The sequence below is a fragment of the Monodelphis domestica genome, chromosome 6, assembly GCF_027887165.1.
Source record: "Monodelphis domestica isolate mMonDom1 chromosome 6, mMonDom1.pri, whole genome shotgun sequence".
Lineage (NCBI taxonomy): Eukaryota > Metazoa > Chordata > Mammalia > Didelphimorphia > Didelphidae > Monodelphis > Monodelphis domestica.
Window position 1 is genome coordinate 287,760,470 of NC_077232.1, and position 60,948 is coordinate 287,821,417.

At 39.0% G+C, this 60,948-nt stretch overlaps 1 protein-coding gene across 1 annotated transcript; it reads left to right on the forward strand.

Annotated features, from left to right (window-relative positions):
- Positions 1–29,391: 29,391 nt before the first annotated feature.
- On the forward strand, positions 29,392–60,732 carry SDAD1 (SDA1 domain containing 1). The gene is made up of 22 exons (XM_001375697.4): positions 29,392–29,648; positions 31,114–31,218; positions 32,131–32,229; positions 33,655–33,765; positions 33,864–33,935; positions 34,018–34,118; positions 34,585–34,642; positions 37,262–37,336; positions 37,899–38,000; positions 39,073–39,142; positions 40,665–40,768; positions 42,024–42,081; positions 43,287–43,345; positions 44,299–44,375; positions 46,911–47,008; positions 47,223–47,299; positions 57,487–57,613; positions 58,474–58,568; positions 58,707–58,897; positions 58,982–59,066; positions 59,731–59,892; positions 60,385–60,732. Exons 1-22 carry the CDS (start codon positions 29,559–29,561, stop codon positions 60,433–60,435), a joined length of 2,067 nt encoding a protein of 688 aa, XP_001375734.2. The 5' UTR covers positions 29,392–29,558; the 3' UTR covers positions 60,436–60,732.
- The last annotated feature ends 216 nt before the right edge of the window (positions 60,733–60,948 follow it).

Here is a 60,948-nt window from a genome sequence, read left to right on the forward strand (position 1 = left end):
TGTTCTTATCCCAAAAGTTGGGATCTTTGACATTATCAAACATTGGATTCCTATGATCATTTAGCACTGAATTTTTATACCTAATCTGTACTATTGATTCTGTTCTATTTTATTTTGATGATTACTGCTTTACCGTACAGTTTGAGATTTGGTACAGGTAGGTCACTTTCCTTTACATTTTCCCCTATTAATTCCCTTAATATCAAGGGACCTATTGTTCTTCCAGATAAACTTTATTATTTTTTCTAGCTCTACAAAAAATTTTTTTATTATATTGGCTTGACCTACCCATTTCCAATTGAATAGATCTGATTTTGTGTGAAGTGTTTTGTAACTGTGTTCATATTAATTCCTGTATTTATGTTAGCAAGTAAACTCCCAGGTGTTTTGTAATGTCTAGGGTTATTTTAAATGGAATTTCTCTTTCTGTTTCTTGCTGATACACTTGGGAATATGTAGAAATGTTGATGATTTATGTGGGGTAATTTTGCATCCTGCAACTCTGCTAAAGTTATTAATTATTTCAACTAGTTTTTTAGTTGATCCTCTAGGATTCTCTAAATATGCCATCATCATCTGCAAAAAGTGATAGTTTAGTTTCCTCATTGTACACTAATTTCTTATATATTTTTCTTCTTTTATTGTTATAGCTAAAATTTCTAGTACAATATTGAATAAGTGTGGTGATAATGGATATTTTTGTTTCACCTTTGTTCTTATTGGGAAGGTTTCTAGCTTTATGGAAAATACTTATTGATGGTTTTAGATAGATACTACTTTTCATTTTAAAGAAAACTCTGAAGGCAGCTGGGTGGTTCAGTGGATTGAGAATCAGACCTAGAGACAGGAGGTCCTGGGTTCAAATTTGGACTCAGACACTTCCTAGCTGTGTGACCCTAGGCAAGTCACTTGATGCTCATTGCCTAGCCCTTACTGCTCTTCTGCCTTGGAATCAATACTAGAATTGATTCTAAGACAGAAGGTAAGGGTTTGAAAAAAAAACAAACTTCTTTCCCCCCCTATATTCTCTAGTGTTTTTAATGGAAATTGGTGTTGTAGTCAGTCAAAAGCTTTTTCTGCTTCTATTGAAGTAATCATGAGATTTCTGTCATTTTGTTATGGATATGGTCAACTATACTGATAGTGTCTCTAATCATGAACCAGTCTTGCATTCCCATTATACTCAACTGGTCATACTGTAAGGAGAAAGTTTAGGGGGTTTCAACTAATATATTATATTTATGGCCACTGGGATTAATTCAAATCCCAATAAAAATACTCAAGTCAGTTTGGGAATTTTATGGCAGTTTTAATTAATATAGAGGGAAGGAATTAAGAAGAAGAGAGAGGGAAAAGGGTATAAGATTTCTCCAGCCTAGTCTGAGCCAAGGGGAGTTCCAAGACCTCAGCCATGAGGCCTCCTCCAAGATTTAATCTAGCTCGACTTCTAGCCACCAGGCCTCCTCCGAGATGAGGGGCCTCCTAGGAGGATAGCGGTTTAGGAAAAGCAAAGGGAAAAAAAGGAATCAGTCTAAACTCCGAGAGAGCTTAGGGAAGACGCCTCACCATGAGCCACACTGCTGCCAAACCCAAGGTCAAAGAGAGAGAGAGAGAGAGAGAGAGAGAGAGAGAGAGAGAGAGAAAGAGACCCAGAGCTCAATGCTTCTTGGGTGGTGGCCCAAGAGAGAGCAGCCACCTCTCCACAAAAAGAGGTCCAAGAGAAGAAGTGATGTGAAATATATAGACTGTTTTTTACGTCACTTCCTACATCTCACATGTACCAATGGTTGCTTAAGCTTGACTTAGGACAACCCAGGGGGTCTTTCAGTTGTTTCTTATTTGCCACTTTGCTAACACATCTCTGTCACAGGGCATCCTTCTCAACACTTAATCCTTAAGTAGGGGTGTATACATTCCTGATTGCTAGACTAAGCAAGGTGGAGTAAATCTAAAATTCACAATACTGAATGATCCTCTTTCTATATTGCTATAATCAAGTTGTTAATATTTTATCTAAAATATTTGCATCTATATTCATTAAGAACATTGGTCTAAAATTTTCTTTCTGTTTTTGGTATTTCTGCCATTGGTATCAGAATCATATTTGTATCATAAAAGGAATATGGTAGGACTCCATATTTGTCTATGTTTCCAAATAATTTATATAGTAATAGAATTAAATTTTCTTTAAATGCATGATAGAATTCACTTGTGAATCCATATGGCCTTGGGATTTTTTCTTAGTGCATTGATGGCTGGTCAAATGGGATTGGGTGTTCTATTTCCTGTCCTGTTAATTTGAATAATTAATATTTTGTAAATATTCAACCATTTTGCTTAAATTGTCAGTTATTGGCATATAATTGGGGGGGGGAGCATTCAATGGTCATCTGACTTTCCTTTTCTTTGGAGGTGAGTTCACCGTTTTTCATTTTTTAGCCTAGTAATCTGATTTTTTCCTTTCCTTTTTTAAATCAAATTACCCAATGGTCTATATTTTAAATTATTTTTTATAGAACCAATTATTTATCTTATTTACAGTTCATGGGGTTTTTTTTACTTTCAATTTTATTAATTTTTCCTTTGATTTTCAGGATTTCCACTTCAGTCTTTAATTGGGGATTTCTAATTTGTTCTTTAAAAAATTTTTTAGTTGTAGACCCAATTAAATTATCTGCTTTTTTCTACTTTATTGATGTGTGTTTAATAATATAAACATTTCCCTAAGTACTACTTTGATATGTTGTCTCATTTTTGTAATTTTCTTTAAGGAAATTATTATTTCTATAATTTGTTCTTTGACCCATCCATTCTTTAGAATTAGATTATTTACTTTCTAATTAAATTTTAATTCATCTTTTTTGGTCCCTTATTGGTTGTAATCTTCATTGCATTATAATCTGAAAATGATGCATTTATTTTTTATGTATTTGGTTTTGAGGGTTTTATGCCCTAATACACGGTCAGTTTTTGAGTAGGTGCCATGTATTGGTATATTCTTTCAATTCTCATTCAGTTTTCTCCTCAGCTCTACTAAAATGACTTTCCACCTCCTTAAACTTCTTTCTTTTATTATTTTTTGTTAGATTTATCTATTTCTGAAAGGGGTGAATTGAAGGTGCCCAATAGTACAGCATAATAGATTCTGCTCCAGCCCTCTAACTTTATTCTGTGTGTGTCTGTGTGCTTCAAATGTATTTCTTGTAAATAGTATATTGTAGGATTCTGGTTTTTCATCCATTCTGCCATCCACTTCCATTTTATAAGTGAGTTCATCCCATTCACATTTACAATTAAGATAACTATCTTTGGAAAACATGCTTGCAAATTTGTTATTGGAATAAAATGAAGACAAAAAATTTTTTTAAAGATAATTAATTGTGTATTTTCCTCCATCCTGCTTTCCCTCTTTCTAACCCTAACCCTAAATTTATGACTAGGAGAAGAATTTATGAATAAACAAGATATGGAAAACATTGTGAGATATACAATGGATAATTTTGAATACATTAAATTAAAAAGGGGTTGTACAAATAAAATTATTATAGCCAAGATTAGAAGAAAATTAGCAAGTAGGGAAAAATTTATAGGTAATTTCTCAAACAGAGGTCTCATATCTAAAATATATAGGGAACTTTGTCAAATTTATAAGGTTATAAGCAATTCCCCACTTGATAGATGGTCAAAACAGTTTTTGGATGGATAAATCAAAGCTATCTATAGCTATATGAAAAAAAAAAAGATCCAAGTCATTACTGATTGGAAAAATGTAAATCAAAGCAAGACTCAGATTTGCTAAAATGACAAGAGGCCAAAATGACAAATGTTGGCTGGGATGTGGAAAAATGAGCACACTAATACACTGTTGGTGGGACTATGAATTGATCATTTCAGAGAATAATTTAGAATTGTGCCCAAAGAGTTGTAAAAATGTATACCTTTTGACCCAGCAATACCACTCTATTAGATCTATTTCTTAAGGTGGTCATGAAAAGAAGAAGAACCTATATGGTTCTAAAGTATCTATGGCAGCTCTCTTGATGGCAGCAAAGAAATTGAAATTAAAGGGATGTTTATCAGGGAATGGCTAAGTTGTAGTTGCAGCATCTGATTGTGATAGAATACTACTGCACCACAAGAAATGATAAACATATTAAATTTGTAAAAACATGTAAAGACCCACATGAAATTAAGAAATGAAATGAGTAGAACCAAGGCAATGTCCTATACAGCTTTGAAGAGTGACTTGTGTATGTCCACTTTGAAATAAAGAACTAATAAACAGAATCTTTTTTGTCAAATGATGCCTTCTCTAATGGGGGAGGGGAGGGAAGGAGTTAGCTAGGCATTTTAATGTAACAAACAAATAAATTTAAACAAAAAAGAAACTATTCTTGAATAGGAACAATATTATTTATATTATGATATAATATTTATCATATTGTAATATAATAATAGCTATAATTACTTATGAGAAAGAACACTTTCCACATTCAGAGGAAGAAGTGTGGGAGTAGAAACACAGAAGAAAAACAACTGCTTGATCACATGGGTCGATGGGGATATGACTGGGGATGTAGACTCTAAATGATCACTGTATTGCAAATATTAATAATATGGAAATAGTTCTTGATCAATGACACATGGAAAACCCAGTGGAATTGCTTGTTGGCTATGGGAGGGTAGTGGGGGGAGGGGAGAGAAAGAACATGAAACATGGAACCAAGGAAAAATATTCTAAATTAAATAAATAAATAAACTTTAAAAAATAATAGCTATAATTGCATAGCCATTTTTTTTTGAGCCAGGCACTGTGGTAAGCACTGAATGAATAACATCCCATTTCAACAACCCTAGGTATTCATCCCTATTTTACAGATGAGGAAACAAGCGAACAGTGGTTAAGTAACTTGCTCAGGCTCACACAGTTAGTAGGTGTCTGAATCTGGATTTGAATTCAGGCCTTCCGGATGCTAGGCCCAGTACACTGGTAAAAACTACTTAAGTAACTGTATTTTTCCAAGAAAAATATAACTATTTAAGGTCCAGTAAAACCTGCAATTATGTTGACATATTTCTCCAAAAACAATTAAAAAAAATAACATGTCTGATAGAATTTTCAAGTCATCTTCAAAGAACATTTTCTTGAGGTTATTAAAAGGTAATTTGACTTAGTGTCCCATTGTGTTCCCAGCCCTGTTGGTCCATTAGTGTTGGGGGAAGATATCTCTCACTCCACATTGTTGTATCCTTTGAGACATGGCACTCAGGCAAGTCAAGCATCCTGCCTGTGCCACTGGTTCAACATGGCATGTACTTAAGGAGGAACTGAGCTGCTATAAGAACCTATCAGAATTATCTGTCTCAAAAAAATATTCTAAATTAATTAATTAAATAAAAAAAATTAAATAAAAAAATTATCTGTCTCGTTATGAAAGCTGAAAACTGGATCACCCTGAAAAGTTTGCTGGTCTCTGTGGCTACCATGATTTTAATAAACTCCTTTAATTTTCTTGGTCCTGAGTTTTGCTTTGTTAAGTATGGTAAAAGCCCAAAGGAAAAGAATTTTTCTTTCAACAGTGCCAGGATTGGCATGGAAAACCAAGGATGCTTGTTGTCCTATCTATAACATTCATGTCCCTTACTATCATTATTTGCCACCTAGTTCCTATTTCATATCCTGCTGCAGCTTTCACTGCTCTAGCAGGAAATGTGTAAGCTCTATTTTAAGAAAAATAAAAAATGAAAATACATTGTTTAAGCATATAATGCATGAGGCATTGTGGAGGGAAATGAATAGACTTATTCATTTTTACCCCAAACTTTAGCTCACAGCTTATGAGATAAATAAAGAGATAAAAATGTGCTCAGTGACATAAACAGTTAAGTAAATGACTGCAAGCATATTCTTAATCTCCCTGTATATAAAGCTATTTCAAAAGAGATTTGACATCTTCCTATTCTATTGCCAGGATCACACTAGATATCTTTAAACATTCCAGAACCACATAAATGACTTCTACTATTGAAAAGATATCTGGCACAAAAAATGAATAAGAAAAGAAATTATTTGAATTTTGGGAATTGTATATTCTTGGGCTATATTTTTTCTCCTATTAACTCCTCCCTAAGAGTCTGAAATTAAGGCATATGAAAAGGTTGGGCTTGACTGTGTTTATTTAAAGAGAATTATGTATTATGATATTTTTATTTTTGTTGTTCATTCATTTTAGTCATGCCCAATTCTTCATGAACTCATTTGGGGTATTCTTGGAAAAGATACTGGTGGGATTTGCTATTTCTTTCTCCAGTTCATTTTTCATATCCAAGGGCACAAGGCTAGTACCTATGGTCAGATTTGAACTCAGGTTTTCCTGAATCCAGGCCTGAAATTCTATCTCTGCACCACCTAGCTACTCCCATATTGTTTTGCCCATATACAGTATTTTAACATAAGCTGCATCACGAAAAGTGAAATATCAGTCTTCTTTCAACAATTAGCTCACATCCATGTTCCTATTCCATTTACTCCACACAAAAGACTCAAAGCTAAATATTTCATGAAACATTCAAAATTGAGTGTATGATCACAATTGATAACTTTGGTACTATCATATCAATGCCACAACATGCCTCATGAATGCAAATTAAAGCAGGAATTCTTGACTTACCTTCTTACACACAGGATGCCCTCTTTTGCCTTTCCTGCAGCTCCTGCCTCTCCCTGTTAGGTTTTTTTCAGCAACAGCCAAAACTCCCTCTTGAGCTTTTTTAAGCTTGTTCAATGAATTTTTGACACTGAAAGAAATAAGAAGAATTCCATGTAAGAAATATTTTTTATAAAACAAAAAAACTGGAATTATGATGGACTTTTGGTGGACTAGATTTTTTTTCTCCAATCTTTACACCCTCTCAAACCTCTGCAAAATAGGAATTACACAAAAGCTACAAACCAACTTCAGCTCCTTCCATGATCTAGGACATCAAGAATCCTAATGAGATAGATAAAAATCCAATGAACTAACTGAGAAGCTAATTCTTAACCCTGACATTGTCCATTCAGCATCCCTCCTCTACCGTCCACTATTATCTAGCATGGCTGCACAAGACGACCCACTGGCTGTTAATAGAATTCCCTTCTATCTTTCTTCTCCCCTTCCCCACCACACATCCCCCAAAGCAGAAGCTTGCAATAAATATTGCTGGGACAATAGTGTATGTGTTTTGTATAGCAACAGAGGTAAGCCGAAGAACTGAAAAAAAGAGGAAACTGAGGCAAAACACATGGAGCTGTGTCACTCTACCAAAACTGGAAGAAAGTGCCCAGCAGCCAGCTGAGTCCAGATCTGTCCCTGCAGAAATCACTTGGTGTAGAGATTGAAGCCAATAAAATGGGAACTGAATGATATGAATGGAAGCTGGAATAATTTTGAGGTTTAGCCCCCTGAGAAATTATAATCAAAGAGGAAGAAAACAAAGAGTGAACAATGGAGACTAGAAGGAGAAAAGACCAAATTATCAAAGATCTCAGGAGGAAAAAAACTCGTTTAAAGACTTTAAGCAAAACCAAATAAGTCAGGGGGGGAAATATTAACAATGGAGGGCAATATGGCCTCCAGGTCTGAAAAAAGAGTTTAAATATCTATGAATAAATATTATAAGACAAAGGAAAATAAATCAATACTTGATGAGGCAGAGGAACCTATGGATTCTCTAAGCATGGAGCTACAGCAGAATTTTCCTGCTTGGGTTAAAAAAAAGAAAGAAGAATCACCAAGGCAGAATATATGGCCTTCATAGCAGAAATAATTGGCAAACTATAAAAACTTGTATCGACAGTGGCAAGTTTAACACAGAAAGGACAATCTGGAAGAAGAGATGGGAAAAGCAACAATGTTAAAATAAAACATGATCTACATATAAGCGAAACATTTATCTCCAAAACAAGATGCATAAAGACAAATATAAGATATAGGTCTTTAAGAAGAATATGTTAAATCTAAAAACCTGGCAACTACAATGCAAAAAAGAAAAAAATACAAGAAAATGGCCCAGAACTTCTGAATGCAGCAAGCAAAATGATAACCAAAAAAAAAAACTCCCTAAATTGCCTCCAGAAAACAAAAGAAAGCATTTCAAAATCTTTGCTTCAGACTCACAGAGTGACCAAATTTAACTACTTAATCATTATGAGGCAGCAGTTGATAGAGTGGTGGGTATGGAGTCAGGAAGATGAGTTCAAGTCATTTACCATCTGTTTGCCTCAGTTATCTCAACTGTAAAAGGGGGATAATAATAGAACCTACCTCCCAATGTTGTTGTGAGGATCAAATGAGAAAATATTTGTAGAGTTAGATAAATACTAGCTATTAATATTAACTATTGTTAATTTTTATTGATTCAGTGACAAACAACATATCTTCAAATAGCCAAAAGACTTTCAAACATAAAGGAAAGGAAATTCAAATAATGCAAAACTACTTGGCCACCATCAGAAACCACAGGAAGAAATAGAATAATGTGCTATGAAGAGTAAAGAAGCTCAAAATCCACCACCAGGTAAATATCCTGCTGAGGCTAACCATTACAATAAATGGTAAATATTCACTTAAAAATAAAATGGCATTTGAAGCCTTCCTATGAAGAAAACAAAGGCCGAGGGAAAGATTTGTTCTACATATAACCTATACAAGAGAAATATAAGAAAAATGAGCAAATACAGAAAAAAGAGCAACAATATAACAACAGAGAGGCCACTTCTACCTTTCCTTTCCCCTGCCCCCTCACCCCCCAAATCCCCAAAGCAGAAGGTTGCTGTTGCTTGGACAGTGACATGTGAACTTTCTGTAAAGATAAATTAAACAGAAGGATAAACAAAAAAGAATACAAAATTTACCAAATTGCTGTAGAAAATGCAGCTAAAAGATTTAAAGTTCTTTCTAAATAGGACTTTCACAAAACATATATAGATATAGTTGTAGATATAGATCTATATATTCCTCAGCATCACATGTAACTTTTATGGAAATTAATCATGTATTAAAGCACTGAGATTTTGCAAACAAATGTAAAAAAGATAGAAATGTATTTATAACATAAAAAAATAGAAATCAGTTCAGGAAGGAAAAACAAAAGTCATATCAAGAAGATTTAATGATGAAATCCTAAATAATCACTGGGTGAAAGTACAAAATATAGAAAAATATTTATGTAAAGGAAAATTATAATAAAACAAAATATCAAATTTCTGGGACACAGCTTAAAGTAGTCTTCAGAGGGAAAAACATATCCTTGTAATACTTTTTACAAAAGAAAACATAAATTAACTGAATGCTCATTTAAAAAATTAGGAAGGTTATTAAGAAAACAAACTAACCTGAAATAACTGCAAAATGGGAAATATTAAAAATTAGAGAAATAGATAAGAACTATTAGGGCAGGTAGGTGGCATAATGGGTAGAATGCCAGGAAGTTGGATTCAATGACCTCAAAAGTCCTTTCCATCTCTGACCCTATGAAAAGTCAACTAAGCATTTATAAAGAGCTTACTGTGTGTAAGTCACTGTACTAGGAACTGAGAGACAAAAATATAACATGTAATCCATTCTCTTAACAAACAGGATTTGATAAACAACTGCTTAAACTTTATGATATTCTGATACCTTCATGGGGGAAAAAGACATGATGGAAATTAACAAACAAGTGTTCCATAAGTCAGTAACAATAAAAACTTTGGAAAATACTCCTTATTTGATTTTTTTAGTCTCCTGGGAGAAGTGGAAAGCTATCTGGAAGAAACTGGGCTTAGACCACCTGCTTTTATTCTATAATGTATTCTGACATTAAAGATTATAAGATCTTATAATTATAGTATTAGAGGTACCTCATATGCTCCAGCTACATGTACAGCTATATGTAGAGGATATGTTCTTAATCAAACAAGAAATAGAGGCAATTTACAGAAGAAAACAGATAACTTTGCATGAACTGAAACTTTTTTTCCCTAACAGTGGCAAAATTAATGAACATAGGATAAAAGCCGCAGTTAGAGGGGGCAAGGGGTCTTTATATCAATTCTCTTGATTGAGGTTTTGGTATCCAAGTTATACAAAGCAAATCCTGTAAGATCATGTCAGCCCTGGAACTCACATAACAGTACCCTCTGCCCCAGGGGCCCTTCTTCTGGTCTTGTGTCCAGGCCTGCCATCTCTTCATTTCCATACCAGATCTGGATTTCTCTGCCATGCCCCTTACTTCTCTCCCCACTGCCTCTACCACCCTTCTATCACTTTCTTCCTTTTTAACTTTATTTTGTGTGTGATTTTCCCATTAGATTGTATACTCCTCCATGTCAGGTACTATCTTTTGCTTTTCTTTGTGCTCCTAATGGTTAGCCCAATGCTTGGGACAGAGTAGGTGCTTAATAAATATTTATCTATTGGCTAACTGATAAAACAGCATGCAGTAGAGATATCAACAGACAGTTCTCAATCAAACTTGAAAAGTATTAACAACTACATGAAAAATGTTCCATGTCCCTAATATAAGAACTACAAATGGAAACAACCCAGAAGCTTTACTTCACATACTACAAATTAGCAAAAGATAATAGAAGATGAGAATAATCAAGAAAATAGGCATATTGATGTTGGTGGAGCTGCAAATCTGTATAATCATTATATAACGTAATTTCGAATGATGCAAATAAAATGACTAGATTTTTCATACTTTTTGACCCAGAAATAACATTTTAAAAGGCTTACACCCCTAGGAAGCCATCAGTGAGAAGAATGTCTCCATACACAACAAAATATTTAAAGCAATATTTTATATGAAAGCAAAGAATTGAAAACAAAGTGGAAATAAAACAACTGAAGAAACTGTAGTACATGAACACAATGTAATGTTGCTGAACTGGAAGAAATAATAAATGTAGAAAACGGGAAGCATCAAATGATCCACATGAACTGATACAAAGTAAAATACACAGAGCCAAGAAAATGTATATTGATACATAATGACTAAAACAATGTAAATAAAAGAGCAACCACAAACAACATCAAAAATGCAAAATTATAAAGATCAAGACCAAGCTCACTAGAAGGAGATATGAAAAGGAACTCCTAGCTTCCTCCTTTGCAGATATTTTCTGATTTTTCTTATGCTGATTTTTCATCTTCCATTTCTTTTTTATCTTTAAAAATATTTGTTATAAGATCAAAATGAATACATGACCTAGACATAAAGAGAGAGATCACAATTCAAAATGAAAATATGGCTAATATGGAAATATGTTTTGCATGACCTCACATGAATAGTCTATATCAAATTTCTTGCTCTCTCAAGGAAGTAGGGAGCAAGGAAGTCAGAGAAAAAATGTGGAACTCAAATTTTTTTAAAGAATGTTAAATTTTTTCTTTACATGTAATTGAGAAAAATAAAAATGAAATGGAAAAATGAAAATGTAGAGAAACAGGATATGGGATGTCAAATATAAGGAATAACAAGAAAAGATTGTAAAGAATGCAGAAGAGAGTATTAAGATGATTAGAAATATAGAAAGGAGCAGATTATGAAGGTCTCTAGAATCTAAAGAGAGGACTTTAAAATTTGGTTCTGAATATATTAGAGAGCTAGTAGAAATGACTGAGTATGGGAGAGATATAATAAGACATGCTTAAGAAAATCATTTGTAATACACTGCTGGAGGAGCTGTGAATTGATAAAAACCATTCTGGAAGGCAATTTGGCTACTAGGTTTGTGCCCTAAAGAGATAATGAAAAATATTTGTATGAAAATATTCATAGCCATGTTCTTTGTGGTGGCAAAAAATTGGAAAATGATGGGATGTCTCTCGATTGGGGACTGGCTGAACAAATTGTGGTATATGATGGTGATTGAATACTACTGTGTTGTAAGGAATGATGAACTGGAGAATTTCTATACGAATTGGAAGAATCTCCAGGAATTGATGCAGAATGAAATGAGCAGAACCAAGAGAACACTGTATACATAGAAAGTGAAACATTAAAGAACAAACCAATGTAATGGACTTTGCTACTGCAAGACAATCCCAAGGTACTTATAAGAAAGAATGCTATCCACATGGAGAGAAAGAACTGTGAAAGAAGAAACATTGAAGAAAAGCAAATGAATTATCATTTGTTTCTATGGATATATGATTGGAGGTTTTGGTTTTAAAAGATTTATCTATCGCAAAAATTAATAATATAGAAATAGGTCTAAATGGTAACATTTGTATAACCAAGTGGACATGCTTATTGGATTCAGTAGTGGGGAGGGAAGAAAGGAGGGAAAGAAAATGAAATATATAAACATGGAAAAATATTTTTAAAAGAAAAAAAGAAAAAAACTAATTTGAAAGCTAAGTGGATAGTTTGTAGTAGAGAAAGTTGAGGTAGGGAGGCCAATTAAAAGGTTATTAAAACAGTTCCAGTTGAAGGGTTGTACCAGGCTGGTGGTTCTATAAGTGGATAAAAGGTGAAGCATTATATTCAGTAAGAAATTGTACTTGGCAACTGATTAGTTATTAGGTGAATGAAAGAGAAGGAATGACATTAAAATTGACAGCTTGCATCAATGAGGATTACTACCCTTAGCAATAATAGGGAAGTTCAGAGAAAGGAATGGTTTTGAGGTGGAAGAAAATTCCCTGTTTGGGGCATACTGAGTTTCATATGTCTATGGAACATCCAGTTCTGATTTTTCAAGAAGCAATGGGTGATTGGTGAACTGATTTCCAAGAGGGAGGTAATTGGTAGTTGGTGAATTTAGCTCACAGAAATGGATACAGAAATCTGGGAACAATCTGCTTGGAAATTATAATTGAACCCTTAAGAACTGATGCGATCATCAAATGTATAAAGGAACAAAAGAGAGCCCAGAATGAAGCTCTAGATGAGATACCTATGGTTAGTGGACACAGATGTATGTCCAGAAAAGACACTGAGAAGAAACAGTCATACAGGTTCACAAAAACCTAGAGATAGACCTTTAATCATGAGAGAAAGTAATTGTTCATGGGTGTGTATAGCCAATATAATCAAATAACAATGCTACCTATATTAATATACTTATTCAGGGCTATACCAATTAGAGACTAACAAAAGAATATTTTATAGAGCTAGGAAAAATAACAATGTTATTCATAAAAAAAGAGAAAAGGACAAAAATATCTATGGAAATCCCAATATATATATACTCTGGATATAAAAAGTCACATCATAAATTTAGAGGAGCATGAAAGAAATTATTTTTGTGAATTGATCCATTCTGGAGGGCAATTTGGAACTCTGCCCAAAGGGAGATAAAAGACTGTCTGCCCTTTGATCCAGCCATAGCACTGCTGGGTTTGTACCCCAAAGAGATAATAAGGAAAAAGACTTGTACAAGAATATTCATAGCTGCGCTCTTTGTGGTGCCCAAAAATTGGAAAACGAGGGGATGCCCTTCAATTGGGGAATGGCTGAACAAATTGTGGTATATGTTGGTGATGGAATACTGTTGTGCTAAAAGGAATAATAAAGTGGAGGAATTCCATGGAGACTGGAACAATCTCCAGGAATTGATGCAGAGTGAAAGCAGAACCAGGAAAACATGGTACACAGAGACTGATACACTGTGGTACAATAGAATATAATGGACTTCTCCATTAGTGACAATGCAATGTCCCTGAACAATCTGCAGGGATCTAAAAAACAATATCCACAAGCAGAGAACAAACTGTGGGAGTAAAACACTGAGGAAAGGCAACTGCTTGACTACAGGGGTTGAGGGGAGACTCTAAATGAACACCTTAATGCAAATACCAACAACATGGAAATGGGTTCCGACCAAGGACACATGTTATACCCAATGGAATTGTGTGTCGGCAATGGGAGGAGTGGCAGGAGGTGGGGGAGGAGGAAAAGAAAATGATCTTTGTTTCCAATGAATAATGTTTTAAAATGACCAAATAAAATAATGTTTAAAAGTAAAAAAAAAAGAAGAAAGAAGAAAGAAATTATCTTTTACATCAACACGCACAAAATATTTATAGTAACTCTTTTCATGATAGCCAAAAATTGAGGAGTGGTTAAACAAATTCTGGAATATGAATACAATGGAATATTACTGTCCCATAAAATGACAGTCTCAAAAGAAACTGAGATCTATATCAAATGCTGCAGAGTAAAGTGATCAGAAGTAGGATAATAATTTATCTAATGACAACTTTAGAGTGAAAAAAGATCTTTGAAATACTTCAGAGGTCTGATCAACAAAGTGATAAACCATAAATCCAAAAAAATGAAGACAAAATATATGTATCACCTCATGACAGATAACAAATGAACTTCAAATGCTGAAAGAAACAGATTTTTGGACATGGTCAATATGGTAACTCTGGGCTTGGAATCAGGAAGACTCATCTTCACAAGTTCAAATCTGGCTTACTAGCTGTGTGACCTTGGTAAGTCACTTATGCATGTTTGCCTCAGTTCTTCATCTCTAAACTGTTCACAAGAGAGTACTTTAATAACACAAAGGAATTTCAGGGCTTATGAACATTTGTAGGAACACTTGTAGATGGTGGCAATATCAGGGATGACTATCTCTTTGGGTACATGAAATGAAGTGGAGATCATGGGGAAAGAGTTGATTAAAGAAGTGGGAGTGTTTGAGGAGATATCAGTAAGTATGTTGAAGTTCCTTAATAGAAAGCAAAAACTGGAAGTTAAAAAAAAGCTGTGAGCTAGACACTAAGCTCAGTAAGGAAGAAAGGAGAATATTCTGGAGCAAGGAAAAGTAGTATATAACATCTACCATAATCTTAATCAAGTGGCAGATTTGGATTGAATGCACCTCCAAGGGGATGCCCTCAAAGAGTTCTAAACAGAGGAATGTCATGATCAGATGGATTCAAGAAGGGAGGTTGAAGGGCAGGGGAAGAAAAAGGGAGGAAGACACTATAGATCATATAATTCTGGAAAATGTGGAAATTTATTAAAATTTAAACAATTTTAAAGGAAGATATGGGGAAAATGGGTGTAGGAGAAAAATAGCAATGCCAAAGGTTGATGCAATAGATTAAATTTTGTTGGTTGGTTTATTTTTGTTATGTCTTTATTTTTAAAATGTACTTCTTGGGGGCAGCTAGGTGGCTCAGTGAATTGAGAACCAGGCCCAGAGACAGGAGGTCCTGGGTTCAAATCGGACCTCGGATACTTCTTGTGTGACCCTGGGCAAGTCACTTAACCCCCATTGCCTGGCCCTTACCATTCTTCTGCCTTAGAATCAACATAAGATAGTATTGATTCTAAGACAGAAGATAAGGACTTAAATAAATTAATGAAATGTATTTCTTATAAGCAACAGATTGTAAGTTAAAGTAAAGTGACAAATGGTGGGAATGTAGAAAAATTGGAACAATTAATGCACTGATGGTGGAGTTGTGAAATTTTCTTAAATTAAAAGGATTTATTATATTATTTGATTTATTAATTTATTTGAATATATTGATATAATTTACATCAAATTATGTTAGGGATACTATTAGACTGTGAATTGAGGAGATAAATATTGTGATAAGATTTTTTAAACCTAGTCAACAATTTTATAGGGCGTAAGATGGTGATGCCATTATAAGTTAGTTCTTAATCAAATATTGTAAAATAATTGTCACCCAGAAAGCTATAATCCTGTCACAAATTCATTTGGATACATTTTAAACCAGATAATAGCTTTCTTCAGAATAGTCAGGTAAAATCTCATTGTTAACTTAGCAATTCTGGGGACTGTTCAGAAAAGTTTGCTAAAGATTTAATTATTATCAAGAATTACTTACTTATCACTTTTGAAAATTATTAAAGTGTTGGTAAGAACTTGGGTTCAACAGAAGATTTGCCAAATCCAGTATTGTGGTTTTGAGTCACCTCCTCAGGTATTCGTTGTACATGCAAAACCTGCAGCATCTAAAATATTGCCAGTTGGGCATATTCATCCAACCTTGATTCACTTGGACTCCTATCATAAACTAAACAGTAGCCTGAATTTAAAAGAGGTACCTGATCCATTCCAGAATAAACCTTCTTTATACAAATCTAGAAATAAATACTACTACTATATGGAGAATATAAAATGGTCATTATTTTATAGGAATTTGTAATGTGGGCAATGTATCAAAATAACATTAAAATAGTTAAGAATCTTTAACCATCCCTTTTGAGAAGCAGATAAAAATTAAAACTAGTTATTTTGGTAGCATGGCTCTTACTTGGAAATTTTAATTAATTTGATGGGGTTTGTAAATTCTGTGATCTCGTCCAAAGTAAGATGTATTTTATTGTGCTATCAGGAACAAAGAACAGGATGATTTCAGAAAGAGCTGGGAAGACCTTTCTGAATTGATGCAGAGTGAAATAAACAGAACCAGGAGAATATTGTACACAGTATCAGGAATGGAATGATCAAATGTGAGAGACTTAGAACTAACATCAATCCAGGACAATTTTGAGGAACCTACGAAAAAGAATACTATCCACCTCTAGAGGAAGAACTATTGGAGTAGGAATTGTAAAAATTAAATTAGTCTCTAGTAATAAAATTATTATATTTTATGAGGTTTATTAAGGATTATTAGAAATCAAGGAATAAAAAAAATACAAAATATAAACACCGCGTGCCTAGGGTTGATAATCCCATTCAAAACCCCCACGCTTAGCTTACCCACTACATCATTGCAATGGAAGCCCTCGAAGTAGGCACTGCTGCTAGTTAAATACTCATTGTGATTTTGCCCAGGTGGAGACTCAGGTGAGATTATAGGGAATTCTGGGAAGTACCAAGGACTTCTGGGGATTGAAGCCTAGGGTTCATAATCTCCATTTTTACATTCCCCCTGAGGCCCGAGGAAGAATAGTCTCTCTGCTGGGTCTGGTAAACATACCAACTTTGAAATTACAATAATTTGAGGATAAGAAGAAAAGAGAACAAAACCAATAATTGCTAGACGCATTGACAAAAAGCCTGTTAGGGGGCAGTCCCCTTTGGCATGAAAGTATACATATAAATAAATGTTCAATCAACCACACCCAAAGTTCATTCTTGATCTTTCTCATGCAGCTTGTGGTCTGGAGGCATCCTCATGGTGTCTTCTCCAAACAGTTCAGTTTCTGGATTCGGATAGGTAACATGCTTCTTAACCTAAAATTTCTCTCTCAAGGAATTTAAACTTTGCAATTTAAAATAATAATAATTTTACATTCCCCCCCTGAAGAGGGTGATTGAAAAACACAGGATCACTTAGGGATGCATGGCTGAGTTATGAGGCATATAAATCAATTGGCAAGAGAAATTAAAAACATAAAAAAATCCAAATTAAAAAAATAATTTCTGGATGAAATATAGACTATCAAAGTCTTATGTGTAAAAATTCCAAGTAAAGGAAAAATAAATCTATAACAGGTCCTTGAATCAGGGCCCAATTAAAATTGTATAAGCAATTAAGCATTTTCCCAGTTAGTAGCCAGGACTACAGAAAGTTGCCACATTATGAAAGACAGAAAAGGGACTAGATTATAGGATCCAGGTAGGAGCCAAATTTGAGTACCTGTCTGTAAGTATTTTCACGAAGGGTATGGATACAAGGAAGGCCTACGTCTTAATGTATGTTAAGCATCACAACCTTGAATCTCACATTAGGTTCAAGTCCTTTGTATTGGCTTAGAATTTTCATCCACTCCATTGGGATTGGTTGGTCTCTGACCTTGTGCTTGATTGGCACCATGCAGTTTAGCTTTGTGCTTCTTTGGCCCTGGGTAATGGCTCTTTTTGTATCTTATCCTGGAATCAGACAGAATCATACGAAAAGTCCCATAATTTTTTTTAAACAATTAGTGACATCATTTTTATAGTCTCAAGCTTTTGGGGCATGCATTGACATTATAGCAAATATATTTTAAACTTATATTACTGCTAAATCAAAAAGTTAAAGAAAATCTTAATACTGATGATGTGCTTCAAATATAAAAAGGAGAGATAAAATAAAAGACTGAAATAGTATATTGCACATGCAAAAAATATAATAATAAAAGAGTTTTAGAATTCAAAAATATAGCTTATAATCATTGACACACTGTGTCAGTTAAGGAAGTATAGAATACAAGGTTTCTCATCAAAAATGAGATCCATTTCCTCTTCGTACCTGGCCACAATCCACTGTGAGTACAAGCAAATGAATTTCACAAGGTAACAGTATAAAGAATAGTAGTTCAAAATCCCCTAAATTCTCAATAGACCAATTAATTACAATAGCAAACAAACCCCCTATCATATTTTACATAAGTTGTTGTATGACGTTTAAAGAAACTGAATACTTGTCACAAGTTGTTCAGGTATAGCAATGTTTCAACTTTGGCAAACATTTTTAAACAAAGTAAAACTTATTTGGGTCTAGAACATCATAAAGAAATCTAGATATCATTCTGTTGGAAGTAAAGTGAGCTGAAGAGTTATAAATGAAAGATGCTCCTCTTTGGGGAGTCATCCAGGGGTACCATGCCCTGAGATTAACTTCCCAGCTCTTTTGGTATAAGACTGTGATGTCCCATCCATTCACATTTTTATAAATGTGGGAGGTAGGGATTATAATTGTATTTCACTTCAGCTACTAAAGTGGAACTTATCAGAGTTTCTGAAAAGAAATTCTAAAAATCATGTCTAAAAGACACCTTAAAATCAATTTGAGATATTTAGCTCATTAAATTTTCCAAAGGTTGTTATACAATTGCAACCAGTTTTTATGAAGTCTATCCATCTTTTAGGTAATAATTTACAAATTCAAAATATAAAACAGCTGTTTTTATATATGGGCTTATTCAATAATATTTGTTCAGTATAGTTATAGGGGAAAAGCAACAGAATATAACAGTAGTTAAAATCCAGTACATTAAAATGATTCAGTGTAACAGAATAGAATTGAATACATTAATATATGAGCTTAAAACCAACAAAATTAAACCTTAAACTAAACAATCAGTAAAATGCAATAAAACACAAAGATTTTTTATAAAACATTAGAGTCTGAAAAGCCTTAAAAATATAACCTCCAGTCTCTTTAAGGTTCGTTGGGTTTTTTTCTTTGTTTGCTTTTATCCATTTAAATGCCTATTGTCAGAAGGCAAAAGATTGGTAAGGGGTAGGCAATGGGATTTAAGTGACTTGCCCAGGGTCACACAGCCAGGAAGTGTCCTAGGCCAGATCAGAACCCAGGACCTCCCATCTCTAGGCCTGGCTCTCAATCCACTGAGCCACTGATCTGCACCCCCATAGTGAGGGTGGGTTTTAGGAATCTCAAATTGGGCCAAAGAGTTGCATGGAGATTAAATTCTCTCCTGAATCTTAGGTGAGATAAATAAAAGAATCAGTGCAGTCATGAACAAACATCCACTGAAATACGCCATACTTCCTGTTTGGAAAAGTCTCTTCCTTCTCCTCATCCCCCCCCAAACCCCCCCACTTTGGTCCCCTGCCATTTGGAGGCTAATTGTAGCCTAAGGAAAGAACACCCCAGTTTTTTACCAGCTTGTTTGTGAGTCCTGAACAAACTGGGGCAGCTACCAGCAGCCTGGTGCCTGGAGCTGGGCCTGGGGCTGGGCCTGGGGCAATGAGCGATCTGGGTAGGAGGCCAGAGTTGCTGGGGCCAGGAGAGCGATCTGGGTCAAGCAGGTCCGGATTGCTGGAGCACAGAAGCAGGCAGCAGGAGCAAGGGTGTGGGGGTTGGGGGACAGGGCTGAGACCAGGTGAGCAATCTGAATTAAGAAGCTTTGGGAGGGTAGGCAAAAAGCCTTGGTGAAATGTGGCTTAAAAAAATTATTTAGGCTATCTTTTTTTTTTTAATTGAGAAATTCTCATCCAAATCTTGTGGTTGCCAAAAACTGTAAAAATTAAATTAGTCTCTAGTAATAAAATTATTATATTTTATGAGGTTTATTAAGGATTATTCGAAATCAAGGAATAAAAAAATACAAAATATAAAAACCAAGTGCCTAGGGCTGATTAGCCCATTCAAAACCCCTGTGCTTAGCTTACCCACTACATCATTGCAATGGAAGCCCTAGTGAAGTAGGTGTTGCTGCCAGTTAAATGCTCATTGTGATCTCCCCCAGGTGGAGATTCAGGTGAGATTACAGAGAATTCTGGGAAGTGCCAAGGACTTCTAGGGATTGAACTCTAGGGCTCAAATCTCCATTTTACAGAAGGCAGATGAAAATATATGATTTATCCCTTGTTTATTTGAACATCTTTTGCTGTTTGGGTTTTATTAGATTATTCTAATAAGATGAATAATATGGAAATATGTTTTGCATGATAATACATGTATAACCCAGAAAAAAAACAACACAACAAAGTAAGATGTATTTGTCCCTATATCTGTATCCTACTAAGGGATGAAATCTTGGTTGTAAGGGATAATTATATAAAACATTATGACAAACCTTATAGGTTTTAGGTCAATATAAATTTTTGCTGTTCAGATTGCTGTATAAATTTCAGCAAAAATAACAAATCAAGTTCTTATTTAAGTTTCTCCAACTGGAGGTTTTACAGTGAGTTTTCTAAGATTAATTCAATGATGATTAAGTGCCTGCATTTTACAGTTAGGACCAAAACTTAAATTGCTTTTGACAACAATCTGAAATTTAACCATGTGTCACATGATTTGATGAAATTTTTATTTTAATACCATTGTACTTTTTTGCATTTTGCTGGACTGTGTAGCAATGTGTGAAGTTCAGAAGCAGCAGCTTATTAGAAATAACTCTAAGTGAGCCCACTGAAAGATAGTTGGGAAAAGTTATTTGAGGAAAAGTTGTATTATGCAGTTCAGGGTACCATGATTCACATAATGTGAGCTGATAAAAAGCAGTGGGCCGGACATTTGAGTCACTGCCAGCCCTTGAGATTAGAATGCTGTCATTTGATTTAGTCAAAATTTGTCCTAGAACTAAATCACAATATAGTCTCATATTAGCTCATTTACCTAAAGACGTATTTGACTAAATTGATGTCACTTGATAGGTGATGTTTGTTTCATGTTTTAAATGAATGCTTAATATAGTGAAATTTTAGAACATCGACTTTGTTAGAAAACTAACTTCTCTTACATTTCACATACTGCTGGGTTGTAAATTGATATGTTTAAAAATGGTTAAGAATTTCATTGTTAGTGGCAGCTAGGTGGCTCAGTGGATTGAGAGCCAGGCCTAGAGATTGGGAGGTCCTGAGTTCGAAACTGACCTCAGTCATTTCCTAGCTTTATGACCCTGGGCAAGTCGCTTAACCTCCTCTATCTAGCCCTTACTGTTCCTCTACCTTGGAACCAGTACACAGTATTGATTCTAAAAAAATTCATAATTAGTTATTAAATTAGGGTGATAATTTTAAAAATATTTAATAATGATGTATGGTATCATTATCACATAATAATTATTTTATAGTATTAAATAACTATTGTTTCAGAGATCTCAGATGGTTTTATCTGATAAGTTTTTTGAGACTCAATGTAGTCGCATAGTTATAAGACCTTATCAGCCCTGTTGATAATATAATGTTAACACATTCCAAGTGCAATAAGGAACATCAATGCCAGAGTTAAGACTGGTACTACAAAGACTGGAGTAGGATATTTCCTGTTTTGAGGAAGAACCTTTTCCATTTACCCGGTTTATCTGTTGTGAGTAAAAGGAGAAACCCTCTGAAATAAGAAGAGATATTCAGTGGGTAAGTCTCTTTCTCTCCCTCTCTTTCTATCTCTCCCTCTTCCTCCTCCTCCCTCTCTTTCACTCTGCCTCTCCCTCTCTTCACCCTTTCTCTTTCATTCTTCCTCTTGTTCTCTTTCATTCTTTCTCGCTCCCTCCCTCCTTCCCTCTCTCCCTCTCAAAGACAGAAAGGGTCCTCTGTGCAAGGGAAGAGGTCAGCCTAGGAGACAGATTCAATGGAATGATTTCTCTATGATCCTCTACAAGCAAGAAGTGATATTAAAGTATATCAACGATATATAGAGGCAGCTTGGTGGCTCAATGGTTTGAGAATCAAGCCTAGAGATAAGAAGTCCTAGGTTCAAATATGGCCTTAGACCCTTCCTAGCTATCTGACCCTGGACAAGTGACTTAACCCTTATTGCCTAGCCCTTACCATTCTTCTGCCTTGGAATCAGTATTCACTATTGATTCTAAGATGGGTAAGGGTTTAAAAAAAAAAAAAGATATACAAGGAGTCTACCCTATACCAACTGGTATCAATAAGTTTAATGATAATGGCTTCCTGAAAGTATCCTTTCAAGTGCCTTGGTCTCCACAATTCCTCTGATTCAAATGTCCCTTTTCTTGATCTTCTTGCACTAATTTTATACAATTAACCTATTTCAGGATTACCTTAACTTTCCCCATACCTTCAATTTTTTTGGATGAGGAAGAAAGGGAGACAAGGAACAAAAAGTTTTAGGCATCCAGGTCATACTGGGACTGAAGTCAGGAAGATGTGAATTTAAATTCAGCTTCAGAAACTTAATAGCTATGTGACCTTGGGCAAGTCATTTAACCACTGTGTGCCTCAGGCTCCAAACTATAAAACTGGGTTAACAATAGTACCTGCCACTGAGCATTATTTTGAGGATCAAATCAAATCATTTTTTCAAAGTACTTAGCACAGTGCCTGACATAGTAAGCATTATATAAATACTTTTTTTCTTCTCCTTACAGCTGCGAAGTTGAGACAAGAGACCAAAGCATTATGTCCTGCTTCTTACAGTTGAATTAATCCAGCCCCTTTTTAAGTCAAAGTACTAAGCAGGGAAACTATTGTGGTCTCGATGGTATCAGCAGGAGCTAGAAAGCAGGTAGACTCCACAAGATTGGAGAACTGTGATTTCATTAAAAAAAGGAATTTCTGGGAGAGAAAATTCCTTCTACTACAGCAGGTTCACCTCGTCTCTGTAATTGATAGTTCTAGAGAATAGTCTGGGGACACTAATAGATAAAAAGAGTTATGCTAGGTCATAGAACCTTTACGTGTCAGAAGATGGATCTTGAATCTGGTATTTCTGACTTTCCTATCAGTTCTATTCTGCATCATGAAGCAGTTACTGAAATTGAGAAAAGGTGTGTAAAGGAATTATTTTTAAAATTACTCTTAATTATAAATAAATAAATATAAACACATAAAATTATTAATTAATTAATGTTATATTAATTATTTACAAATAAATTCCTCTAATTTTGTTATTCATAAATCTTTGATTTATTAGTTTCCAGAATAGAAAAGCTCCTTGGTTAAATGCTACCAGGATGCACAAATGCCATCTAGTGGCAAAATCAGCATACCATCTTTGCCCAGAAAATATAATTAAGTTCAAAATATCAAATAAAAGTAAAAGTTGAAGAGGCCTGAGAAGTGATCTATTTGTATCCCCTCATTTGCTGACAATGAAACTAAAGACCATAAAGATGGGATCATCTACTTAGGTCTACATAAGATCTAACCCCAGATCAAAATTCCATATTCTTTCCATAATTTATTTTGACTTACAGGTATACAGCATGAAGGGAAAGAATTCTACTCAAGTTTGGGGGGAAAAGCAGAAAGAATGAAATGTAAGGTTATCTAAAATATATTTTGTTAAATTATGTAATAGTCATATATCCTTTTTTAAAAGTGTAGCAAGACTTGGCACAATGAATTAAACTTTAATCCAACCCTAACTTTAACCTTATACTGAATTCTGGCCTTAACCTGTATCCTTATCCCAACCCAATCTCTTAGCTTATCCTTCACTCTATTCTTAAGCCTAACTCAAAATCTAACTAGTCTGAACCCTAACACTACCCATTACCCTAACCCTAAATCTAATACTAACCCTAACCTTTATCCTAATCCTGTCTCTAACCTTAATCTTATCCCTAATATTAATTAAACCCTAGCATTATCCCTAATTTTAACTTTATCCTAATTATTATCCTAACTCTAAAACTATCACTAATCCTAAACCTAATCGCTACCCTAATTTATCCCTTTGTGAACCCTACACCATGAATACCCCTTTTCATCACTGGATCCCAAAATGTATTCTCCCATTCCAAGGTTCCCAGGATCAGAGATAGTTGATTGTATTCTCTGATGCAAATCCCCAGTCAAGAGGACAGGTTGGAAAACAGTGACATTTCAAGGGACTTCTCTCTCCACAAATACTATACCATTTCATTTCCTGGATTGCCCCTCCAAAAATTGTTTTGTCAAACTCTGACACAGTTTTGACTACCTGTTTTAACTTGTAACTATTGGTATTTGGCTTCCCAAGTTTTGGCACCTGTGAATTTTAAATTTACTCCACACTGCGTAGTCTAACAAAACAGTAATGTCTACACCCCTACTTAAGGATTAAGTGTTGGGAAGTTTGACCTATGACAGACATGTGCTAGCAAATGACAAATCAGAAACAACTGACAGACCCCCTGGGCTGTCCTAAGTCAAACTTAAGCTACCATTGGTACATGTGAGACACAGGAAGTGATGTAAAAAACGGTCTATATATTTCGCATCACTTCCTCTCACTGGTCTCTTTTCGTGGTTCTGGCTCATTTTTCATGGAGAGGTGGCTCTGGCTCTTGTGGCAGAGAGGTGGCTGGTGGCAGCGTGCTGAGTGTCTTGGCACCTTGGTGTGGCTGCAGCTATTGTCCGGGTTTGGCAGTGAGAGTCTTTGATACAGTAACTGGGAAAAGCTTAATATCGTAGGTCAGGCGAGGCATCTTCTCTGAGTTCTCTCCAAGTTTAGGCCGATTCTTTTTCTTTCCTTTACCTCCTAAAAACGCCATCCTCCTAGGAGGCCCCTCATCGTGGAGGAGGCCTCATGGCTGGAAGGTCTCTGAACTCCCCTTGTCTCAGGCTAGGCCGGAGAAATCCTATACCCTTTCCCCTCTTTCTTCTTCTTAATTCCTTTCCTTTATATTAATCAAACCACTGTAAAATTTCCAAACTGACTTGAGTATTTTATTTGGGATTTGAATTAATCCCTGGCAATCAATTAAATTTATATTCAGTCTCAACCCTAAATTTACTCTTATATACCCAAATATGTTCATTTTCCTCTCAAATGTCCCCTTCAAAACTGGAGATTCCCACTCCCAAATATGAACAAAAAGATGGTCATGCTGACAAATGGACATTTGGACTTACCACTTGTTCTTTTCAGTGTTAGTGACATCAGTTTGGATTTGAATCTAATTCCTCTGTGTCTGGGTTAGGTTTAGGATCAGGGATAGGGTTAGGGTTAGGTCTAGGGTAAGAGATAGGTTTAGAGTTAGTTTGAGGATGAAGATGAAGGTCAAATCTAAGTATAGTGTGAGAGATCAGGTTAGGGTTAGGGTCAGAGATTAAATTAAAAAAAAGGATAGGGTTAAGGTAAGGGTTAGAATTAGTGTTAGTGTTAAGGATAGGGTTAGGGTTGGGATTAGATTTTAAACTATGATAGCAATAAGCATGATAATTTTTCAAGGGAAAATCCAGGCATTGAAATGGTAATGTATATTTGAAGAATTTCCTTGAAATTTCACTATTTCTCCTCCCCTTGATTTCACTTTTTTTTTTTTTGAATGAGAGAAGGCAATCAGCTTTGTTTCTGATCCCTGAAGCTTTTGAATTAGGTTACAGAAACTGGGATCTAAATGTCAAAAAGCAGATACAAGATGCTGGTATCACAGTGAGATTAGATTAAAGTCCATCTGAAGCCACAAATCTTAAAAAGAACAAGGGAACATTTGGTGAATTCAAATGTCAACATGTGCTCTTTTGTCCATATCTGGGAATGGAAAACTTCAACTCTGAAATGGGATATTTGAGAGAAAAATCAACACATTGGGAGTCAAAATATCAATATTTAAAAGGGAGTCAAAGGGCAGCTGGGTGACTCAGTGGATTGAGAGCCAGGCCTAGAGACAGGAGGTCCTGGGTTCAAATCTGGCCTCAGACACTTCCCAGCTGTGTGACCCTGGGCAAGTCACTTAACCCCCATTGCCTAGCCCTTACCACTCTTCTGCCTTGGAGCCAATACACAGTATTGACTCCAAGATGGAAGGTAAGGGTTTAAAAAAATTTAAATTTAAAAGAAGGGAGTCAAAGCCCTTCTCCCCTTATTTGAGATAGATGTATGTTTTAGTTAAGGAGGTGATTTATTTCTACTAGAGAATAAACAGAATGGAAGCTAGTTTGAAATAATTATTTGAGTTAGTAGCTAAATAGACTATGTAGCTCAAGAAGGAATCTGTTAGGGAAAAATTCAGTGGAATGAAGATAGATTTTATAGATAGTCTGGGATAAGAAAAAGAGGAAGCAGATAAGAATATGAAAGGAGAAAAAGAAAGATTCTGTTTTAAAGGACTCTGGAAGGATACAGAGAAAGAGGATGAGTAAAAATTTGAGCAAGTAGGGATGAAGAGTTTGAGGGATGTTTTTGATTACATGGTTATTCTTTGTGATACACAAGATGTAAAAATAAAATTACAGAATGAAATCCCAGATTCCAAAGCAGAGGGGTGGGAATATAAAGTTCTTTCTACCTCTTACTCAGAGTTGAACCTGAAAAGCCTCTAGAATAGTTAAGAACGGGGGGGGGGGGGGGGACTATCAATGTCTGCAAATGCAGATAATTCCCATAAATCAATCAGCACTCCTTAATGACAAAGGAAAGTATCCACTAAGTGCACATGGATATTCTTCAGCTTTCCTTGATGTAACTCATCATGGTGTACCCCACCTCCATGATGTTACCTTATAACCAATCACATTGTCTTTTCCTTCTCAATCCTGATCATTTTCTTGTGCTTCCAAAGGTCAGTTAGCCATGCTTCATGGTCTTTGAAAGAGGTCCTTGACCCTATTTATTTGTTTTTGCTACTGTAATTAATAAACTGATCAATCATGCTCAGATCCTTATCTTTTATTATACCTCAATTTTCAAAAATAATAGGGTTAGGATTAGCTTTATTAGAATTTTTGAGTATGGACATTCAGTCACTTTTTAAAAGAATAGTTTTAAATCGCTTTCCAGAATAGTTTGATCAATTCACTACTGTGAAATTTAGATTACTCCACCCTACTTTGATCTTACTTTATGGAGAAGATGAAATTGTAATCTCCTGACTGAACAATGAAGGTACTTAGTTCTTACTTTATAGTGAAGCTAGAACTTTAAGCTAAGTCTGTTTTAAGATCTTAATACAAAAAGGTGTTAAGTAACTATAAAGGGTAAATTAATCACAAAAAGGTTAAATAACTTAACAAAGTTAACAAAGACGTGTTAAGTAACTCAAAAGATATAGTCTAATCAAAGAAGATGAGAACTAAAGAATGGGCCGTCCTGTCCTGGAGAAAAGCCTCTGATGTGATTGGTAGACGTGAAAATTTAGAGGAGGGGACACAAGAGTAAAAGGTCTATATATTTGGCTCACTTGCTCTCTCTGGGACCTTTGGCAGCAGAGAGGTGGCTGGTGGCAGCGTGCTGGGCCTTTCAGCATCTTGGCTTGGCTACAGCTATTGTCCAGTTTGGTGGTGAGTTTCCTCCTTTACTTTCCAAGCTTTATCCTCTTAGAAGCCTCTAATCTCCTTCAGAGACCTAACGGCGGAGATCTTGAACTCTCCCTGGCACAGGCCTTATCCTTACACAACTCCACCAACAGTATATTAGTGTCCATTTTGGGGCAGTCTCTCCAGCATTGACTATTTCCCTCTTTTGTCTTCTTTATCAATTTTCTGAGTATGAAGTAAAACATTAAAGTTGTTTTGATTTGCATTTCTTTTATGATTAATCATTTGAAACAATATTTCATATATTCATTGATACTTTAAAGAACTAGTTGTTCATATCCTTTGATCATTTACCCATTAGGGACTGTTTTGTAGTCTTATATCTTTTTGCTAATTCTGCAATATCTTGGACATCAGACCCATATCATATCTGAGGAAATAATTTTTTGCCCAGTTGCTTTTTTCTTTACTAAAATGATTTTGTCTTTTTTTTTCCTGTCTATAGTCTATTTTTTTTCTTTGATAACTTAAGTAAATGGGTAAGGAAGGAGCTGCTTCAATTATATGTCATACATTTTTCTAATTTTTAATTCAATTTTGCCCTTTCCTCTAGGCACGTCAGTATGGTCTCAATGTACAAACAGAGGATTCACAAATAATTCATATTGGTAACAAGTTCTTTCCTATTTGCTGTAATTCAATTTCATTTTAAAATATTATTCAGTATCAGTTGAATCTGACACTTTCCCATTCTTTTCCTTAAAGAAAGCATGATATATAGGCAGGAGGCTTCCAAATAATATACAAGTCTTTGACCCCATTTGCTCATTTGTTTTCCGGCTCCAGAATTTTCCAGTGTATTCCTCTTTTCCTCCTTCTCTATTCTCACCTTTTCACTGAAGTCACAGAGTATCTAAGTATATCTATTCACAAACTCCTAGACAAAGCTATCTCCCTCAGCTGCCTCTCATTTTTTATTCACTTAACTCCTAAAAAATGCTTTTTTCAAGAACTTCAATTCTCTTTTGGAGGGTTGTTTTTATATCACCTTAACTTCAGATATAACCTTCATCTACTCCTCTGTACGGGATAAAAGCTGTCCCCTGTAACAAAGAATAAAAGTAAATTAGGAAAATAGTTCGGCAAAGCTAACCAATACATCCGCTTAGTCTTAAGTTCCAAACGGTAGTCTTTCACCTCTTCAAATATGCATTTCCTCTTTTTTGGAAGTTGTATCAGTGATCTCAATTTTAAAAATGCATCCGATACTTTGATCCTGCTTGACCTCCCTACAATTTTTTTTAATTACATTTTATTTTTTGCAATTTCCAAGCATATATTCCCTGCATCTTTTTTTTTAAATTAAAGGGTTTTTTTTTTTGCAGCAGTTCTTGCAACTTAAGAAAATTTTTTTTTGCAATTATCAATCATTTAATCTCTGCAATCTTTTTAAAATTAACTTTCATTTTATTTTTTGCAATTGTCTAGCATTTGGTCTCTGCAACTTTTTTTTTAACTAATTTTTTTTTTTGGTAATTGTCAAGCATTTTGTTTCTTAGTAACTTCTGACTCTTCTAAACGAGCTGAGGAGGGCCAAAACTGTACGCCCGTGCGTCTCTGTATCTACAAGACAATTCTCTAACCACAAAAGATAATTCTCGTTCATTTTGAATCTTCGAGGCTCTATCAGAGCGTTTGGCGTTTCCGGGTTGACTGGCTAACAGCAGCAGCCTAACAGAACTGCGAATGCTCTCACCGGGAGAGGGGGCGGGGAAAGGGAAGTTTGGTCCTCGGAACTTCCCGTCGTGTAGGGATGACGAAAAGAAAAATGGCGCCGCCCACCGAAGGTCCCACGTGCTTTTCTTCCGGCCGAGCTGACGGTCCCACCAGTTGCCGGAAGTGTAGCTTTGGATTCTGCTTGATAAAGAGCGGGTCTTTGGTCTGAGAGCGAGGTGGACTGACTTCAGCGGCAGCCGCCACCATGTCTGGCAGAAACAACAACAAACTACCCAGCAATCTGCCCCAGTTGCAGAACCTGATCAAGCGGGACCCCCCGGCCTACGTGGAGGAGGTGAGTCCGGAAACCCGCCCCGCCCCCAATTCTCCCGTAGAGACGCTTCAGCCCTAACTTGTGTTTACCTCCTCTGGGTAGGAACCTTGCAGACCACCTCGGCGTCACCTACTTGCATGTATTAGGGGCTTACTGCGTACGAGGTTCCGGGGATCGGCACAAACTACGAAATGACCCTGGCATTTAATAAGCTATGAGGAGGAAATGAACCCCTCCATGCGCTTTTCAGAATCATGTTTTTAAAGGCATAGAGTCAAATACATAGGATTATGAGAGAGAAGCCAATTATACTAAACACAGTTGAAAATATAATTCGTAAAGTCACTCATTTTGTTCAAGTTAAAAGTCTCTAATGGAAGCCAGCTCCATCATTTTACAAATGAGGAAACTGAGGCTGAGACACAGCTCTTTAGATCTCAGTCCCAAATTCCATGTATTTCTCAGAGTTAAAAGTATTCACCAAATATTTAATAAGCCTCTGGATATTCTGATCACCTTCTAGAAGCCCCAAAACTTGTAGCCTAGAAAGATTTAGTGATTCCCCAGTTTTATTTACCTCCGAGGTGAAAGCCTCAAGTTTGAGCCTGTTCCAGTGAGAATCCACAATCCACTTCAGAATCGGGCTAAGCCCAAACTGAAGTCGAGTGACTCTTTGGCACAGTCTCAAAAGCTGAAGGTCCTGTGTTCGAAACTTGGAAGGAGGGTGTGATGTACTGGGAGAGGCTTCTGGAGACTAGACATTTTAGCTATAATATTACAGTGACTTTTTTGTTATTAAGGAATCGAGGGAATGCCACAGGCATAATATAAGTAGATATATTTTAGTGAGGTGTTTGAGAAAATATTTCATGATGCTGTTAGGGATAAGCTGGAGATGTGTGGGCTAAATGATAATACCTCATTCAGGGGGTTTTATCCTGGGGTCTGTGAACATATGTGTCCTGTTTGTTTTGAAATATTTTGTTATTTGTATTTCATCATAATTGGTTTCCTTTGTAATTTTTTGGATTTCATTTTATTCATTTAAAACCATTATTCTGAGGATGAGAAGTCCCTAGGCATCACCAGACTGTCAAAAGGGCCCATGACACAAAAAGAGATTAAGAAAAATATGTATCTTGCATTTATAGAGTGCTTTAACATTTGCTTAGAACCCTCTCAGTCATATAGATCCACAACTGGTCAAATGCCTGAACCCAAAGAGGGGTAAATTAGTGGATCATTGTTACTTGGAAGGAGTTTAGAATTCCTAGGAATTCTAAAAAAATATTCTATTATATTATTTATGCAAACTTTGCCTTTAAATGTGAAGACTACATATGTAAGAACTTTTAAGATTAGCGAGAGAACATGGAGTATTTCTAGATTATTTTGCTCTGATTGTATAATAAAAGGTTTCTAATTTTGTTTTCTTTTTCTGATATTGTAATGGCATTTCATGAGTCCATGTGTTATTTTTCTACAGTTTATGCAGCAGTATAATCACTATAAGTCCAATGTGGAAATTTTCAAATTACAACCAAATAAACCCAGCAAAGAACTCTCTGAACTGGTGATGTTCTTAGCCCAGGTAAGATGTCAATCCTTGCAGACATGCTTATTGTGTATCTTTTGGATATCTAACCTACCAGATGTTTTTCCTTGCAGAGCTTCCAAATTTTGCCAATAGTTGCATCAATAATTAAACATTACACACTTCCATTTAAGTATACTATATATGTGGAATATGTGTAATTTTTTTGTGTAGAAGTACAGTAATCTCAGCTGTTGTTTGATAACTAAAATAAAAACCAGTTAGAATATTTTCCCTAAGCTACTGTTTTGGGCTGTTGTTGTTGTTGTTAACTGACTTCTTTACAATCCCTTCAAAAACTTTTCTGGAGCACTTTATTATAGAACAGGCCATATTCCTGTTTTCCATTTTCTTCTGGGTAAGTATTGTAGATCACAATAAACTGAGGCTCTTACTTGTGTCACAGTATTCATCTGAAAGGGGTGACTCATCCAGGATTCTCCAGTGCTTTTGCTCATGGAATACATGCATTTGTAGGACCTATCACGTCTTTGAGCATTAGCCTGTTGTATCTCGTCCAAGGACCAGCTTACCTTAGCTGAGTTCCTAGAGTCTCATGACCAGCCTAGATAAAGTATTGCTTCTTGAAAACTGTTCTCCATTAGGCTTAAAACAAAGGAGCACCTACTCCAGTTCATTTTCCTTGTATCTGCCTGTAGGACCACAAGACGTGCCACAATATGGAATTTATACTCTTGAAGCATTAGATGAAGACGTGCTAAAAGAGATGTAAAGATGGGTTATTGGAAAAGGAATGTGTGTGAAGACTAATTGGCAGCCAAATTCAAGCATTTTGGGTGGAGAAAAACAATAAGTGGAGAGAACAGGGATTTACTTTTATTGGTGTTATTACAAAACTTAGCTATATGACCCACAGTCACACACAGAAGAATTTTTGCTTCATTACAGGTTGGCCATTGTTATCCAGAACATCTGGTTGACTTCCCCCAACAGCTGAAGGAACTTCTTTCTTACAACCACACAGTCTTGGATGCAGGCCTTCGAATGGTGAGATCAGGATTGGATTAATAAAGCTGTATATTCTATTTCTTCATCTGGCTTTTTATTGTGAACTTTTTAAAAGGGGGAGTGTCTTTGTTGATCTTAAAATTGAGGGTAGAAGGTCTTGTGGGAGTCTGGAACAGAATGACCTGGTTCCCTTTAAATCTGAGGAAAATGGTTTTGTACCTTTATAAAGCCTGCTGTTTAATCACAACGCAAGTCCTCCCCTTATCTCTACCTCCTTTAAAAGCATAGTCTGTCCTTAGAACCCCTGTTTCCTGGTTGCCTGCTCACTCCTCAGCCTAACCCTAGCCCTCAGCCACAGGGTTGGTGTCCTATCCCACACCCTGCACCTGTTGCCATGCTGTTCACTCGATCCCTCTCAGGTCTCTGCTGCCTCCTGAAACTCTCCTTCCTTTCCTTTTTTTTTTCACCCTTACCTTCCAGCTTAAAGTCAATACTATGTATTGGTTCCAAGGTAGAAGAAAGATGAGGGCTAGGCAATGGGGGTTAAGTGACTTACCCAGGGTCACATAGCCAGGAAGTATCTGAGATCAGATTTGAACCCAATTCCTCTGTTCCCTAGACCTGGCTCTCAATTCACTGAACCACCCAACTGCCCCATTCCTTGTCTATAAGATAGATCATTATCCTGGTTCTCTTACCTCTGGTTATTCTTCCTTCACTAGCTCCTCCTCTTCCAGCACCTGCCTGAATAATTGCATTCTTTGGGCACCCTTCCCTTTCCTGTCCTTATTCCTCTCCTCTCTTTTCCTCTGGAATCTTTCCCATTCCTTTTCTTTTCTCCTCCTTCCTTCCCTTCCAGCTCTCCCAGATCTCTGTGCTTGGGCTCAACCTCTTCTGCCCTCCAGCCTCTCCTTCCCAACTGTTTCTATGGCGTGTCCCCCCGAGGGCCCTACAGCCTTGATCTTCATGTTGCTGAAATAAAGCTAGTCATCCTTGCTTCAGAACAGTTTCAGCTCCAGGCTCCCCATGTTCTCTTAGTGCTGACATTTGAGAAGTTTGGATTTCAGCTTTGAAAGTGTCTTTGATTCCTCCTTTTTCTTCCATCTTTCCACTGGCCAGACATTTAGAAGCAATTGGGTGCCAAGTGCTGTAGTTTCTGCATCTCTCCACACAGTTGTCTCCCTTGTTCTGTCCTTATTTCTTTCCCCAGGACTATTGAGCACCTTCTGATGGATTTTCTAGCTTGCTTACATTGGTTCATAGTGAAAACCTTTCTCAGCAAAGTTTTCGTAAAGCTTAGCTATAGGAAACTGTTGGCTCAGAGGTCAGGCCTTGGGCCCCTGTCTCATCCCTGCCTTAGCTGCTCCATCTCACTTCTTGGTCCTTCTATTTTCCATTCCATGGGGGCTTGGCTGTAATTTGAATGCACATGTCATATTAGTGTTTGTTTTTCTCTTTCCTCAGACATTTTGCAAAGCTTTGATGTTGCTAAGAAACAGGAATCTAATTAATCCAACCAGTTTATTAGAACTATTTTTTGAACTTCTGCGTTGCCACGATAAGCTTCTGCGAAAGGTAGGGATGGCTGTTATTTTCCCCTCTTACCAGTGATTGAATGTGATGAAAAGTTTTATTTGCTCTTCAGCTTTAAATGAAATTTTTTCTTTCCTTAGACTTTGTACACTCATATTGTGACGGATATCAAGAATATCAATGCCAAGCACAAGAACAATAAAGTCAATGTTGTGAGTGTCCTGCTTTGGGTTTTCTGTGACATTTCGGGGCTACCTCCCATCCTAATGCTTTGGCACTCTCTTTCCATTCCAGGTGCTGCAAAACTTCATGTATACCATGTTAAGAGACAGCAATGCGACAGCTGCCAAGATCTCTTTGGACGTGATGATTGAGCTGTACAAAAGAAACATCTGGTGAGGGGAGTCTTACTAAGAAAGTGCTGATGGCTCCCAAACTAGCTGTTTTTTTGAGATTGTAACCCCCAAGTACTCCTGCAGGATGCAAAGAGAATTTCATTTCTTTCATGATTTCAAGACCTTTCCTATGCCTTCAATCCTAATTGAGCCCGGAAGTAGAAATGCTAAAAAAAAAATCTCAATGAACATCAGCTTTATGGCTAAAGACTGTCCTATATCAGCCTTAGACAAGGAGCACTCTGATGTCTCCTGGGAACTAGAACCTGGTACAGGGCATCCTCTCAGCACCTTGCCACTCTTTAACATTGGCCTCGAAGTAATTCTGTTCTCATGCACATACATCTTGTTCTCTGTGATCAGTATGTAAGGTGACACTGTGTCTGTGCAGGGGAAAGAAAGGCCTATTAGAATTCAGTGAAAATTTTCCCTGTGGTTTTTGACATAAAACAATATTTTCTTACAGGAATGATACCAAAACTGTCAATGTGATCACAACTGCATGCTTTTCTAAAGTCACCAAGGTGAGACTCTATATCAAACTATTCAGGAAATGCTTCTGATGGTTTTTTGTATTGCCTCCTTTTCATCTAGGCAGGGTTTCAATTTCCAGCATGTGGGATGTTTGGAAAGAAGGGAACTTATTTTATAAATTTAGGTTTTTAAAAGAATTAATCTTTTTTTTTCAACTAATTTTCTATCTTCTTTCTACTTGGAGGAAAAATAGAAAAAAAACAGAGCCTTTATAACAAATACATATGTGAAGTGAGACAAATCCCCACAATGACCATGTCCAAAAATACATCTCCATTTGCACCCTGTTGTCAGGAAGTCCTTTGTAATGGGCCCTTTGGAATCTTAGCTAGTCATTTTGATCAGAGTGCTTAAGTATTTCAAAGTTGTTTGTCCTTAATAATGTTGTTAGTGTATTTAATTGTCTCATGGTTCAATTTGTTTTACTCTGTGTATAAGTTCCTACCAGTTTTCTTCAATTTCTCTGAAGCTATTTCACCATCTTTTATGGTGTATTAAATGTATATTCTGTTACATTCATATTCCATGTTTCATTCAGCCATTCCCCAGCTGGTGCACATCCTGCCTTGGTTTCCAATTCTTTGCCACCAAAACTTTTCCCTCTTTTGGATTTTTTTGGAGTATAAGCCTTCTAATGGTATTGCTGGGTCAAAGGATATGCATAGTCCAATAACATTTGAAACATATCTCCAGTTTTGTTTTTTTCTAGAATGAATAGGCCAATTCAGAACCCTGTAAAAATAGACTCGAACTCTGGACTTCAATCCCCACAAGCCCTTGCTCCACTTCCCCAAAATGCTTTGTAATCTCACGGGAATTTGGAGGTGGGCCGAGATCGAGAAGGGATTTAAGCTGATTGCAAAGGCTTTTGTGGTCTTTTTTTGGACTTCCGTTTTGGAGCAGACCCGTCTCTTCCATGATGTGAGATTATCTTGTCTAGGCCCCTCTGGCCTAGGCATGTGTTTCTTATCCTGTCTTTTCTTTAATCCTTAATCTTTAATGAACCTCTAAAAATATAATACTCCTTGCAGAGAGAAACTAATTTCTACCTGCCTCAGTCTCCCCTAAATTTTAATCTTTATAGCCCCACTAACAGTTTTCTCACAAAGATGGGAAACTTCAACATTTGTCATCCTTGTCATCTCCACCAGTCTCAGGCATATAAAGAGGGATAACTTTGGATTTGTTTTAATCTACCTTTTTTCTAATTATTAATGCTGTGGAACAACACAGCTATTAAGAGCTTGGATTTTTTCCTCTGAAAATTGCCAGTTTGACCATTTATTGAGGAGTGTATTTTCTAATGAACCTCATTGAAATTGCCCTTCAGTTTGAGACATGCTTTAAAAGCCAAATAAAACTATTTTATAGTATTGTTAGAACAACTTTAATGTAGTTGTGTTAAACTACAACCTTCTTAATTAGATTCTATATTTTCTCTGCTGGTAGGTGAGTCTGTGCCTTAGTGAGATATGAACCCAAACATTATGGATCCTAGAGTGCCTTTATAATCACAATCATGAGAATGGAAAAGGACCTGTTTTGTACAAAAATATCTATAATTGCACTTTTTGTGATGGCAAAGGATTGGAGATTCTTTGGATGGAGGAATGTCCCTCAATAAGTGAATGGCTGAACAAATTGTGATTATATGATGGTGATAGAATACTATTGTGCTATAAGGAGTGATGATCTGGAGGATTTCAGAAAGAGCTGGGAAGACCTTCATGAAACTGATGCAAAGGAAAATAAATAAGCAGAACCAGGAGAACATTGTACACAGAAACTGAAACATTGTGGAATGATCAAATGTGATAGATTTTGCTACTAACAATAATATAATGACCCAGGACAATTCTGAGGGACTTACAATTGCAATCATGATAACAGCTTACTTTTATGTAGCTTTTTATGGTTTGCAGAGCACTTTGCAAATACCCTCTCATTTTGTCTCTACCATCCTGGGAGGCAGGAGTTTGAATAAACTAAGGCTAGCAGAGGTTAAGTGACTTGCCCAGGGTCTCACAGCAAGTGTCTGAGGCTAGATTTGCTTTCAGTTCTTCCTTATGCCAGGTCCAGCACTCTGTCTACTATGCCATGTGGCTGCCCCATAGCTCTAAAATGAACTCTTTTAGAGGAAGAATATGTAGTTGGCATTCCAAGTCACTGCTTATGAAAATCAGCTAAACTTCCAAATGAGAGAAAACTTTATTTAGCTTCTTTGAGATCTTTCTCAGCTGATTACAGTGAGACATCCTGTGGTATTTTTTTTTAAAACCCATACCTCCTGTCAGTATTGTATTATTGGTTCCAAGGCATAATAGCAGAAAGGGCCTGGCAGTGGGAGTTAAGTGACTTGTCCCATGTCACACAGCTAGGAAATATCTGAGGCCAGATTTGAACTTAGGATTTCCTGTGTTGCCTATCCAACCACTGAATGACCTAGCTGCCCCCTAGTTAAGTGTAATCTTGCTTATCTGTTACTGCTACTGTATTCTTATAGTTGTTGCTTCCTTAACTTTCCCCATTTTTTACATCAGTAACTCCTCATCTGCTGGTAAAGTTTTATGAGCCTCTTTCAAATATGTTTCCCCTTTTTGGGTCTTCAGATACTAGTTGCTGGTCTAAAATTCTTCCTTGGTAAAGATGAAGATGAGAAAGAAGACAGTGATTCTGAATCTGAGGTTAGTTGATATGTTTTCCACTTTTGAGTTGTATTGTGCAGGATCTAGCATCCCTCCTTTGAGGCTCATGGCTCAGCATCATTTTTCAGTATTTGTCAGTCTAAAAAAGACCTGTCTTGGGTAAGATGACTCTTCTCTCATGGAAACTTTCGACTTTCAACTGGTGTGACATTCAGCTTCAAAACAATGCCTCCATCTGTGAGTCTGGGGCTGGAGGAGAGCTTTGTAGTAGAGCAGAGCTGTCCTTTAACTTCAGGAGTATAGTCACAGTGTCTTGTTTTATATGAAGTGGTCATTTCTCTGATAAACAAATGTAGCTGGTTTTGGTTCAGTTCTGGGGCTAAAACATAGGAGTTTCTGGCCCAGATTTCCTGGGTTCTGGAGGAGATAGTTTTATATTGGCTGCATCAAGAAAGGTAAGGAAATAGTGTCTAACCTGATAGCTGGAGAGGGAAGTTCCTGATTTGCTCATGGGATTAAAGAGTGGAATGAAGAAGGGGAGTTGCATTTGTGGAGATTTTTCTTGCTCACAATTTTACACCGATCATTTTTTTTCCTTTAGGATGATGGGCCCACAGCAAGAGATTTACTTGTCAAATACTCCACAGGAAAAAAAAGCTCCAAGCATAAAAAGAAATTGGAAAAGGCCATGAAAGTCTTGAAAGTAAGGCCTATGTGGTGCGGTGAGGCATTTCACGGTTTGGGGAAAAAACATCTGCTATAAAACATTTGTTTAAAAAAATTAAAGAAAATATAGAAGATGTAAAAATATGTTAAAGTATATCTTTATAGCAAGAGGAAAAAAAATCAATATATTGCCATAGGACAAATCTGAACTTTTCTGATGAATGCAAATGATTCCACTGGCTGGAAAATTCTAAGACTTCAGTCAAGTAGGCCATTCTTTTTTTTTCCCCAAGTAGGCCATTCTTGTTGGGCCAAGAAGATAAGTTTTTCTAGTCAAGGATGAGACCCTATATACAGGGGGTACTTATTGATCACCATTTGTTTCCATTTTGTTCTCCCATTGTACTTTTCATTCCACTTCCTGAGACACATTGTTTATTTTGCTTTTTTAAAATTATGAACTTAGCCATCAACAAATAGAAATAATAAAAACAAGAATAGCATCAAAGATTGCATAAAAACATTGATATGTTTTCATTTTTTTATAAACCTAAATCATCAGGAAACAAACATTTTCAGTGTACAAAGAATAAAAGAGAATGTTGTATCAGAAACTGAATTTGTATACAATTTAGTTTTTTAGATATTACAAATATAAATATATAGAACTATTATATATAATAAATTATTTCTACATAAAAGGTATATGTAAAATTTGGAGATGTGTATAAAGTTAAATATATAAGTTTTCTATATATGTTAAAAGAGTATATCTTAATTTTAATAAAGTAGTAACAGACTTTTCCCCGTTTGTTTCCAGATCCCCATGTAACTCCCCCAGGACATATTTTTTCTAGTATAATTGCTGCATTAAATATCACAATCCTCTTTCTTGGTGTCTAGAGTCCTTTACACTGTGGCTTTGCAGGAGGTGATCTACCAGGGGGGATCTGCATTTTCAAAGTCTCAGCAGAGCAGAACCTTCTAAAGTACCTTTTAAGGATAGTTTGAGGGAATTGTATGATTTGGAACTTAATTTCATGTAGTGACATTCGCTATTGGTATCAGGATTAATTTATGGGAGTAAACACCATTCTTCTTTCTTTTAGAAACAAAAGAAGAAGAAAAAGCCAGAGGTGTTTAATTTCTCAGCTATCCATTTGATTCATGACCCCCAAGGTATTTGAAATACAGCCCTCCAGATCTATTGTGCACAGCTGATGGAAACTAACAGGCTTGTCTTGTGAAATTCTGTTTCTTTGCCAAGTGCATTCCCCATCTTGAGAAGGATGGATATTTGCTCCCTAAATGGAAAACAGATCAGTCTTACTTTGCTTTGGGTGGGAAAGCCTGTGCTTCTGAAATCATTCTATTTGTTTTGACTCCTCTTCTTATGGCTTTTATTTTATTTTTTTTAGATGCTGGAAACACAGATATGTGATTGTGTATTTATTATATTACTTATTTCTATTGTAATAGAAGAATCTGAGAGGGATCAGGATTGAGAGGGAAATGGGGGAGAGAGGGAGAGAGAAGATTCTTCCCCTTTCTTTTTCTGGGAGAGAGGTAGCCAAGTCTCGTTCCCCTGACAGATGGAATATGTCTCCTCAGAGAGTAGTTATGAGATATGGGATATGGAGGACACCCACTGTCACTGCCCCTCAGAAACCTGGGGTCACCCCACTATCAAGGAGAAATGTTGTTTCTTGGGTTAGGCAGTTTGGATCCCTGGGATCCGGAGCTAACCTTCACCTTTTGGGGAGAGATGTGATTCTCCCCCAAATCTTTTGTCCCCTTTCCTAGTGTCACAAACCAACCGGACCTAATTCTAAAGTAGTAAACAATTTATTTGGGTTCACACAGGGAAGGAGAGGTAGGGGTGTCAGGCAAGGAAAGTAGGGAATAGGAAACCCTAACACTGGTCCCCTCTGGCAGGCTCCCCCTCCCCCAAGTTCTTGGGGTTTAAGGCTGAATGCCTTGAACCCTCCTCCAGCCAACTGCTTGTTGATTCCTGTTCCTCAGCTAACTAGCTTTTAATTCAGGAGTCTAGGAACAGGTCAGGGGGAGAGAGCAATCCCGGGGGGAGAGAAAGATCTGGATGGCTCTGGCCAGCATGAGTCCAAATCCAAAATCCCCTTGAGAATTCTGGTAGCTGTTCTTGAGGAGTCTTAGAGGAGGTGTTACTCCATTTTACTATTATATCATTATTTCACTTTCCTGAGCCTTGACCTCAGGATTATGACTCAGGATTGCATCTGAACTAGTCTTGACCTTCTTTCTCCTGGCATCATTCAGTCCTTGTAAGCCACTGTGCATTTTGAAGTGGACCTAAGCCTTGGGAGACTCCATCTCCCAGGACTCTCTACTGCAATTTCCTCTGACACCTCCCACTTCCTTTGTGGGAGGTGTCAGAGGGAGAATAAAAGGAGAGAAGCACAGGTTTAGGTGCCTTTTTTTTCCTTGAACCTAGGTGGAGAGCTTTGGTCCCTGCCTAGCTGCCAAAGATCAGACTTTCCCTGACTTTCTCAAACTTTCCTTTCCTAACCCTAAATAAACCTACCTAAGCCTACCTACAAGAAAACTCTGGTCAATTTCCCTACCGAGCAAGGGGGGAATGGAGGGAAGACCCCACCACCTCCCTTCCCCAACCTTCACGGCCCTTGTGCTCATTAATCATTACTTCTTTGGTTCTGTTTCACAGATTTTGCAGAGAAGCTTCTGAAGCAGCTGGAGAGTTCAAAAGAGAGATTTGAAGTAAAGATGATGCTCATGGACCTTATCTCCAGATTAGTGGGAATTCACGAGGTTCGAATCATTTTGTAGACTTTGTTTTGTTGTTGTTGTTGTTGTTTTACGAGAGGAAATATTATGAAATAGATTTGTGATTTCAGCAGATTTTTTTTTTAATAACCCATATCTTCTGTCTTAGAATTAATAATGATACATTGGTTCTAAGGCAAAAGAATAGTAAGAGCCATGCAATGGGGGACAAGTGACTTGCCCAGGATCACACAGGTAGGAAGTGTCTGAGGCCAGATTTGAACCCAGGATCTCCCATCTCTAATCCTGGCTCTCAATCCACTGAGCCACCTAGCTACTTCCTGGAGGATTATTTCTAAAAGGTTGGATTCTTAATTGAATCCAGTTGCAAACTTAGTTGCAACTCTTCAGTTCCGTGTATTTTAGAAAGAATAGACAACTGAAAAGTAACCATTTTCACAGTGCTTTTGCAAGGATCACACCAACTTAATCTTAGATTTAGCTGGAGAGAATCTGGTGCTATCTCTTCATTTCACAATGAAGACATTAAGGCCTAGGGAGATGAAGAGACTTGAGGGGCACAGAGCAGGAATTTGAACCCTCTTCACAATTCCATCCCCCATATTTTATGCCATTGGTTCTGGCTGAAGCCACCTCGACCCTGTGTCAAACACTGAGGGTGTAGGCAGAAGCTAAGGAGAAGCATCATCTTTGGGTGGGAAGCTGTTATTTGGAGAAGTCACTTGTCAGAAAGTCTCTTTGAGAAGCGAGGGTATTCGAGCCCTTCTCTTGTTGAGATTTCTGGGCAGTTTGGGCTATAGGAGTACATCAGGCTAGAATTTAGCAGGCTGATGTTAGACTTGCCCATGCTTGGCCCTCAGTACAACCTTCCTAGATCCAGCATTGCCTGATATGGAATCATTCTTAGAATTGCATGCTGTGCTGTGTGACCCTGGGCAAGTCACTTGACCCCCATGGCCTAGCCCTTACCATTCTTCTGCTTTAGAACCAACACACAGTATTGATTCTAGGACAGAAGGTAAGGATTTATGAAAATAATAAAATGTAAAGGAATTGCATGTTGGAGCCTTCATGCTAGAAAAATTGGAATTTAAGCATGCCCAAGTGCTGCAAATGATGGATTGCATTCTCTTTTTAATCCTTAAGGCAAAGAAAGTAGCGATAATAGAATCAAGAGTTCAGTTTCCAAATAAAATGATCATTTTTGTGTGTCCATTGATGCCTCTGGTCTGCCTAGCACTGAGTATGTTAACCTGAACTATCATCTCTTTCCCTACAGCTCTTTCTCTTTAATTTCTATCCCTTTATCCAACGGTTTCTCCAACCCCATCAGAGAGGTAAGTGGCTGCCCTGTTTCTTCCCAGTGATCTTGGGACGTGACTAGAATAACTGTTTGAAACCCTCATTTCAAGTTCATTGGTCAGAAGTGAGATGTTTTCTGGAACAGAAGACCCGATGTAGAGCTGGGGGCGACCTCAGAGGTCATCTTGTTGATTATGGCTCGTGTGAGCAAATATAACTCTAAAAGAAGTTACGTGATTTGTTCCAGGTGATAGATATTATAAGAGCAGTGACAGGGTGAAGGAAGTAGGTCTGGCTTCTGTGTGGCTTCCAAACAGGCACGGTTATTATTTTGAATAATTTGCAGTATCACTTGGTTGTTGCAAATAGGAAATTCTTTGACAAAGCGACACTAGACCTTGGAAAGGAGGCAATGAATATTAGAGAGCAAGAGCGCATTCATGAAGCATGTGCTGTGTGACAGGCCCGGTGCTGATAAGCACAGGCAAGCAAGGGAGGCCTTGCCTTCCAAGCGCTCACCTTCTAGCAGGGAAAGGCCTTCACCATATGGAAAGGAGCTGGGGAGCAGAGAAGGAAGGGAGACTAGAGTGTAGCAGAGACAGTAAGACCAGAGGTTGCCCGACAGCCAGGATGTAGTCCAGATTTCCCCCGCACTAGGAGGGGTTGGAAGGTAGGGCCACGAAGGGGAGACAGGCTGTGTTTGTATGTTGGTTTGGGGTTGGGCTTTTTGGAGGGGAGAGGGTGGGCCTATGTGGCTTGTGATTTAATTGATTGAGGGAACTCTCAATGTCAACCCCCTCCCGATCATCCCATGTCCCTGAATTTCTGTGTGCTCAGAGAGGCCAGGGGTGCCCAGAAGCCAGTGACTTCCTCTGAGGAGATCTCCTGTATGTGTCCCTCTCTGTCTCTGTCTCCCTCCCAGGGTTTCAGTCATAAGTAGGACACGCAGAGGGACGGGAGAGGGTGAGGGTAGCCTTGGAATGCCCCAGAGAGCAGGGCTCTGGAGAACGGGGTGGGAGGCTGTCTGTCTCTCCCTGCCTCTCTCAAGGCGTGTGCTAGTGAGAACTTGAGTGAGGACAGATGGATTGCGTGCAGCCCCCCTTTGGGAGGTCAGGCCTCACTCCCGCCGGCTCTGCCAACACAGGTTGGGGGTGGCCTGGGGTCTGAGGCACTGATCCAGCCTGTGTGTTTAAGGAAAGCCCCCGTAAACAGCCCTTTCCTCCTGCCTCCTGTGTTTCAGAGGTGACCAAGATCCTTCTCTTTGCTGCCCAGGCCTCCCATCAGCTCGTACCGCCCGAGGTGAGTATGGCCTTTCTGACCTTTCCTGCCTGTCCCGGCCTGGCCCAGACAGGCGCCCCTGTGAGCGGGGAGCACCAGGACAGTCCCATAGACCTTACAGCCCCCCGTTATACAGATAAGGAAAGTGAAGACCTTACTCGCCTAGTGACGAGGCTGCCTGTCTCCAAGGCCATTACTTTTTCATAGACCCTTCAGAGCAGGGAGTGCCCTTATTAACTATCTGGTACAACCCTCTCTGAGATCACATTTTATGGAATCCTGAAGCAATTGGCTTAACCTGGTATAGTTCTGTGAGTGCAGAGGCGGCCCTGGGACCTGGGCTCCCACCTCCTCACTGATCTGCCTTCCTGGCACCACTTTGGTGGTCATTGAAATGTCTGAGCCCTGCAGAGCACTGCCTGCCCAGAGCAAAGCCTGATGTTGGTGGCGCTGCCCTGGACAGTATGGATTTCAGTCTCCATCTTTGTAACCTTGAGCGGGGAGAGATGGCACAGCAGTCATTCTTTTCACAGGGATGGGGCAGGGTATCATTGCCAGAGCAGCGTGAGAAGTTAAGCTTTTGGGTCAGGTCTAGAGAAAGGAGGTCCTGGATTCAAATCTGGCCTCAGACACTTCTTGCTGTGTGACCCTGGGCAAGTTGCTGAACCCCCTTTTCCTAGCCCTTATTGCTCTTCTGCCTTGGAACTGATACTTGATTCCAAGCAGGAAGGGAGCAGTTTTTATATTTTAAAAAAGAATGAGAAGAAGTTAAGCTTTCCTTTCTAACTGAAAGTGATCCCTGTTTGTCAGTGCTGCTAGAACCCTAACACTGAAGGAAATAGTGTCCATGGTATTTGCTCTTCCCTCAGACCTAAAGATTGAGTTTGAGTTGATTTTCCTTTGTGGATGATGCTCAAGCCCAAGTGGAGGGTGTGATTCTGATTCTGATCTTTCTGTAACTATTCCTAACACAGATCATTGAGTCCTTGCTAATGACTGTGGCCAACAACTTTGTCACGGACAAGAACTCCGGGGAGGTAATGACTGTTGGGTGAGTACCTGTGAGCAGCTCCCTGAAGATGTTCAGAGATCCCTAGCGGCCAATGGAGAAAACAAAATCTCTTCTTCGGGGTCGGTCTGCTTTTCCCAACTGGGTTTGAAACCCCACTTGTCCAGTTACGCCTGTGTCTAGAGTGGGAGAGGGAGGGAGCCAGCCATTCCTTTTTTCCTGGGGCATCCTTCTCTGCTTGGCCAAATGAGTCTTTCATTTCATGACTGACCCATCACAAGTGGCAAAGCTGGGAATGGCCAGGCCTTGGGCCCCACCAAATTTACCCCCTGAACAAGTCTGTGGGTTTGTCTCACAAAGTGAGAACTCTACTGCAGGAGTTCTCAGGAACAAATACGGATTCCTGCCCCAGAGTCTGCTACTTAAACTGTGACTTTATTTGTTCTCTCCAATTGGATTCAAAGACAGTGATAAAATATTAAAAACATAAGCTCTTTCATTAATTAGCTCAGTTTACAAGACTAGGGAAGCCCTGTATCTCATAAACATCCTGTCTCTTCTCTTTCTATATTGAACTGGTCTCACAGCCTTAGATATCTGTTATTTTTGGTCAGTCATTTCAGTTGTATCTAACTCTTCATGACCCCATTGGGGTTTTCTTGAAAGAGATACTAGAATTGTTGGCCATTTCCTTCTCTAACTCATTTTACAGATGAGGAAACTGAGGCAAACAGGACTAAGTGACTTGCCCAGAATCACACAGCTAGTAAGTATGAGATGAGATTTGAACTCAGATCTTCCTGATTCCAGACCCAGCACTCAATCCACTGTGCCACCTAGCTGCCTCAGTCCCTCCATCCCTTCTTCCCTATGGAGTTCTTGGGTAAATGGTGCTGAAGGCTCTAAATCATGTCTCTAGCCTCAACTGCCTTTCAGTTCAATAACTATGGATTAAGTGTATATTTTTACAAAGATAAAAATATCAACAATCCTTAACATCAAAGTACTTATTGTCCACTGAGAAATTACAACTTGTATACAGATAAGCAAATTCAGTCACTGCACTGACCCTGTCACTACAAATACAAAGAATGAAATAATCCTTGTTTTCAAAGAACTTTTGTTAAAACAGGAGATAGCAAGTGTAGCGATCTGTTTGTGTGTGTGTGTGTGTGTGTGTGTGTGTACCTAATGCATGTATTTGTACACAGCTACAAATAAAAGCATATACAGAATAATATCAAGAGAATAGATACAATGTCTGAAGTTGTGAGGCACGCTAGTGATTAGAGGATAATTATAAAGTAATTTGTAGAGGGGAGCAATCAGAAAATTCTTCACAGAGGCAATAGCACCCAAATTATGTCTTGAAGGTAGGGCTTTTGAGAAGTAGTGGATGATAAGCTGGGGCTTTCTAGGCACTGGAGATGTGAATTGAGGCTAGAGATGGCATTTAGGTTGGAGGCACAGCTATTAATGCCTGGGGTGCATGAATGGAAATAAGATAAATAAAATTGGAAAGATAATTGGGAACTGGGTGCTAAGAACCAGGCTTTTATCTTGGGTATCACATGAACTAACAAAGTTTTTTGAGTAAAGGGTCACGTGACTGAGGCAGGTAGGTGGTGCAGTGTATCGAGTCCCCAGGCCAGAGACAGCAATCTCATCTCCCAGAGTTACTTGCTCCAGACACTAGCCATGGGATCCTGGGCAAATCACTTAACCTCCTTCACCTTAATTTCCTCTTTTGTAAAATGAATTGGAGAAGGAAATGGCAAACCACTCCAGTATCTTTGCCAAGAAAACCCCAGATGGGGTCATGAAGAGTCAGACACAACTGAAAACAACTGAACAATAAATATAATGACATGATTAGACCTAAGCCTTAGGGACAGTATTTTGGCAGCAGCAAAGAGAATGGACTGGAGAGGCAAGAAACTTGAAACAGGAAGGTCAATTAGGAGTCCATTAGCATAGTCCAGGGGCAGGGTGATGAGGTAGGGTGATGGCATGTGATTGAAGAGAATGGGACAGATGAGAGATGCTCTGGACACAATGAACTGATTGCATATGGGAGGCTAGGAAATGATGGAAAGCAAGGATCCAGGATAATTCCAAGAATATGAACCTGGCCAACAAGAAAGATTCCAGTATCCTCAACAGACATTGAGAAATTTGGAAGAGGGGTAGATATAGGGAGAAGTATAAGTTTTGTTCTGGACATCCTGGATCCGGGATGCCAGTGGGATGTCTGGGCAACAGGGTCCCATAGCCTCTTGAACTGGAGCAGATGAGGGGAAAAAAGGCAGAAATTTGGGATATAGAATTCCTCTCATGTTCATGGTTCTAATGAATCTTAGAGTCTCCTGCCTCTACTCTGCTTTCCACTTTCATAGTCACAACACGTCAAAGTTGGAAGACTTTTTACTGATCAGTTAGACCAACCTGGGGAGAAGGCGGGACTAGTTCAACCTATCCAGATCAGCTTGCCCAAAGAATCCATGCTGGCTCATCATCTGGCCTTCCTGTCCATTCTTGGTACAAGCCAATCACTGAATGTTTTTCTTCCTTCTTTAGAATCAATGCCATAAAAGAGATAACAGCTAGATGCCCTCTGGCCATGTCTGAAGACCTTCTCCAAGATCTGGCCCAATACAAAACCCACAAAGACAAGAGTAAGTTCAATATTATTTTCTGTGCACTAGATACCGTGCCAAACTGCCCATTTCTCTTTGAATACAAGATAGTTTCTGCTGATCTTCTGGACCTATTTGAAAGAAGATTTATAAAACACTTAGCACACAGTAGGCACTATATAAGTGTGAGCTATTATCATTATTATTTGCTGGTGCATATCAGCAACTTTTTATGGAATCTTTGATGTTGCAGATGTAATGATGTCTGCTAGAACCCTGATTCATCTCTTCAGAACCCTGAATCCAAAGATGCTGCAGAAAAAATTCAGGGTAAGTAATTCCTGTGGACACCAAATTTTGTTTTGGTTGGGTTTTTTTTTTAGTTAGTTATGAATTTTGAAGTTATGAATTTTGCATTTGAATTTTAGTGTTTATGGGGAAAATGCCCATATGTAAATGTATCTTTTCTTCTCAAAAAATACAACTCCCCCAAAAAGAAAGTTATTGAGAGGGAGGAAGGAGGAAGGAAACTCTTAAGTAGTATCACCTTGCTGACAAAGGTCTGGATAATCAAAAGCTGTGGTTTTTCTCAGTAGTAGCAATTGGACCGTATGGAAAACTGAGTGCCACAAAATTACCACTTTCAAATTGTGGTGCAGGAGAAAACTTGAGAGGGCTTTAGTTAGCAGAGATCAAATCAGTCAATACTTAGTTCAGAATGTTCACTGGAAGGTCAAAAAATAACAAATATCTCCCAGGTTTTCCCTTTTAGTTGTTGTATGCCTTGGGAATTGGGATTGGAAATTGCCCCTTGTGTTTTTGAAGCTCTGTGCTGTTGGGGAAGGCAGCTCATTGACTTTAAGATCCCCTTGAGCCTTGTTTAGCCCAATTCAACAGCTATTTGCTCTTTCTGAGACATGATCCTTGTCCTCATTGATCTTATAGTCTAAAGAAGGGATGTCAAAAAATAACTTAACATAATGTAATATTTAATAAATATAGTCGAGGTACAAAACATCATGTGATACTCAATATGGAAACATCATTTACCCACTTAGGGGTGAGGAATATTTTGTGATGATGGTGGTACCTGACTTGGGCTTCAAAAGTTAGGTAGGATTTCTTTTTTCCTTTTTTAAAAAATAAACCCTTACCTTCCATTTTAGAATCAATACTATATATTTGTTCCCAAGGCAGAAGAGTAGTAAGGTCTAGGTAGTGGAAGTTAAATCTGAGGCTAGATTTGAACCCAAAACCTTCCATCTCTAGGCCTGGCTCTCGATCCACTGAGACATCTAGCTGCTCCGTAGGTAGAATTTTAATGGGAAGGGAATGAGAAATATTCCATCATGCAGGTGGGAAAGCCCAAAATGGGCTCAGAACACAAGGTGTATTCTAGTGTCTATGAAGCATAGGGTATGTGCCAGGAAGTAGCATGAGATAAGATCTAAAGGTAAGATGGCACCACTCCCTGTTGTAGGATCTTGAATGCCAGCCCGAGTAGTTTGAAAGTCAGCTAAAGAGCTAGCCTTGGAATTAGGAAGACTTGCATTTGAATCATGACATCTGCAGCATTTAGCATTGTCCAACATTTCTCCTCAATGATCTCTCCTTTCTGGATTTTTCATGACTGCTTTCTCTATTCTTCTAACTACCTAACTCCCTGGTTTCCTTAACTGGGTCTTCATCTATGTCATGCCCACTAACTATGGGTGTCCCCCTCAAGAATAGGCCCTGGGTCCTCCTTTATTTCAGTTATCATCTGTGTAGGTGATTCCCAGAACTATTTATTCAGCCATGATTTCTTTATCCCACATCACCAGCTGCCTGTTGGACAATTCAGAGGCTATCCAGTGATGACCTCAAACATGCGGTGGCCAAAATAGAACTTGTTATTGTCCCTTTCTCTCATCCGGATTTCACTGTCACCATCAAAGGCACTCTTATCCTTCTAGTTACCCTAGAAAGTCCTGAATCATTTGCCAAATCACGTAATTTCTCCCCCAAATCTTTCCTGTACATCCTTTTCTCTCCACCAACACAGCCACTATCCGTTCCAGACACCTCTGACTTCTTTCCTGGACAATGACAATAGCCTTCTCATTGGTCCCCCAGCCTCAGGTCTCCCCCACTCCAATCCGTCCTCTACTCAACTGTCAAAAGCACAAGTCTGGCCCCACTCATTCAATGCCAGTGATTCCATGTTACCTCTAGGATAGCCTGCACACCCCTGCTTGGCATCTAAAGCTGGTAGGAAACTAGACGGCCCCAACGGAGAGCGTTGGACCCAGAATCAGGAAGGCCTCCATTCAGAGCCACCTTCAGACATTCCCTGGCTGGGTAACCACTGTCTGCCTCAGTGTCCTCATCTGTAAATGCAGATAATACCACCACGATTGTTGAGGATCAACCATGACAATAATTGTAAAGGGCTTAACATAGATCCTGACACATAGGAAGTGCTATGTAAATATTAGCTATCATGGTTGTTATTATTGTTATTGTTGTTATCATTATTATTACTCTTCACGTTACTCTTCTTGATCAAAATCTATTTCCATGTTGTTGGTGTTTGCATTAGGATGTTCATTTAGAGTCTACATCCCCAACCATATCCCCTCAACCCATGTAATCAAGCAGTTGTTTTTCTTCTGTGTGTCTACTCCCACAGTTTTTCCTCTGAATGTGGATTGTGCGTTCTCTTGTAGATCCCTCCAAGTTGTTTAGGATCACTGCATTGCCAGTAATGGAGAAGTCCATTACATTCGATTGTACCACAGTGTATCAGTCTCTGTACAATGTTCTCCTGGTTCTGCTCCTCTCGTTCTGCATCAATTCCTGAAGTTTGTTCTAGTTCACATGGAATTCCTCCACTTTATTTTTCCTTTGAGCACAATAATATTCCATCACCAACAGATACCACAATTTGTTCAGCCATTCCCCAATTGAAGGGCATCCCCTTATTTTCCAATTTTTTACCACCACAAAGAGCTCAGCTATGAATATTCTTGTACATGTTTTTTCCTTATTATCTCTTTGAGGTACAAACCCAGCAGTGCTATGGCTGGATCAAAGGGCAGACAGTCTTTTATCGCCCTTTGGGCATAGTTCCAAATTGCCCTCCAGGATGGTTGGATCAATTCACAACTCCACCAGCAATGCATTAATGTCCTGACTTTGCCACATCCCCTCCAGCATTCATTACTTTCCATAGCTGTCATGTTAGCCAATCTGCTAGGTGTGAGGTGATACCTCAGAGTTGTTTTGACTTGCATCTCTCTGATTATCAGAGATTTAGAACACTTTTTCATGTGCTTATTAGTAGTTTTGATTTCTTTAACTGAAAAATTGCCTATTCATGTCTCTTGCCCATTTATCAATTGGAGAATGGCTTGATTTTTTGTACAATTGGGTTAGCTCTTTATAAATTTGAGTAATTAGACCTTTGTTTGTTTCCCAATTTGTTGCTTCCTTTGGTTGTATTGGTTTTGTTTGTACAGAAACTTTTTAATTTTATGTAATCAAAATTATTGATTTTACATTTTGTGATTTTTTTTCTAAGTCTTACTTGGTTTTAAAGTCTTTCCTTTCCCAAAGATCTGACATGTATACTATTCTGTGTTCACCTAATTTGCTTATAGTTTCCTTCTTTATATTCAAGTCATTCACACATTCTGAGTTTATCTTGGTGTAGGGTCTGAGATGTTGATTCAAACCTAATCTCTCCCATACTGTCGTCCAATTTTCCCAGCAGTTTTTATTAAATACTGGATTTTGGTCCCAAAAGCTGGGATCTTTGGTCTTATCATAGACTGTTTTGCTGAGGTCACTTACCAAAAGTCTATTCCACTAATCCTCCTTTATGTCTCTTAGCCAGTACCAAATTGTTTTGATGACCACTGCTTTATAGTACAGTTTGAGATCTGGGTCTGCAAGGCCTCCTTCCTTCACATTTTTTTTTCATGATTTCCCTGGATATCCTTGATTTTTTTGTTCTTTCAAATGAATTTTGTTATGATTTTTTTCTAATTCAGTAAAAAAGTTTTTTGGTAGTTCAATGGGTATGGCACTAAATAAGTAAATTAATTTGGGTAGGATTGTCATTTTTATTATGTTAGCTCATCCTACCCACGAGCAGCAGTAGATGTTTTTCCAATTGTTTAGATCTAGTTTTAATTATGTAGAGAGTGTTTTGTAGTTGTATTCATATAGTTCCTGTGTTTGTCTCAGCAGATAGATTCCCAAGTATTTTATATTGTCTAGGGTGATTTTAAATGGAAATTCTCTGTCTAATTGTTGCATTCTTAGATGTGTTGGAGATATATAAAAATGCTGATGACTTATGTGGGTTATTTTGTATCCTGCAACTTTGCTAAAGTTGTTGATTATTTCCACTCACTTTTTGGTTGATTCTCCAGGATTCTTTAAGTAGATCATCATATCATCTGCAAAGAGTGATAGCTTGGTCTCCTCATTGCCAATTTTAATACCTTCAATTTCTTTTTCTTCTCTAATCGCTAGTGTTTCTGGTACAATGTTAAATAAAAGAGGTGATAATGGGCATCCTTGTTTCATTCCTGATCTTATTGGGAAGGCTTCTAGTTTATCCCCATTTCAGATGATGTTTGCTGAGGGTTTTAGATATATACTGTTTTTTATTTTTAGGAAAGGCCCTTCTATTCCTATGCTTTCTAGTTTTTCAATAAGAATGAATGTTGTATTTTGTCAAAAGCTTTTTCTGCATCTGTTGAGATAATCATGTGATTTTTGTCAATTTGCTTATTAATATGGTCAGTTATGTGGATGGTTTTCCTAATATTGAACCATCCTTGCATTCCTGGTATGAATCCAACCTGATCATAGTAAATAACCCTTGTGATGACTTGTGGGAATCTTTTTGCTAGTATCCTATATAAGATTTTTGCATCTATATTCATTAAGGAGATTGGTCCATAGTTTTCTTTCTCTGTTTTTGACCTGCCTGGCTTTGGAATCAGTACCATATTTCTGTCATAAAAGGAATTTGGTAGAACTCCTTTTTTGCTTATTCTGTCAAATAGTTTGTATAATATTGGGATTAGTTGTTCTTTGAATGTTTGATAGAATTCATGTGTGAATCCATCTGGACCTGGGGTTTTTTTCTTATGGAGTTCTTTGATGAGTTGTTAATATCTTTTTCTGATATGGGTTTATTTAGGTAGTCTATTTCTTCCTCTGTTAGGCTAGGCAATTTATATTTTTGTAAATATTCATCTATGTTACCTAGATTGCCATATGTATTGCCATATAATTGGGCATAATAATTTTTAATGATTGCCTTAATTTCCTCTTCATTAGAAGTGAGGTCTCCCTTTTCGTCTTGGATACTGTCAATTAGGTTTTCTTCTTTCCTTTTTTTAATTAGATTGACCAGTACTTTGTCTATTTTATTTGTTCTTTCAAAGTACTAGCTTCTGGTCTTATTTATTAAATCAATAGTTCTTTGACTTTCAATTTTATTAATTCCTCCTTTGATTTTTAGGATCCCTAATTTAGTCTTCATTTGAGGAATTCTAATTTGCTCACGTTCTAGTTTTTTAATTTGCATGCCCAGTTCATTGACCTCTGCCCTCTCTAGTTTGTTAATATATTAACTCAAGGATATAAATTTCCCCCTGAGTACAGATTTGGCTGCATCCCATAGATTCTGAGAGGATGTCTCATCATTGTCATTTTCTTCAATGAAATTATTGTTTCTATGATTTGTTCTTTAACTGATTTTGGAGAATCACATTGTTTAATTTCTAATTAATTTTTGATTTGCTTCTCCATGTACCCTTACTAATCATTATTTTCATTGCATTGTGATCTGAGAAGGTTGCATTTATTAATTCTGCTCTTTTGCACTTGTTTGCAATGTTTTTATGCCCTAGTACATGGTCAGTCTTTGTGAATGTACCATGTGCTGCTGAAAAGAAGGTGTATTCCTTTTTGTCCCTATTTATTTTTCTCCACATATCTACTAACTCTAATTTTTCTAAGATTCCATTCACTTCTCTTATCTCTTTCTCATTTATTTTTTGGTTTGATTTATCTAATTCTGATAGAAGAAGGTTCAGGTCTCCCAGTAGTATAGTTTTTTTTTTAATTTCAGCCTTGAGCTCCACTAATTTCTCCTTTAGGAGTTTGGATGCTATGCCATTTGGTGCTTACATGTTGAATACTGATATTTCCTCATTTTCTATACTACCTTTTATCAGGATGTAATTACCTTCCCTATCTCTTAACTAGATCTATTTTTACTTTGGCTTTGTCAGATATCATGATTGCGACTCCTGCCTTCTTTTTATCAGTTGATGCCCAATAAATTTGGCTCCATCCTCTTTTACCCTATTCGTGTCTACTTTTCTCATATGTGTTTCTTGTAGGGTTTTGGTTTCTAATCCACTCTGCTATTCGCTTGCCTTTTATGAGTGAGTTCATTCCATTCACATTCAGAGTTACGATTACCAGCTATGTATTTCCCAGCATTTTGATTTCCACTCCTAGTACTGCCTTTTCTTCTTTCACTATTTCCTTCTACACCAATGTTTTGTTTTTAATCAGTCCCCTAATTCCCACCCTTATTTTACTTCCCTTTCTAGCCTCCCCCCCTTCTTATTCCCCTCTTATATTCTTTACAGTTTTTTATACTACCCACCCACCTTCTCATTCCCTTATACTGCTTCCCTCTCCACCAGTCCATTTGTTACCCTTCTACTTCCCTATAGGGCACAAATCAATTCTCTGCCCCAATGGATTTGATTGTTCTTCCCTCTTTGAGTCAATTTCAATGCACGTAAGAGTTGAGTATTTCCTATATCCAACCTCTTTACCCTTCCAGTGTACTGATGTTCTCCCCCTCCTGCCATGAGCTTCTTCGTGACATATAAATTTACCCCCTTTTGTTTCTTTTCCCATTTCTTTTAGTATTAACCTCTTTTTTTAACTCTAGTTGTGTATACACACATACATTATACATATATATATTCATGCATACATGTATCTATATACATATTTATGTCTTGGCATTTCATCCTATACAGTTTGTCACTTTCCTCTAAGTGTAATTCTTCTAGCTACCCAGGTGATAATAACAATTTTTACCTCTTTTCTTATTAGGGATACATATCATTTTAACTTATTGGGTCTCTTAAAAAAAAAAAAGTTGTGGCTTTTTTGTTTTTGTTTTTTCCCTCTTTCTTAATTACCTTTTGATGATTCTCTCAAGTTCTGTGCTTGGGCATCAAATTTTCTGTTCAGGTCTGATCTTTTCTTTACGAATGCTTGGAATTCTTCTAGTTTGTTAAATGACCAAACTATCCCCCGTAAGAATATAGTTTGTTTTGATGGGTAATTGATTCTTGGTTGTAGACCTAGTTCCTTTGCTTTCTGGAATATCATATTTCATACCTTTGGGTCCTTCAGTGTAGATGTAGCCAGGTCCTGTGTTATCCTCACTATGGTTCCATGGTATCTGAATGACTTCTTAGCAGCTTGTAATATTTTTTCCTTGGTCTGATAGTTCTTGAATTTGGCTATAACATTCCTGGGTGTTGTCAGTTGGGGATTAAGTACAGGAAGTGATCTGTGAATTCTTTCAATCTCCACTTTTCCCTCTTGTTCTAGAATATTGGGGCAGTTTTCTTGGATAATTTCCTGTAGTATGATGTCCTGGCTTTTTCTTTTGTCATGGTCTTCTGGTAGACCAAAGATTCTTAAATTGTCTCTCCTGGAATGATTTTCTAAATCTTCTGTTTTGTGAATGAGGTGCTTCATATTTTCCTTAGTTTTTTCATTCTTTTGATTTTGTTTTATAGTGTCCTGCTTCCTTGTGAGGTCACTTAATTCTAGTCGTCGTATTCTGGTTCTTAAAGACTGGATTTCATCCCTGGCTTTTTGGTCATCCTTCTCCTTCTGGTCTGATTTTCTTTGGAGTTCCTCTTTCATCTCCTTTGCCTCATTTTCAAGCTGGTTAATTTTGGCTTTCAAGACACTGTTTTCTTGTTTTAGTTCAAGTGCCTCTGTTTCCAGATGACTTATCTTACTTTTTAAGTTCTTTTCCCAATTGTCTGCAGCCTCTCTTAATTGTGTTTTGAAATGTATTTTGAGTTCTTCCAGAGCCTGTATCCAATTTGCTGGGGTTTCTGTTTTTTTTTTTTTTTTGCTTAGTGTTCCCTCATCCTTCTCTGTTCTGTTTACTCTTTGTTCATTTCCTGGGTAGAAGCTGTCGATTGTAATTTCTTTTTTCTTTTTCAGTTGTTTGCTCATATTTACCCCTTCTTTACTCCCTGCAGTTGCCTGCGCTATTGCTCCTCTTGTTTTTTTTTTTGTGGTTTTGGGCTTTTCTCTCAGCCTTCCCCCTTGGAGCTTTGTCAGCAAATATCTCAGTGTAGTCTGTGGGGGAGGGGTGTTGGAGCTTGAGATTCCCTGCCCTCTGGAGGCTTTGATGGAATTAAGTCCAGCAGCCTGTGGGGGAGGGATGTGGTAGCTTGAGCTTCCCTGCCCTCTAAAGGCTTTGATGGAATTACGTCCTCCTGGGTTGATCTGGATGTGCCCTGGGAGTGGGGGGAGGAGGGGGGCAATATGGAGTGTCTCTGCTGCTGCAACTAGGCTGCCTGCTCTGAACTTCTTTTCTAACTGTTTCTCTACTGCTTGTGTTCAACACTCTGAGCCTGGCACAGCTTTGCCCACAAAGTACTCCCTCCAGACCTGCACCCTTGCCCAACCAGGGGTTCCAGCTGCCTCTGGAGGCTTTGTGCTCTAGGCAGAGGAGGGGTCCTGGGACCTTTCTTCTTCCTTCCCCTTAAACCCGAGTGTTCTCGAATTCCAGCTTTTGGGGGTGTACCTTTTAAGTTGAGTCCAGCTGGGGGGTTCCTTGGCTCTGTCTTGTTGTTCGGTTTGATTTTCAGTCCCCTAGGAGCATTTAGTTTGTAAACGGTAAGGAAGGATTTTCAGAGATCTGAACTTTCGCTGCCTCTATGCCACCATCTTGACTCCGTGTCATTGCTCCATTTTCCATTTCAGCCTCGTCCCAAAAATGTTCTCCTTCATCACAACCAAGCATATCCTAGAATTCCTGGTTTTGTTCACACACGGCTTACCACCCCCCCCCCCCCCTCCCGGTGCAGAAGGCCTTTTGGGTCTTCTGGCTGCCAGTGCCTTCCCCTTTCCATTTACCTTTCCCCTGCTTGGTGGCCATCTTGTGGCCTTTCCCTTCAGAGCGTCAGTGTTTGGGAGGATGGATGGCATCCTTGCCTTTCTTCTGCCACCGTATTCATTTTGTGATCATGGGCAAGTTATCAGGATCAAATGGAATTATGTGTGGGAAGGATTCGTGCAGCTGGGATCTCTGTTATTCTAATTATTCAGATGTAAGTCCGTGTGTCTGTATATGACTATAAAGCTATTATTTCTGCCCCAATCCCAATCCAGGGACACATCCTGACATAACCTCACTTTGAGGTCCCGGGCCTGCAGGGAGGCACTGGTGGTGATGGGGCCTCCAGATCGTAGCTAGACAGGACAGAATGCTGGTGGTGGCCATGTCTGGCCCCCAAGTGAGGAGAGCAGAAGGCCTTCCTCTGGCTCTGCTGCTCCTCGGCCTGTGAGCTTCGTAGTGGAGATCTCCTCACACCTGCACAGCCACAGGTCTCCTGAAGGACTGAGTTGTTGAATGGTCGGGAGCTTTTTCCTATTACAAAATTGCCTTTTCTGGCTAGACTCTGAAAACCTTCTCTCGTAACTTTATTTAAACCCTTCCTTTCTGTCTAAAACTCAGTACTGTGACTTGGTTCCAAGGCAGAAGACTTGGTAAGGACTAGGCCATGAAGGTTAGGGACTTGTCCAGGGTTCCACAGCTAGGCAGTACCTGAGGTCAGATGAACCCAGGACCTCTGTAAAAATAATAAAATGACGAGCCACGTAAAATTAGATGGGAAAACTCACTAATACAGGTTCAAAAGTATCTTCAGTGATGAATGAAGCTCATATGTGAACTTCCCTTCAGGACCAGGCACAAGGGCCTTTGTTCTCCAGCCTGAAGCTTAGGCCTTCCCCTGGGCCCCGTGACCATACCCAGGACTCCCTGTAGGAGGCTTCCCGAGCTCTGTGCCCCGAGTGCCGGGCATTCCCAGATTCCTCGTGAGCGAGCCAGGCCCCTGCACCCTAGCACAGTGGCCAGCCGGGGAGCCCCCTGATGGGCATCCTGCCTCTGCCCACAAGATGGAGCCCGGGCTTCTTTGTCACCCAGCTGGCCAGGGCTCTTCTTCCGGTTGTCGCACACATGATGTCCATCACACACACTTCTGGTCCCAGGGCTACTAGCTGAGCCTTTGTACACGCTGTGTCCCACCCCTGCCCCTCCGCATCCATCCATCCTCGAACGTTACCTCCTCCAGGAGGCCCCCAGAAGATCTTGCATTTACTTTGTGTGCTCTCTCGGAGGGCAGAGACCCATAAGCTGCCGTGGGTGCCTCATGCTTGTGCTGTGCTCTTAGGGCAAGCCCACGGAGGCCTCAGTGGAGGCGAGAATCCAGGAGTATGGCGAGCTGGATGCCAAGGATTACATTCCTGGAGCGGAAGTGCTTGATGTGGAGAAAGAGGAAGACGGAGAGTCTGATGATGGTGAGTGGCTTCATGGGCCCTGGCCTGCGGCTCCCTCCTGGGCACTCACCTCAGGTCACTGGACAGCAGTCCAGGCTTTGCTCTTAGCATGTGGTGCAGGGCAGCCTCCTGCAGCCTCCTGGGAGTCAGACAGACTTTGGGTCACTTGGGGGGGCCCGTATCTCTCATTCCTCTCGGCCAGGCCTCCCACACAAGGCTCTCCTCGTCTGACATGGGACTGACAGCGGCATCTGCACCCCGTGTTGTCAGGACCGGCCTAGACGGTGTCTGTCAGGAGCTTTGCCAGCCCTGGAGTGCTGTTGTAGACAGCAGCTGGTCATATGCCTCTTGGCTCATTCCAGGCCCTCCTTGTCCGGAATCCTGGCATGTCTGTCTCACACGCTCGTGCCTGGGTGGGCCTTTTCTGTGGCGGCCCCAGACACTGTGGGGGGCCTCTCCAAGGCCACAGCCAGGGCTCAGACCCGGGTGCTGTGCCAGGCAAGGCACGGAGGGGCAGCGTGTAGGCCTCAGGCCTCGTGACCCAGAAGGCCTGGGATCAGGCCGTCCCTCTGGGGCAGCTGGGTGTGACCCCCACAGGGTGGTCTGGGCAGCTCTGCCTCATGGCCCTGCGCCTGGCCTTGACGCTGTGCTTGGGCCTGGTTTTTAAAGGACTTTTAGTATTTGCTTTCCACAAACAGCCTGTCACGGTGTGAGGCAAAACTATGGTTGGGCCGAGGCACAGTGCTGACTCTTAAGACAGAGTAAGGGTTTAAGAAAGAAACTAAATTAGTTTGGTCGAGCAGTTAAAGCTCCAGGCCCCGCTCATTGGCTGGACGAGGCACCCTGCCTTTGGGACTTACCCTTTTCTTTCCTCCGCCTAGATGGGTGGGAAAGTGCCAGCCTCAGCGAAGAGGATGACGACGATGGCGAGTGGATCCCAGTGCACCACTCCTCTGATGAGGAGAACCAGGAAATTGTAGGTGTCTGGGCTCAGGTCCAAATCCCCCCAGGGTCCTGGGCTGGGCCCCTGGGGGAAGAGCGGGGACATCTGGATGCGGATGTCAGGTGGGTGTCTGCAGCCTCTGACCCACGGGCTGGCTCTGTCTGTCCCAAGGCCGAGAAGCTAAAAAGCGTGCCACCGGAGGAGCGCAAGGCCAAGGCCGCCGCGGTGAGCACCAGCAGGGTTCTGACCCAAGAGGACTTCCAGAAGATCCGCCTGGCGCAGATGCAGAAGGAGATGGACTCTGCCCCGGGGAAAGCCCAGAAGAGGAAGAATGTGGACCTGGACAGCGATGAGGAGAGGAGGTAAAGGCTGGTGTGAGGGTGGGAGCCGCTGTGCTGAGCCCACTGAGGCCTGTGCTGACCTCTCCTCGGGCTCTCTCTTCCCAGGGGAGAGCTGCTTTCCTTGAGGGACATCGAACATCTCCATAAAAAACCCAAGTCGGACAAAGAGACAAGACTGGCCACTGCGATGGTGAGGGCCCGCACCTTCCTTTCAGGGGTGATGCGATTCGGGGGACCATGGAGGGGAAACCGGGAGCCCCCCGGGGCGAGCCTGGCTCACCTCCCTGCCCCTGGCCCGGGGCCTTCGATGTGCATCCCTACAGTGGGAGGGTGGACCCCTTCCGGCCCAGTGGGGCTGCCCCAAAACATTTCATGCCTCTGTATGTTGCAGACAATCACAACTGCACGAAGAAAGGCTTATTGAGCACAGGTTATTCTATGCTAAGTGCTAACTGTCATGAAGCTTTTTAGTGTTTCCAAAATGCTTTACATATATTAGCTATGCACTCCTCACCAAGGCCCTTGAGGGCGAGGTACCAATATCAATACCCATTTAACAGACAAAGAAATGGAGGCTCATAGAAGTTAGGTGACTCTCCCAGGGACATACAGCCAGCCAGTGCCTGCTGCAGAAATCTAACTCGGGCGTCTAGGATGTTATCTGTTGTGTCTTCTTCCCCTTCCCCGTGGTCCTGCCATCTGCCTTTAGAGCCTGATGTTTATACCAGGGTTAAAGATTATCTAAATGGGGGGGGGGGGGTCCTAAATATCTCAAAGGTTGTGAAATAAACAGGAAAGGAGCAGAGGGGTCTGTTATTGTGAAAGGGGGAAAAATGAAGGTTTTGTATTCATAGGCCGGAAAGACAAGCAGAAAAGAATTTGTGAAGAAGAAAACCAAACTGAACCCATTTGCTAGTTCTACAAATAAAGAAAAGAAAAAACAGAAGAATTTTATGATGATGAGATACAGCCATAACGTCCGCTCCAAAGGCAAACGCTCATTCAGGGACAAACAGGTGAGGCCGGCCGTGCTCAGGAGCTGTTTGGCTGGGGACTCCTTCAGATAGTCACCTGGGGCCAGCCGTGAGCCCTAGGGGGAAGCCCAGGCCTGGTCTGTTCCAGCACGTGGGGATTGGGGCCGGCCCCAGGGCTCTCTGGGACTCAGCACCCTTCCCAGGCTGGGCATCTTGCCCCCAGCATCCAGGCAGCTTCACCGTCTTGGTATGCAGCCATCCTGGGAGGGAGCAGAGGGCCTGGCAGTGTGGAGGACGAGGGGAAGAGAGAACACCTGAGGAGTCCTGGCCTACTGGGGTGTCAGCATGAGCTGCAGCTCGCCTAACGGGGTGCAGGCTGCAATTCCTATTTCAAAGTAGGGAGACTGGGCCAGCCAGGAAACTCTCAGAGCCCATGTTGCCGAGAGAATTCTGTTAGAACAGAATTGCATCAGGGTGGAATGTAGCAGAGAGGGCCCGCGGAGCTCATTTGGGGTCTTCTTTTTTATCTTCTAGCTGGCTCTCCGGGATGCACTTTTGAAAAAGAGGAAAAAGCTTATGAAATAGCCTTCCCGCGGGGGTGATGAGGGCCATTTTCACCTTATTGCTTGGGAATAATGAGAGACTGCTGTTGACTCGGGAACTCCAAAGGGTGGGAGCCTGCTGGAACCCCAGAGCTGGGAATTCCTCCAGGTGCTCCGCCTCTGCGCACATCTCCGCTGCCAGGAGGCTGCCCTTCCTGACTGCTCGGTATGGCCTTCGTGAAATGGGTGTTTACTTTGGAAATGGAGAATTGCCAATATCTGTAAAATTTATAGAAAAGAAATAAATTATTTGTCCAGTGGACATCTATTTTACTCCTCAGCACAAGATAGTCCTGTGCCTTGGATAGATGGTAAGCCTTAACTTGATCAACAGACTTGTGTTTGCCCGATGGGTTTGGTGCCCAGCTGACACGTGGGGCAGACCACCACTATAATACCAAAGGGTTCAATATTTTTTTAATGTGCATGAAGAAATAATTGGTAAACACCTTGCTTTTAAAAAATAAACCACATTGTATATAAATATTGTTGGAAT

Excerpts from the sequence above, each read along its gene's own strand:
- SDAD1 (XM_001375697.4), top strand. The coding sequence starts at position 29,559 with ATGTCTGGCAGAAACAACAACAAACTACCCAGCAATCTGCCCCAGTTG. Across the intron at positions 58,569-58,706 it reads ATGAGGAGAACCAGGAAATT|GCCGAGAAGCTAAAAAGCGT; the intron begins GTAGGTGTCTGG and ends GTCTGTCCCAAG. Across the intron at positions 58,898-58,981 it reads GACAGCGATGAGGAGAGGAG|GGGAGAGCTGCTTTCCTTGA; the intron begins GTAAAGGCTGGT and ends CTCTCTTCCCAG.